The sequence below is a fragment of the Pongo abelii genome, chromosome 1 (assembly GCF_028885655.2).
Source record: "Pongo abelii isolate AG06213 chromosome 1, NHGRI_mPonAbe1-v2.0_pri, whole genome shotgun sequence".
Lineage (NCBI taxonomy): Eukaryota > Metazoa > Chordata > Mammalia > Primates > Hominidae > Pongo > Pongo abelii.
Genome location: NC_071985.2, coordinates 79742681 through 79814769, shown reverse-complemented (window position 1 = coordinate 79814769; position 72089 = coordinate 79742681).

Sequence of the window (72089 nt, the reverse complement as noted above, 5' to 3'; positions counted from 1 at the left end):
GGTAGAAAAAAAATCTTTTTGGTAACAGATTTATCCAGACTCTATGCAAGAAGGATTCCAAAACATTTTGTGGTTGGATCTGGGTTCCATACTCTATACAACTTTCTTTTATCCCAACATAGTTTTTCAAAAGTGATGAGATTTAATTTTGGACATGACACTCATGTAAATTTTCATTATTCCCTTCACAAATGTACCTAGAGATCACTATTGCAAAAAAAAAAAAAAAATTGGCAGAGAGACATTCTAGTTTTACCAGATATGTAAGTGGAAACGTTACAAAGTATTTTGAGATAAAACATACTGAAATCAATATCATCCATGAGATAAAATGTAAAATCAACATAGATTATTGACCAAGATTTTTGGCCTTGTTTTCTAGAAAAGTAGGTACTTTTGCTTAGTTACGCTGAGTGGCCTCGCATGGACAATCCTGGTTTATAATTTTTCCAATGTCAGAATCAGTTCCAGGCCAATGAAAAAAGCTACTAGCCAAGGCTTTCATGTGAACAATCTCCAAGCGTGCTGTATGTAGCATGGCCAAGAAAATGTGGTGACCATTTTCTGGAAAATCAGCATAATTTCTTTATGTGATCAAATAACTCATAGTGATTACTGTTGAATAGCTTGAATTTATTTATAAACTTCCTTCTGTACACTTAATTTAAGACATAGACCAGTGCAGGAATGCTAGTTAACAAATGCTGAAATTTGATTAACTGGAAGGGGAGTGGGAGCGGGGGTGTTCAAGGAAGTTTGCATTTACATATTCAATAAACAGTCATCCAGCAATCTTGACACTGACGTGGCAGACATTTCTCAAGCCTTGGCATTCCATTCTTTTCTTCTAGATTTGTGGCAAGACATGAAATAATAATGATAGGAAGAAAACTGACATATGCCCACAAAGCACCAGGTGCCATGTTCAGTGTTTATCCCTTACATTAATTAATTTAAACACTTGAAGAATTCCAGAGTTACATACATAATGATAGAATTTAGTGTTTCAGCCTAGCCTTAGAAAGGGTGCCAAAGCACAGAGTTTGATCTTCTCATACCTCACAATGACAGCTGGGATTTTTATTAAAATGTGTAGATAATTAGATGCCACAAAAGATCTGTTTTGAACCAAATGTGGTTGGTGCTTCAGGGTCATCTGGAATTTGGTGACCAAATACAATTATTATTGTCATCATTTATTTATAATATAACTCAGCATAGTGCCTACTATGACCAGGCACTGAAATAAGTATATTACTTTCTTATTTCATTTATCCCTTTCAACAACTATTTGGGGTAGATATGATATTTATTCCTATATTAAATTACTGGTTTAAGATTACATAACTAGTAACAGGCCGGTCTTAACTTAGGCAGCCTTAGGGTATCAACATAGAGTAATATTCAGTGACTGTATTCTAGAAAGTGTCTTTACATTGGTAAATTCAAAGCTTTGGAAATTCTTTTAACAGTAGGAAATGAAATAACTTAGCTATGTCTGTGTAAATTTTATGAAAGATAAATATGGTCAGAAATAAGTAGGCCAGGGAAGCTTTACCCTTTTGCTTTATTTTTAGAATAAACACAAAATGAAATTCATGCACACTTCTCCTTTTTCTCAACTTAAAATATATATCTGTTAAACGGTTGGATAATATACTTACAGTTCTAGTAAACTGATATACTGTATAGTCTGTACACCTTTCTAATACAAAAATCTAGAAATGCTGGATAAAATATAGCAAACATTCTTTTGTAGTCATAGCTGAGAATGGGCAAGTGTCAGGTTCCAGACTCAAAAAGGAGACTGAAAACAAGTGGGGAAGGAAAAAATGGTGGAATACATGTATATGAGGTGTGTTTGTCATTAAACTACGGACATAGTTACTTTTGGCCTTATAGACACAGATGGTGATGCCTTGAGAGTATGGAAGGCAGAGAGTTAGAACAAAGACCATCTACACAGATCCAGAATCTGAAAAGGTTGTATCTTTAATTAAAGTGTGAGATGGAAAAAAAACCCCTACCTACCAATGATATATAGACATGGCAAGGAAGCTTGTATACCACTATCTGGGTTTTTAGAGGAGAATGAAAAGGATGTCTCCTGATAATTTATAAATATGGTACTCTCTTTGGCAAGTGTTTGAGATTTAAAGTTGCATGGCCTACTTCATCTAGAAAACCCTAAGCTTAGAAAATAACAGTAAAATTGGCCTGTGTCTGGTAATACTCCTGGGTCATTGGGAGATGCAAACATTAAACTAATTTGGAATTTCACCCATAGGTACAAAAAATTGTCAGAGGAAAAAAAATCTACCCCATTTAAAGGAAAGTTTCTGTTAAAAATTACAAAACATTCAGAAAAATAATCTGCCATGAGTGAAAGTTAGCAAATATGATAAAAAGCAAGGTAGGGATCTCCAAGAATTTGAGATAATAATTGTTAACAATATGAATTTAAAATGATTACGCTCAAAGCATACAAAATGAAGTCAAATAAGTGAATATGATATGAAAATGAAATATTTTTTTAAAATAGTTTACTTCAATAATTTTTTAAAAGTTATTATAATTAAATATTCACTAAATAGTTTAAATAGTAGATCAGAAGTATCTGAAGAGAAATTAGTAAACATTAGAAATAAGAAAATTTCAAAAGAATTTGACACAGAATGAAAAATCATGAGACAAAAATTATGTATAAAAAATAAGAAGACTCATTGGTTGGAGTCTAGAAGTACAGAGTAGGGAAATGGTGAAGAGAAAATATAAAACAGATGGTGTTTTTAAATTTTCTAGAATTAATTTAAAAATGAATCCTTTTATGTAAGATTCACAAAAATTTTAACAGGGGAATAAAAATAAATCTACACTTGTGAATGTTGTAGTGAATTTGCAGAACACTAAAGACCAAACCTTTGAAGCAACCAGATTGAGAAGATAGATTACCTATAAAGTAACAGCCATGGAAATGAGAAAAGACTATTTCTTAACAACAATTGAGGTCAAAAAACAATGCAATAATATTTTAAAGCACTGATGGAAAACAACTGTCTATCTAAAATTCTATATACTAGCTAAATTATCCATCTAAAAGTGAAAGTAAAATAAAAATATTTTCAGTCAAAAACAGAGAGAATTTATCATTCAGAGACTTCCACTAAAAAAAAAGTCTAAGACAGTGAGGTAATGGTGCAGGATTGACAAATAGACAAAGTAGTGGGGGAAAGTTTAGCTGTTTCATAAATAGAGCTTATAAAATTAGTCATCTATGTATAAAAATAAAATAAAATTAGTCTTACTTTGTATTACACACAAAAATATATTCCAAAACATGAAAAATGTAAAAATGTTAGATTAAAACATGTCTTTGAACAGAAAAGAATTTACAAAACAAGACATTAAAGGCAAAAATTATAAAAGATTGATAAATTAATTAAAATAAAAGATGAAGTGTAAAACCAATGGACAGAAGTTATTTGCAACACATATAACCAATTGTATTCATCAGGACAGGCTAGGTTATGACGTAACACAAAAATTTCAGTGGCTTAAAACAATAAAAGCTTATAGCTTGGTCATGCTACATGCCCACTGAGTCAGCAGTGGGCACTTTAATTTACACCAAGACACAGGTTGATGGAGCACCCACATCTTGGTCATTGCTAAGACCATAAAAGAGGAAAATAAAAATTTCAAGGATTAACACTGGCAGTTAAATGTTCTAACCTAGAATTGACCTATGTCACTTCTATTCATAATTCATTTGGCAGAATTAGTCAGATGGATCCGTCTATTCCCAAGGGAACCAGGACATTAAATCTTTATATGCCAAAAAAGAAAGGAGAACTGGGTAACAGTAAGTAGCACTACTGACTGTCACACTGACAAAGTATTTGTATTCAGAATATATAATTACCTAATATAGATTAAAAAGAAAAAATTAAAATTTAAGAGAAAAATGAGTGAAGGGCTTGAAAAAACAATTCACAGAAGCAAGAAACCAAAATGGCCATTAAACGTATTAAGAAAAGTTCAACCTGATTACAAATCAGGGAAATTACAATTACAAATAAGAAGATAATATTAAATGACCATCATACTGACCAAATTAATGTATGATAACGCCAAATGATGGTGAAGATGTAGAGAAATAGAAACCCCAGCACATGACTGTAGAACTCTACATTGTTACAATGACCTTGAGAAGAAACTGCAACATTCATTTAAGTTGAACACATCAATATTCAGAAAGACTACAACTTGTGTCTCTCCTAGAAAGTCTCTCACACACATGTGCAAGGAGACAAGCTCTAGGATGATTGTTTTAGCTCAGTTTATAACATCAACAAAGCAAATCAGCCTAACTATTCTGCATTAGGGAAATGTGAACTGTGTATACAATTGAGTAATGTATTGCAGTAATATAAACTATCTAATTAGATAAATGTCAACATAAATGAACCTGACATATGATACTGAAAACTCAAGCCACAATAAGATAGATTTTTACATTTACATCAAATACTTTTTCTTGCAAATTTTTTAAACATGAGAAGACACCACTACATCTTTGTTAAAGACACAGGGACATGTATGTGTACATATAGGAATGTATGTTTCATTATGTATATTAAGTACACAAGAATTATAAATGTCATGTATAAAATAACGATTACCTTTGGGAGAACAAAGGAAAAGAACAAGTGGATTTCAGAATCATTTGAAATAGTTTACTTTTCAAAAAATAAAAGAAAAATCTAAAGCAAACATGGCCAAAAGTTAACATCTGTTTTATCTTGGTGGTGGTATACTGGCGAATACAATATTTTCTGAACTTTCATGTATTTTTAAAATTTCATAATTATAAACTAAAAATGAAAGAAAAATAATAAATGCACTTATAATCAGGGTGGAGCTTTGAAGTCACACTTTAAATTTCTTCTCTACTCCAAAGACTTAGCAGTGAAAGGTTTGTATTTGTGTATATTTAAAAGACACAGACGTGGTTAAAACAATAAAACAATGTTAAATATATCTGCTGATCTGATAAGGAATAAGGAGCAAAACAATAAGCAAGGGAAGAAGACAAGGGCCTGCCAGGCTCTGGAACTAGAAACGGTCTGAAAGAAATTGGACTCCTATGAGGTAATGGGGAACATAACATGTTCCACGGTTGACAAAGCATGAGAGCCAGGCTCACTGTGAGAAATAGGAGGCTGCACAAATCTTGTGGCAGACTTAAACCAAAATGCCCACAAGAAACAAAACAAATTCAAACTTTTATTCAAGATAAACGCACAAACTAAAATTCTAAAACACATGAAAAAACTCATATTTGCAGCCAACATATTCAGTAATCAAATGATGAATTATCTCTCAACTGCAGACAGAGTCTGACTTACGATGGTTTGACTTACAATTTTTTGACTTCATGATGATGTGAAAGCAATACACATTCAGTAGAAATCATACTTTGAATCTTGAATTTTGATCTTTCCCTGGACTAGCAATATGCAGTACAATACTCTCTTGTGTTGCTGGGCAGTGACAGTGAGTCACAGCTTCCAGGCAGCCACAACATCACAAGGGTAAACAACCAATACTCTACAGTATACCTAGTTGGCAGCACGCTTTGATATTGTGTTTTGTATCTTTGCATCCCATTGTGTCTACAAAATGCCCATCTATGTAAAGTATTCAACATTTTATTATAAAATAGGCTTTGTGTTAGATGATGTTGCCCAACTGTAGGCTAATGTAAGTGTTCTGAGCACGTTTAAGTTAGGATAGGCTGAGCTATGATGTTCAGTAGGTTAGGTGTATTAAATGTATTTTTGACCTAGGATATTTTAAATTTATGATGAGTTTATTTGGGATGTAACCCCATCATAAGTCTAGAAACATCTGTAAATGAATATAATAGAGCAATCTAAAAATGATTTTTAAATAATATAAGAGTCTCATATATCAAAAGACATAATAACCTTATAATATAGAACAATTAATCATGAAATAAAAACCAAGAGACACTACTGAAAGACAGCTGGGTAGAAAAAATAAGAAAATTGAATTATTGGAATTGAAAATATAATAATTAGACCAAAAATATCAAAAAGTTGAGTAAATGTCTCATATAAGGGTACAAGAGAAAATTAGTGTATAGGAAGATACTACTCAGGAAATTTTCTCAATGTGGCACAGGAATAAATAAAGGATAAAATTAGATGCCTCATTATTAAAACTTCTAAAGGTAGAGAATAACGAAAAGATGGAAAAACAATATTCAAAGGAATTCATATTCGTAGAAAACTTTTTAGCCTTAAACAAGAGTCCCCAGATTTAAAGTGAATACAAAATGCTATGCAAGATAACTAGAAATAAATTCACATTCTAAACATATTGTAGTAAAACTTCAGACCATCAAAAAATAAAGAAAAAAAATTGAGTAGAATGGACAGTCTATCTACCAAGGAATGACAGAACATCTAACAATAAGTTTCTCATTTGCAACAATATATGCAGAACACAAAGGAGTACAAACTTTGAGGTACTGTATTAACATCCCCTTCCAATTTTATATATATATATACACACACACACATATATGTATGTATGAACTATTTTTCTTGAATGAGGAGGAAAATAAAAATAGTTTAGATACGTAAAATAAAGTCTGTTTGGCCACCCATAGATGTTTATTGAAAGAATTTTAAAGGGTAAACTTTATTAAAAGAAAACGTGAACCCAAAAGGGAAAAAGGAAATGCATGCTTATTGCATAAAACTTGAAAATTAGAAAAAAGTAGAATAAAATAAGTTATCTATTAGCCATAACATCTGGAGATGTTCACATTTTATTTTCTTTCACTTTTAAAAATTTATCATTAGTTTTTGCATTTTTGTATATAATTATAGTAATCTTGCATATTAAAATTTGTATACTGCTTTTTAAACCTCATATAACAATTATTTTCCTCTGTTATTATGCTAGTCTTGTAAATATAATTTTTGAAACATTCATAATCTTTCAAACTGCTCTTCTGGACATAGACTTTTAAATATGTGACTTACTTTGAAACAAGAATAAAAATTTCAAAAATAGTACAAAAAACTTTGATATATAAATATATCAACATTTGATATATATATCCTATATATTTAATCACTACTATATATTTATTCAAGGCGTAAGCACCCAAGCATGGTAAGTAGCTAATCTTGATTAAGAAAACATCAGTATACTCAAGATAAAAATCCAGAGCAAAGATTAAGCCTGGTTGAAAGTCCTAAAGATAAAGGGAGAAATAAAGAAAGTCTAATATTTTCTGCATAATTCTCACTTATTTTTGTATTTTTCTTCCCTGAGGTTTATTCACAACAATAAATAGAAGCCCAGAACTAAGAGAAACACTAGATACCATTTAGTGCATCCCTTCCCTACATCTGACAGATGGGTAAACTGTTCTGAAAGTGGGGTAGACTTAGTGAGATCCTCCGCTTCTATGAACAGGGTTTTTCCCCAAAGAAAGCTTCCACGGCAGTTGACAGCCCAGTGGCTTTGGTACTGGATCTTCCAAGATCAAAGCCCAACTCTGTCTCTTACCAGCTGTGTGATCTTGGACAGAGGTTCTAACTCTGAAGAGCTTTAGTTTCTTTGACTGTAAATGAAGCAAAGAATATATAACTAATGAGCTTAGTGAGAGAATTAAATATGATAATATATATGTGTTCCTTTTGTCTACCTAAGTATTTTATTCTTTTGCACCTATTATAAATGACATTGTTTTCTTAATTTTATTTTCAGAGTGTTCATTGGTAGTGTACAGAAATAAAATTGATTTTTAATATCAATCTTGTATCCTGCCACATTGCTGAACTTGCTTATTTGTTCAAATATTTTTTTGTGGATTCCTTATGATTTTCTATATACAAGATTATGTCATCTGCAAATAAAGATAGTTTTACTTCTTTTTCTAATCTGATTGTCTTTCATTTCTTTTCTTGCATAATTGCCTTGGCTAGAACCTCCAACACAATGTTGAGTTAAAATAGTGAGAATAGATACCCTCTTCTTCCTGATCTTAGAAGGGAAAGCATTCAGTCCCTCACCATTAGGTATGAGGATAGCTATAGGTTCTTTTTAAATACCTTTTATCCAGTTAACAAAAATTACCTTCCATTCCTAGTTTGTTGAGTGAATTTATCATAATGTTTTCTTGGATTTTGTCAGCTGCTTTTTCTGAGTCTACTGAAATGAACATGAAGTGTTTGTCCTTTATTACTATGATGTTTTATACTGATTTATTTCCAGCTATTAAGTCAACCTTGCATGCCTAGCATGTATATGTACTTTAAAAATTTAAATTACACTGTATAACACCTTTGTGCATATAATATTTTTGGTATTGTGGACTATATCCTTAAGAAAGAGACTCTCAAGTGGAATTCCTGAATTATAATTAATTTATAAACATTTTAAAGCCTATATATGTGTATATATATATTCATCAGGATAAATACCAGCAATATTTATACTGTTGCCTCAGGAGGTAACAAGTTTCCCCTTTTTTACCCAGGTGTTCAAATATATGTTAATAATATAGGGGCTCTTAAAGTTGTTTTTTTTTTTTGTTTGAGACAGCGTCTTACTCTGTTGCCCAGGCTGGAGTACAGTAGTGTGATCTTGGCTCACAGCAACCTCTGCTTCCCAGGTTCAAGTGATTCTCCTGCCTCAGACTCCCAAGTAGGTGGGATTACAGGCACACACCGCTACTGCCTGACTAATTTTTGTATTTCTAGTACAGAGGGGGTTTCACCACGTTGGCCAGGCTTTTCTTGAACTCCTGACCTCAAATGATCCACCTGCCTCGGCCTCCCAAAGTGCTGGGATTACAGGCGTGAGCCACTGCACCTGGCTTAAGTTTTTTAAAATATAAGCTTTGCTGACCTCTGTTAATTAACATATTTTACACACCTCAAATACTAAGAAGGATTCTGATGTAACAGTGGAAAATTCTGGAAGCCAGAAGATCACAACTGAAGTAAATTTACTTACAGAATTGTTGCTTGGGTAGACAGCATGCTTTGGAAGCAGACACAACTGTGTTCAAATCTGAATTCTACCACTTATCAGGCATGAAACCTTCGTCAGTTTCTGTAACCACAATAAAACTCCATTTTATTGCCTTCATAATGGAAATTGTAACATTTTCTTATAGGGTCATTTTAAATGTGTATAGAGCACAGTATGGTGTCAGACATTAAAACTGCACAACATATGGTAGTTATTTTCATTATTTCTTGAGCTACATTTTTGCTTGGTAAAATTTTTAAATACTATCATAATTTTAAGAACAACAGGAAAATGACCATGTTTAAATTTTGTTTCCCTGACCATAAAAGGCACTGTTAACTCTCAAGAGAATCAGCACAAAGATTTGATACCCTGGCTCCTCCAATATAAGTTCTCAGTTGAATGACAAATCCCTGAGTAGTTTGATAGCAACTTTGCAAATCTTATTGTTCCAACAATGTACATATTTTGGGCAAAATTTTGTGTTGGTAGGGATCAGTTTCTTTAAAGCACATAGAAACCTTGAGACATTAGTGAAAACAAGCAATGGAACAGTAATAATAGCATATGTGTGTATATATGAAACTACATAAATATTTATAATACTATACATAATGATATATATACATATACATAATTTCATTTACTCTTTATGAGTTATTGTTATGAATTTCATTTTATGAATGAGGAAAATAAGGTTCAGAAACATTGAAGAAGTTGCCTAATATCACAGGAAAACTAGGAGGTAGTGCTGGGCTTGGTATCAGACTATGTTGCCCTCAGAGCCCACTGTACTACAATATCACTACATAATAATTCTTCCCTTAAAACACATATTTCTTAGCTTCCTGGGAAGAACCAGAGGAAACAATTCTTTGGGAATAGCTGGGTCTTCTAGACGACGCTTAAACAAAGAAAAACAAGAAAGAAAATAAACTCATTGGCAAAAATCATTGTCATTTAAACTTTTAAAATGTTAATCTATTTTATAGAATTGGATAGAATTTTAAACATAAGTGGACAATAGACTTGAACATCTTTAAAATTGTCTTTAATGACTGAATTTAGTTACAGTTATAACTGCAGGTAGGCACTTTCTGCTTCATGATGCTTCATCGTGAATATTTAGAGAGCTGCCCAGGGACTTGGAGAACATCCGAAGTACTGATTATTTAGTGACATTAAATGTTTTGGAACTCTTTCCCTTACATGTCAATATTACCCTTCTGTGGTTTTTATTAAACAGTATGTCTTAAAAGACCTTCAATCTGGCTAGATACAGTTTATATTAAGTTGATTACATAATAAAACAAGCACTGCTGATTGCTTGTGTATGCCAAATGCTTTACTTACATTATCTCATTAATCTTCACAACAATACTTAGAAGTAAGTACTACTGTCATGTACACTTTATATATGCGGCAAAGGAAGGGAGATAATTTGCCAGGAAGCATTAACTAAAAGGGATAGAACTTGAAGTTGAAACCAAATTTGGTTTGATTCCAAAGCCCTTGTTTTTAACTGCTAGTTAATACTACCTCTTATAAGCATATAACATGACCTTGAGATATATACGACCTAATTGTTGCTTTCTCTGGATTTCCTTCAAGAAGCAAAAATTGGGTAGGTGAAGTTAGAATCTTTGAGGAGTCCCCATCTTTGCCAGAAACCTGAAACAATTGAGAAATAAAACAAAGTGGCAGGTCAAATGGGGGCCAAACTATCACCTCCATTAATGGTAAATATTATGGTAAATATATATTTACCATATATATATACCATATATATGCCATATATATATATACCATATATATGCCATATATATATATACCATATATATGCCATATATATATATACCATATATATATGCCATATATACATATACCATATATATATATGGCGTGTATATATATATGCCATATATATATATGGCATATATATATATACCATATATATATATGCCATATATATATATACCATATATATATACACGCCATATATATATATATACACACCATATATATATACACACCATATATATATATGCCATATATATATAAATATATAAAGGTAAATATTAAAGTAGTAACTTAAATTGATGGGCAACTGAACTTCCTAGTATTGAAACATAGACAGAGTTGGCTTTGTGGACATGCATTCAGGTGGCATGGGGCCCCATGCTAAGAGTCCCACAGTTGGGATTAAATGTTCTGTGGTCACATTGTTAAAATTCTTAACAATTTTATCTTTGAATTTGTGTTTTGCAAGTGAAGTTCAATGTGACAAAGAATCATGCTCTGGGGCTTGGAGCCTTGTCTCATACCCAGCCTTTACTCCTGCCTCCTTGTCAGAATGAGTTCTCAGCTGACTGCTCCCAAGCCCCTGCCCACTTGTCTTCTCCTTCCTCACTCTATAATCACTGCCACCCTCTACCCAGGCAGGGGCCTAGATGTGAGCTTGGGAAGAATCAAGAGTGAGTGCATATATCCATGGCATCTTTTGGAGAGGCTTGGCAGTGGCTGTTCCCACCCTGAGCTGGCAGCAGCTTGGGTGCATGGTGGGTGACAAGCAGGAGGCCACATCTCAGGAGGGGTGAACCTCTCAAATCCCTCTCCATCATTCCACCACTCCAATCAAAACACTGAACATGACCCATTGCGGAGGTTTAAAGATTTTTGGGAGTAACCCATCTGCTGTGAGATAGGGCTGTGGATTTGTAGAAAGGGGAGATTATTGTATCAATTTTCTCAGGCATCCCCCCCGTCTAAGGCCTTGTGTATCAATCTAGTGACTGGTGAGAAGGGGAGACATTAGACCTAAGCTATTTCTGTTTTCCTACTTACTATATCTCCAAGTTATTTCAACCATGCTTTGTAGTTTTCAATGTACAGTGTACAAGTCATGCACTTTGTTGTTAAATTTATTCTTAAATATTTTATTCTTTTCTATCCTATTGCAAACATAATGTTGTCTTAATTTCATATCCATTTGTTCATTGCTACTGAATAGAAATACAATTGTTTTGTATATTGATCTTATATCCTGAAACCGTGCTGAACTCATTTATTAGTTCTAATTGTTTTTTGGTGAATTCCTTAGGATTGTCTACATAAAAGGCCATGTAATCTGCAAATAGAGATGTTTTTACTTCTTTCTTTCCAGTCTGGTTGGCTTTTATTTTGTTTTATTGCCCAATTATCTTGGCTAAAACCCCCATTACAATGTTAAAAGGAGTGGTGAGAGAAGCCATTCTTTGCTTATTTCTGATCTTAAGGGTAAAACATTAAGTCTTTCACCACTGAGAATGATGTTAGTTGTGTTGTTGTTTTTGTAATAGATGACCTTCATCAGGTTGAGAAAATGTCCTTTATTTCTAGTTTGCTAGCATTCTCTATTGCTATTTGGAATGTTTAGCTCATCTGGCCAGCTTGAGGCACCATCTAAGAATAAGCCAATAAACACAAATTGAGAATTTTTGTGGTTTTGCATAGGAGTTAAATGCTCTGATATTTTTGCTTAAAACTATTATTGCAGAATATGAAGATGAATGAAAAAATCATAGTAATAATTATTTAAAATTTTCAGTTTACTTAGAATGACAATGAATAGCAAACAGAAAGCACCATGACAACTTGAGAGTGAAAGTGGAAAAAAGGAAAAGCTTTATGTCTTCCTTTAATGGCATAGTTTTCCTGATCTTTAAACAAAGGAAGTCACATTTTCACCTTTCACTGGGCCCTGAAAATTAGATAGTTGGTCTTGACCCTAAAATTGTACCAACATATTCATTTGTAGCACTGGACTGGGACCAGTTTTCCTATTCTGCAGGAACAAAGCCGGTTCCCAGAGATAAAGAGATGAATACATGTACCCTGTGAACATTGCTCTTCTGAGGAGGAGAAAGGAAGAGACAGGGCTAAGCATCTCCAATTCTTCTCAAGAGCACCAATCAACTGAGTTACTACTTCCTGCCCCTCTATCGCCACCCTTCCAGGAGTGAGCAAAAAGATGGAGAGAGGCCACAAGTGTTGCATTAATGCATACCCTTTACATAAGAGGAAACACCAGGAGAGGGAAATATGCATTTCCCCCAAATGGGGGAATTCTCACGGGATGAGATATGGGTCACAGATAAATATATATTGCATCAAATGGAACCTCTTCAAATGAACCATGCTTGATTTAGCTGACTTTGGTGGAAGCAGCAAAAAGGTTCAGAGCCAAGTCAAGATATACAAATGAATATTTCCTTGTTTATAAAATAAATTTATCATTATTTAACTCACATTCAGTTGGCCCACCAAACTAATGAAAGACAAAAATGAATAATATCTGAGATTCAATTAGGTCACTGGAATATTCATTCTCCTATTTAAGTCTGCTTATCGATACTGAAATCAATAACCATAACTTGCTTCAAGCTAGGAAGGAAACTCAATACCATCTAATTTTTGCAGAATATCATATTATAATAGGCAAAGTCATCACCAAATCTTTACAAGTAAAGCTATCATCAATGCAACTTTTCTAAAAGGAGGTTGAGTAGATAGTTCTTTGTTTAGATGTCTTTTGTCTCTCTCTGAAGCTCTCATGGTGAAAAGAAGAGAGGTTCTTGAACCATTTCCTAGACTTAAGATTTAACTCTTGTCATCTTCTACAATGTTTGACCTATTGCCTTTAAACCTGAAATGGTTGTATTTTCATTTATTTAAGGTATAAAATGCTACTTGGTTTTTATTCACTACTTCATTTGAATTTGTGGCAATCAAATGGTTTCCAATGATAATCACAATGCTTATGTTTTATACAAGGCTTTTTTTTTAAATTAATGTGTTTTCCTACTGAAAAGTATTTTTATTTTCATTTTTAGTGAGTTACATCCTAATGCAAAATTAAAATGTTGTGATAAATGCAAACTTCATTTTTGGGTGTTTTAAAAAATTTTTATTGTTATGTATATAATAGTTGTACTTCTGTATGTACATAATAGTTGTACATATTTATGGGGTATATGTGAATCATTGATACAAGCATACTATATGTAATGATCAAATCAGGGTAACTGATCCATCACCTCAGGCATTTACATTTTTTTTGTGTTAGGACCATTCCAATTCCACTTTTCCAGTTATTTTGAAATATACAAATAATTTGTTTTTAACTATAGTCACCTTATTATGCTACCAAATACTAGATCTTATTTCTTCTATTTAAAAAATAAAAATTATCTAAATGAATAACAATTGATAAAAGAAAACCAAAGGACTCCTTCTTCCTCTTACACTCCCATTAGCCTTGGGGTATCCTTGCTGAAAACATACCTAAAGGAAACTTGAGCCTAAATGTCAAGGTCTCAAGCCCCAGGAATCTAGATCTTAAATGAAAGGGCCTGAACCCAGCACCCTTATGGCAACTGGAACCTTCAGGCCTGAAGTCAGCACAAAAATGGAGAATGAACTCATCTCTAAAGGCAACATGTACTGGGGCAAGCTGGGGTGTGGTCCTTATTCCATTTTCTCACTGGCTTGGTCAAGACATTGATTCGTTATCTATAAAATGGTAAGAGAATCACTTAACTTTTAGGATTCTAGTTATTATTAAATGACATAATTTAAAAGTGTGCAATATTATAGTTAGCTTATGTTCAGTAATCAATAAATAATCATTATTTTTATTTCCTCTGGAATGGAAGCAGAGAAAATAGAAGAGGAGAAAAGAGAGAGAAAAAAAGAAGAAAACAATGAAAATAAAGAAGGAAAGCAATAGCAACAGAAAGGCTAGTGCTCAGGTGGAGGCTGCTGAGAAATTTCTTATGTGGACGTTGCTACAGTGTGAATATGATTTGTCCTCACCAAATGTCATGTTGAGACTTGGCCCCCAATGTCATGGTGTTGGGAGGTGATGCCTTTAAGAGGTAATTAGGTCCTTAAGTTGGATTAATGTCTTTATTTTGGGACTGGGTTAGTTCTCATGGGAATGGAGTAGCTCCCTTGAGAATGGGCTGTTATATGGCCAGGCTGCCTCTCCTGTTTGTTCTCTTTCACATGCTTGTTTCCCCTTTCACTTCTCCACCATGCTATGATGCAGCATGAGACTCTCATCAGAAGCCACCAGATGTAGTTGATCAGTCTTGAACTTGCCAGCCTGCAGAACAGGGAGCTAAATAGACCTCTTTTCCTTACAAATTATCAATTCTCAGATATTTTATTATAGCAAAACAAAATAGAATAAGACAGAAGTGAACAATGCTACAGATAGAGATTGGAAATGAACACTCTCCTTTCCAAAGTGCATTATCTTCCACTGGCTTCCCACCCTACTGCTAATCTGGAACACACAATATTGAGTGAGCAAAAAACAGAGGATGTAGAAAGTGAAAGATATGAGTCAGTGAGCAAGGGAAAGTATGAAACAAGGGAAGAAAGAGAAGACATAAATAAAATTTAAAAGTGTAGAGGAAAATGTAGGATAATAAAATAATAAAGAAAAGGTTAACTGTTTTGGGTAGTAATACAGGTTAGCAGGCAAAGAACCACCAACTCTTTTTATTAATTCAAAAAAAACAGGCAGATCTTAGTTCTGTTAGTTTTGACCTTTAAGTTTTGGGATTTTTTAAAGGTTTATGAGTAGGCTAAATCATGACAAATGCCTAATTTAAAATCGATTTACCTGCCAATCCCCTCTCCTGTGAGAACCAGCTGCCAACTCTGCTCTAAGACAAATAAAAATACTTGGATTAATCCATTCAGCAACAGAAAAACATATCTCTTTTCTGGTACATTGGAAACAAAATAAATAAGCTCTGCTAAGAAGAGAGACCCATATAAAGAAAGAAGCCTTTTTAGGAAATTATTGGGTCAGGGTCTCCACTGTTGAAAGCCAGGGGGTACTGAAGGTAGCAATTCTTGATTGAAAACATGGTTCAAGCACTGGTCCAAGTGGGCTTTTTAGGGATCACATGTCATGGACGCTATTCCATATCAAATATTTTCTTTCCAGAACACAGTGACCGGAAAGGTTTCTCATTCCAACCAATGTGTAAAAAAAAAAAAAAAAAAGAAAGCAACCCCCTTCCCCACCAAAAAAAAACACATGGTATACCCCTCTGATCCCATGCTAGCAGCCCTCCTGGGAACAGCTTACAAGATAAGACAGCTTTGCAACAAAGCACTATTAACTCTCTCCCTTTTGTCGCTCTTCTCAGTGAGGCTGTTTACAGGGGTGCAAATGCCCTATTTTGTAGAAGAGAATTGACACTGTGCATAGCAAATACAAACAGCAAAGTTATTCTGACAAACTATGTAAGCCAATATCCTCCTCTTTGATCCATTTGTGTGTGTGTGTGTGTGTGCCTAATTGTTGGCAGGCCAATAAAGCTCAGAGCCTGTGGCATTGGAAGAAAGAGGTGCAAGAAGCCTGCAAGTTTATGCTGTCAGGGAAGGGTTTCCGGATTCCTAGCATTAAAGGATTTGAATCCCCTGGCTGCTTTTGGAAAGTGTCCTGTTTGTGTTGGGGGAGTCCCAGGGCAGACTTCCATTACAGAAATTGAGAGATGTTGTTGCCTTAGGCTCCAGCACCTTTCCCAGGCTTGTTACATGCCATTCACTCATTCCTTCATTCAATAGATATTGATGAAACACCCCTGACTCAGAGCTGGGGAACATGTGAGGCCAGGGAAGGCAGAATGCTAGGAGTTGTCTTAGGAGATGAAAAGGTCACTGACCCTGACCTTGAATAAGCAGAACTGTGTCATGGACATAAGTAATGCAGATATTAAAGTCAATGTTAGGACAATAAGTTAGAGTCACTGTTAGGACAATATAATAATAAGAAAAGGTTAACTATTTGGGGAAATAATACAGACTAGCCGGCAAAGGCCCACCAACTGTCAGAAAGTTTTGAGTCCATGTCCTAGACCCTCCATTTTCTAATACCACCTTGGGCATGCCATTAACTTCCATGAGATTCAGATACAGAGACACCTCATAGGGTTATTATGAGCCTTAAATAAGATAATGCTTTACCTAGCATATTATTGTCTGTGTCATAGTAACTATTATCAGTATTTTGATAGTCTAATGTTAAAGCACATCTCTTTCTTTCTTCAGACCCCTAAAAAAAATAAAGAAGTATAGCTGTTATTGCAGGGGATAATCCCATATTTAGTAAATATCTCCAGAAATCATTCTAAATAATGGAGTTGAGCCCAAGGCAACTTTGCCAAAAGGTCTTGATCTTTGAATGCCTGAAAGTGACTTATGTTCATTAAAAACTGTCTTGTTGGCTGGGTGTGGTGGCTCATGCCTGTAATCCCAGAACTTTGGGAGGCTGAGGTGGGTGGATCACCTGAAGTCAGGAGTTCAAGACTAGCATGGTCAACATGGTGAAACCCCGTCTCTATTAAAAATACAAAAAATAGCCAGGTGTGGTCGTGTGTGCCTGTAATCCCATCTACTCTGGAGGCTGAGGTAGGAGAATTGCTTGAGCCCTGGAGGCAGAGGTTGCAATGAGCCGAGATTGTGCCATTGCACTCCAGCCTGGACAACAAGAGTGAAACTCATCTCAAAAAACAAAAACAAAAACAAAGACAAAAAACTGTCTTGTTTCCACTGTATTGCTTGGTGCTTTGTTAATATAAACTGATCCCCAGAGAGACTGATGCCCATTGTCTCTGAGAGAAGCCCTGTGCCTCTACCCCAGCCCACTCTACCATGTCCAAGACTTTCCTTTTCAGGCTATTTGAGAGCTGAGCATTAGTGAACTTCATTAAGCTGAGAGGAGATTTGAAGGTTATCAACTTAAGCCCTACTCCATTGCATGAGCCAAACCACGTAGCAAGTAAGAGACTCAGGTTGGCTGATAACATTTCCTCTGAAAGTCTCATATTTTTTCTTCTTCAAATTTTAGCTCAGAGTTTCAGGACCCCAGATTTTCATGGAATAGGTCGAGTGACATTGGAGAGACTACCTGTGAATGACCATTCAGTAAATGGGAAAAACAGTGATGCCATTTGGGGGCTTCTTGTGTTGATGATGGCTGAGCATCAGAGACTCTGGGATTGGTGAAGGGGATGATTGGCCAGCCTGCTGGCTTTTGGAATGAACTATGAAATGGTATGAAAGTGTCAAGAACCCCATTGGTCTCACCATCTGTACAGTATTAAGATATATGCATTTGCTTTGTGTGTACTATTTGGAAATACATTTCTACATATGCATTTATGTAAGAGTGTTAGCAGTAACAGCCACAAAAAGGGTCCAAGAAGTAGTGATTGGAAGGCAAGGAGAGGCCACCAAACCATCTCCAAAGCCAAGATGTAAAAAAAGGGTGAAGTGCTTTTTCAAAATAATGAAAAATAATAATAAGGGTAATAATAACCAGCTACTACACCGAGAAGCAAAGGGTTAAGTGGTGTTGTTCATTGTCACATGATTCTGGGAAAGAGCTGAGCAGGAACCTCAGGGATCCAGGGATCGGGAGGAGGCACATCTTGCTTGCACATGTGGCCTCTACCACAAACACTTCAAAGTGCCTCCTCAGACCGACATAACATTCTGACGCCGACTGTAAATGCCCTTGACACGCAGAGTGGAAAATATCAAACACTCCAACAGTCCCCCAAATGCAGTGTCTCTGCACTGGGAAAGGCCTTAATGAGCCTGCAGTGAAGGGAGGGAGGGGGGTTTGAGGGTAGGGCTCAGAGCCAGAGAGAGGGGAGGAGGTGTAACGGGTGGTTCTGATTTAAAGCTTGTACTGATACATGCCGGCGTGTGCAACTGGGCTCAGGCCACTGTGAATCTAAATGCCCTAGGACCTTGCAGAACAGGCCAAGCATCAATTCCAGGCCTTGCTGAGTCAAGACCCTACTGAGACTGTTTCCCCTTGCACATTCCAGAGCATATGACTCTTAAGTGGAAGAATTTCCCAGCCCATAGAGCTGTACTTTTTCTGCAAAGGAATCTTTGCACCCAATTTTCTCTTGCATGGTCCCCCTCTATTCTTATTGATAACACTTTGTGATGCTGCCCTCTCTTTGGTAAATTTTAATGACAGAAAACTTAAGAAGCTCTTTCACCCCATGAAGGCCCCCTTGCATTTCTGTAAACAAGGAGTCTTTCCATGGGGGTCTGTTTGTATCATCTCCCAGAAAACTCTCTACAAACTGAGTCAGTAGGTTAGTCGAGACAATGTGGAAGCAAAGGGCGGGTCCCTGCTTAATATCTCAACTTCTTTCCCATCTATCATTGGACCCATGTGCTGGGTTGGTTCATTCATTCATTCTTTAATTCACTCACTACTTTTGAAACACTGGGGCACATAAAATTCATAAAACATGTTTCTTATCCTTTGAAAATATCACGATATAATAGGGGAGAGGGACAAATAAAAATTAATTGCAAACTAGTGTGTACTGTGCTACAGTAGAGGCCTGTTACAAAGTGCCAGGATCACAGGGGAGAAAGTGACTATGTCAGTTTTAGGCACTGGGAATCCTTCCCTTAGGAGACTGTATTTAAGCTGGGCTTTGACTAATGAGTGGGATTTCACCAGGCAAAAGAAGCAGCCAACACAAAGACGTTGGAGAGAACAAATCATGGTGAATTTGGGGAAGGACGAGTTTTGCGTGGTTGAGGTGGAGGATATGACAGCAACGGTGATAGACAAAGCTGGAAAGGCACAAAGTTAAGGGCACATGTGCCAGGCTAGTGCCTTCATTACAAAGTCTAAAGAGTTTAATGTAGAGCTCTTATTTAACCATAGCTGTGTTTTAGAAGGGCACATTTAGTTTTCAACTGAAAGATGATCAGGAAAGGGGAAAGGAAGGAGGCTTGCTGTGTGTGACAGGCTCTGTAAGTCTGAAGAACATCATTTGCACACCGAAACAGGAATTAGCTTCTATTTGTTCCCAGGTCTGCTAAACTCTCTTGGTACTGCTGCTCCCAACTCCTTAAAGACATAGCATCTAAATTAATAGTGTTCTCAAGGCATTCCTTTGGCCTCTGTTTTAGTCTTTCCAGATCATGTGTTCTAGGAGAGAGAACTTCGGGAAGTCATCAAAACCACTGGTTCATTATAGAGCTACACCCCAGGGGGAGTATGGAGGACGAAGTCCAGCCCCAGGAGAGCATGAACACATTCTTACATAAACATGGAGCAAATGGGAAATTTTAGCCAGAAAAATGTACTGACTTAAAATGCATTCTGTTACTAAGCTTATATCAAATAGGCCCAAGGGGACCTGTCAGAAACTTTCTTGCAAATTATGTTTATGTGTTTTTAGATGGTGTTTGGGTGGTTACAGTTCTTCTAGTATAGTAACCTGGGAACAGTAGATAAATGACTAACAAAAAATGGTAACGGAATCCCTTGTGTTAGTTTCTAAAGTTTTTACCTCTTCAGGGAATAAAGAGGAATTAACCCATGAGCAGGAAGGATTCTGGAAGAAAAGAAGCAGTTGTCAGTGTTGTTGTTTTCTTTGTTTTTTAGTTTTACAAAATTTTAATTGTCACTGCTGGAGAAAAGACCCCAGAATGAAAGGATTAATTTTCTTGATGAACCCCAGCAGATTTTACATAATTTAAAAATAACTAGTGGGACCTGCTCTAAAAATATTACATCTTGTTTCTCCCCACAGAAAGACTGTAGGTAGTCAAAAGTGATTGCTTCATCTGGAATATTGGTTCTGATTAAAAATCTTTAGACAGGACTCAGTTATTTGTTACTGGAAACTTACATAGCTTGGCCTGCATGCACTGACCATATTGAACATACACTTTTGATCTATCCATCTATCTAACCATGTCTACCATTTATAGAATACCAAGCAGTGTGCTGAGATCTTCGTATGCATTCTGTTATATTAGCCAGTCTTACAACCACCCCATAAGATCAGTCCCACTATTAGCCCCATTTTACATGTGAAGAAATTGAAGGCTCAGAAGGATTTAGTTAACTTGCACTAAGTTAACTTGAAGCAATCAAGGACTATAAATGAGATCCCAATCCAGATCTGACTCCATTACACTATATAACACACTGATATTTCTAAAGAAGGACATTAAAAGCTGTTACCTGAGTATGAGGGCAGAGGAAGGGGATTGGATTTGGTTTAACATAATCAAGTAGCTTGGGTGATTGAGGGGTAGAACCAAAAACTCATCTCCCTTGTCTTTGGTCTGGGCTTTGCTTTTGACCCTCTAGAATGTAGGAAGCAGGGGACTGTTATCCCCATGCCTGGAGTTGAGTCTCCAGGTCATCTTGCAGAGCTGGACAAAATCACCACTGCAGCAAGCTCAAGGTCTGAAAGCAATTATGCTAGGCCTAAAAATAAATGAGCTGCAAGTAAAACACAATTTAATAATGTCTAATTTATAAATTCCCCCTGCTTTTACAAAGACACCCAGCTCTTACATGTGGAAGTTCTGTGTTTTAGTGAAGGGAAGTGAATTACAAGGATTTTATTCCTCAAAGAAGCTGCCCCACCAGACAACCTTTCTGTGAGCTCATTGCACAGGCAGTCTGCCCTTGTGCACTTGGCACCTTGCTTGTCTCTTAATTTAAATAGTCCAGGTGGGCAAGCAGAGCTCCTTGAGGCCCTCCTTGCTCTCTGCCACTGAGGCAAGAGAACAGCCTTTACTGCAGTTCCCCTCTCTCAGCTCCCACTCCTGACAAGATAAGAGGAAAAAATAAAAGCATAAATTTGGTTTTGGTGAGCGTCTTCATGTGGCAACCAGCCTTGCAAGGAGCCTGAGTAAATGTTCTGCTTCCTCCTGCATATGAGATAACAGGCTTCAAAGCCTGGAAGAAATAATTCCTAGGTTGCAAGAAAACAGTAGGGTGACAGGTGATCTTGTTCCTCATTTGGTTCTAACAGAGATCGTGAGTCCAGCCAAAGCATTTGAAGTCTTTGTCACCTTTTGAATGGAAGGAGCACGTCCCTTGAAATGGAGTAATATCAATGTTTTGGATTGGAATAGAAAATTGAGATGCAAGAGGACATGATTATCTGGATGTGCTAAAGGCACCTCATCATTTCCCTACAAAAATATTCCCTTGCCCACATTTTTTATCAGTGAATGGGTCCATCACATACCTAGGCACCCACATTGGCATCCTACATTCTTCTTTTCAACCTCATCTTCCAGTAAGTCTTCTTGTCTTTCTCCTGAATGTCTCTTTTCTCTATCTTCTTCTTTTCACATTGTCAATTGACCAAATCCTCTTAATTAATCTCCCCGTCCCCCACCCATCCTCCACACTGCTACCAGAGTGATGCTTGTAATCAAGGAATAATGATTATCATTATAGCTAACATTTTATATGGGCTCAGTAGGTGCCGGGTGCCATGCTAATAACTTTGCCTCTATCCTTTTATTTACTTTGATAACATCACATCCTGCTCTGCAGTTTTTAATGATTCCTTTTACTAGAAGAATAAAATTGTAATTCTTTAATACAGTGTCATGATCTGGCCCACTCCTTACTGTGATTCACCTCCTGCCACTGTCACCCTTTCACTTGGCATCTGCATTATCAGGCACTACTCACAGCTCCCTTCACACGCTCTCATTTTCTGTGTTTTTTTGACTTGCTGCCTCTTGTCCTCTACCTGCACACCCCCACTACCCCAACTTTTAACCTCTGGTGCCTCATTAACAGGATCACTTTCTTAGATGAGACAGTTTCACCATTGAACACCTCGGAGAAGAGTAAGATCTATATTCTGGAACTTAACTACTAAACTTCATTGCCACAAATTAGTGCTCTCAACAGACTATGAATTCTATAGTCAAACAATCTATGTCAAAAGGAAAGCTTTAGATCACCATTACAAAACCCAAATCACAATTTTTGACAACAATCAATATTCAACCAGCCAATCTGGTGATTGGGCTTGTGAAAACACAGTCCTTAAGTGGCAAATTTTGCAACCAGATTCTCTTGAGGACAGGGCTCTTTGCCTGTTTTGTTTCATGCTTTCTTCCCACTTTCTAGGACTAAACCTGGCATATTTTAGGCACTTGAATATTTGTTTTGTTGATATGAAGAGACACGTTTTTGGCTATAACAAACATTTGGATGTGTACACTTAATTTTTCCCCATGTTTTATTTTTCATTTTCAATGATGATGAGAGTGTAAACATTTCTTAAAAAAAGCAATTTAGCAATCTGTATCAAGACCCTAAAATAATGTATATCCTTTGTGGCAGAGACTGCAAACTGCCTACCCAATATCTACTTCCCTTTCCTTTACTAAGAGAAAGAAGTACTTCTTTACTACAGAAATCCTTTATTATTGAGATGAAAAGGTGTCCTAGAGATTCTGGTATGTTGTGTCTTTGTTCTCGTTGGTTTCAAAGAACATCTTTATTTCTGCCTTCGTTTCGTTATGTACCCAGTAGTCATTCAGGAGCAGGTTGTTCAGTTTCCATGTAGTTGAGCGGTTTTGAGTGAGTTTCTTAATCCTGAGTTCTAGTTTGATTGCACTGTGGTCTGAGAGACAGTTTGTTATAATTTCTGATATTTTACATTTGCTGAGGAGAGCTTTACTTCCAACTATGTGGTAAATTTTGGAATAGGTGTGGTGTGGTGCTGAAAAAAATGTATATTCTGTTGATTTGGGGTGGAGAGTTCTGCAGATGTCTATTAGGTCCGCTTGGTGCAGAGCTGAGTTCAATTCCTGGGTATCCTTGTTAAGTTTCTGTCTCGTTGATCTGTCTAATGTTGACAGTGGGGTGCTAAAGTCTCCCATTATTATTGTGTGGGAGTCTAAGTCTCTTTGTAGGTCACTCAGGACTTGCTTTATGAATCTGGGTGCTCCTGTATTGGGTGCATATATATTTAGGATAGTTAGATCTTCTTGTTGAATTGATCCCTTTACCATTATGTAATGGCCTTCTTTGTCTCTTTTGATCTTTGTTGGTTTAAAGTTTGTTTTATCAGAGACTAGGATTGCAACCCCTGCCTTTTTTTGTTTTCCATTTGCTTGGTAGATCTTCCTCCATCCTTTTATTTTGAGCCTATATGTGTCTCTGCACGTGAGATGGGTTTCCTCAATACAGCACACTGATGTGTCTTGACTCTTTATCCAATTTGCCAGTCTGTGTCTTTTAATTGGAGCATTTAGTCCATTTACATTTAAAATTAACATTGTTATGTGTGAATTTGATCCTGTCATATTGATGTTAGCTGGTTATTTTGCTCGTTAGTTGATGCAGTTTCTTCCTAGTCTTGATGGTCTTTACATTTTGGCATGATTTTGTAGCAGCTGGTACCGGTTGTGCCTTTCCATGTTTAGTGCTTCCTTCAGGAGCTCTTTTAAGGCAGGCTTGGTGGTGACAAAATCTCTCAGCATTTGCTTGTCTGTAAAGTATTTTATTTCTCCTTCACTTATGAAGCTTAGTTTGGCTGGATATGAAATTCTGGGTTGAAAATTCTTTTCTTTAAGAATGTTGAATATTGGCCCCCACTCTCTTCTGGCTTGTAGAGTTTCTGCTGAGAGATCCGCTGTTAGTCTGATGGGCTTCCCTTTGTGGGTAACCCGACCTTTCTCTCTGGCTGCCCTTAACATTTTTTCCTTCATTTCAACTTTGGTGAATCTGACAATGATGTGTCTTGGAGTTGCTCTTCTCGAGGAGTATCTTTGTGGAGTTCTCTGTATTTCCTGAATCTGAATGTTGGCCTGCCTTGCTAGATTGGGGAAGTTCTCCTGGATAATATCCTGCAGAGTGTTTTCCAACTTGGTTCCATTCTCCCCGTCACTTTCAGGTACACCAATCAGACGTAGATTTGGTCTTTTCACATAGTCCCATACTTCTTGGAGGCTTTGTTTGTTTCTTTTTATTCTTTTTTCTCTAAACTTCCCTTCTCGCTTCATTTCATTCATTTCATCTTCCATCACTGACAACCTTTCTTCCAGTTGATCACATCGGCTCCTGAGGCTTCTGCATTCTTCACGTAGTTCTCAAGCCTTGGCTTTCAGCTCCATCAGCTCCTTTAAGCACTTCTCTGTATTGGTTATTCTAGTTATACATTTGTCTAATTTTTTTTTCAAAGTTTTCAACTTCTTTGCCTTTGGTTTGAATTTCCTCCTGTAGCTCGAAGTAGTTTGATCATCTGAAGCTTTCTCCTCTCAACTCGTCAATGTCATTCTCCATCCTGCTTTGTTCCATTGCTGGTGAGGAGCTGCGTTCCTTTGGAGGAGGACAGGCACTCTGCTTTTTAGAGTTTCCAGTTTTTCTGCTCTGTTTTTTCCCTATCTTTGTGGTTTTATCTACTTTTGGTCTTTGATGATGGTGATGTACAAAGCAGTGTGTACAGGGAAATTTATAGCACTAAATGCCCACAAAAGAAAGCAGGAAAGAACCAAAATTGACACCCTAACATCATGACTAAAAGAACTAGAAAAGCAAGAGCAAACACAATCAAAAGCTAGCAGAAGGCAAGAAATAACTAAAATCAGAGCAGAACTGAAGGAAATAGAGACACAAAAAACCCTTCATAAAATTAATGAATCCAGGAGCTGGTTTTTTGAAAGGATCAACAAAATTGATAGACCGCTAGCAAGACTAATAAAGAAGAAAAGAGAGAAGAATCAAATAGATGCAATAAAAAATGATAAAGGGGATATCACCACCGATCCCACAGAAATACAAACTACCATCAGAGAATACTACAAACACCTCTACACAAATAAACTAGAAAATCTAGAAGAAATGGTTAAATTTCTTGACACATACACCCTCCCAAGACTAAACCAGGAAGACGTTGACTCTCTGAATAGACCAATAACAGGCTCTGAAATTGTGGCAATAATCAATAACTTACCAACCAAAAAGAGTCCAGGACCAGATGGATTCACAGCCGAATTCTACCAGAGGTACAAGGAGGAACTGGTACCATTCCTTCTGAAACTATTCCAATCAATAGAAAAAGAGGGAATCCTCCGTAACTCATTTTATGAGGCCAGCATCATCCTGATACCAAAGCTGGGCAGAGACACAACCGAAAAAGAGAATTTTAGACCAATATACTTGATGAACATTGATGCAAAAATCCTCAGTAAAATACTGGCAAACCGAATCCAGCAGCACATCAAAAAGTTTATCCACCAAGATCAAGTGGGCTTCATCCCTGGGATGCAAGGCTGGTTCAATATACACAAATCAATAAATGTAATCCAGCATATAAATAGAACCAAAGACAAAAACCACATGATTATCTCAATAGATGCAGAAAAGGCCTTTGACAAAATTCAACAACGCTTCATGCTAAAAACTCTCAATAAATTAGGTATTGATGGGACGTATCTTAAAATAATAAGAGCTACCCATGACAAACCCACAGCCAATATCATACTGAATGGGCAAAAACTGGAAGCATTTCCTTTGAAAACTGGCACAAGACAGGTGTGCCCTCTCTCACCACTCCTCTTCAACATAGTGTTGGAAGTTCTGGCCAGGGCAATTAGGCAGGAGAAGGAAATCAAGGGTATTCAATTAGGAAAAGAGGAAGTCAAATTGTCCCTGTTTGCAGATGACATGATAGTATATCTAGAAAACCCCATTGTCTCAGCCCAAAATCTCCTTAAGCTGATATGCAACTTCAGCAAAGTCTCAGGATACAAAATCAATGTACAAAAATCACAAGCATTCTTATACACCAATAACAGACAAACAGAGAGCCAAATCATGAGTGAACTCCCATTCACTATTGCTTCAAAGAGAATAAAATACCTAGGAATCCAACTTACAAGGGACATGAAGGACCTCTTCAAGGAGAACTACAAACCACTGCTCAATGAAATAAAAGAGGATACAAACAAATGGAAGAACATTCCATGCTCATGGGTAGGAAGAATCAATATCATGAAAATGGCCATACTGCCCAAGACAATTTATAGATTCAATGCCTCCCCATCAAGCTACCACTGACTTTCTTCACAGAATTGGAAAAAACTACTTTAAAGTTCATACGGAACCAAAAAAGAGCCCGCATCGCCAAGTCAATCCTAAGCCAAAAGAAGAAAGCTGGAGGCATCACGCTACCTGACTTCAAACTATACTACAAGGCTACAGTAACCAAAACAGCATGGTACTGGTACCAAAACAGAGATATAGATCAATGGAACAGAACAGAGCCCTCAGAAATAACGCCACATATCTACAACTATCTGATCTTTGACAAACCTGAGAAAAACAAGCAATGGGGAAAGGATTCCCTATTTAATAAATGGTGCTGGGAAAACTGGCTAGCCATATGTAGAAAGCTGAAACTGGATCCCTTCCTTAAACCTTATACAAAAATTAATTCAAGATGGATTAAAGACTTAAATGTTAGACCTAAAACCATAACAACCCTAGAAGAAAACCTAGGCATTACCATTTAGGACGTAGGCATGGGCAAGGACTTCATGTCTAAAACACCAAAAGCAATGGCAACAAAAGCCAAAATTGACAAATGGGATCTAATTAAACTCAAGAGCTTCTGCACAGTGAAAGAAACTACCATCAGAGTGAACAGGAAACCTACAAAATGGGAGAAAATTTTCGCAACCTATTCATCTGACAAAGGGCTAATAACCAGAATCTACAATGAACTCAAACAAATTTACAAGAAGAAAACAAACAACCCCATCAAAAAGTGGGCAAAGGACATGAACAGACACTTCTCAAAAGAAGACATTTATGCAGCCAAAAAACACATGAAAAAATGCTCACCATCACTGGCCATCAGAGAAATGCAAATCAAAACCACAATGAGATACCATCTCACACCAGTTAGAATGGCAATCATTAAAAAGTCAGGAAACAACAGGTGCTGGAGAGGATGTGGAGAAATAGGAACACTTTTACACTGTTGGTGGGACTGTAAACTAGTTCAACCATTGTGGAAGTCAGTGTGGCGATTCCTCAGGGATCTGGAACTAGAAATACCATTTGACCCAGCCATCATATTACTGGGTATATACCCAAAGGACTATAAATCATGCTGCTATAAAGACACATGCACACGTGTGTTTATTGTGGCACTATTCACAATAGCAAAGACTTGGAACCAACCCAAATGTCCAACAATGATAGACTGGATTAAGAAAATGTGGCACATGTACACCATGGAATACTATGCAGCCATAAAAAGTGATGAGTTCATGTCCTTTGTAGGGACATGGATGAAATTGGAAATCATCATTCTCAGTAAACTATCGCAAGAACAAAAAACCAAACACCGCATATTCTCACTTATAGGTGGGAATTGAACAATGAGAACACATGGACACAGGAAGGGGAACATCACACTCTGGGGACTGTTGTGGGGTTGAGGGAAGGGGGAGGGATAGCTTTAAGAGATATACCTAATGCTAAATGACGAGTTAGTGGGTGCAGCACAGCAGCATGGCGCATGTATACATATGTAACTTACCTGCACATTGTGCACATGTACCCTAAAACTTAAAGTATGATAATAATAAAATAAAATAAAATAAGGCAAAGAAATGAAAATTAAAAAAAAAAAAAAAGAAAAGGTGTCCTGCTAAACTTCTACATTTCCCAGCCTCCTTGCACCTAGATGTGGCCATGTAACTAAGTTTTTATGGCTAGTGAGATGTAAGTGAAGTTCTGTGAGAGGCTTCCAGGAAGTCTCCTTAGAAGGTGGACAGAACACTGATGAAATCCCCTTTGCTTCCCTGTCCTTCCTGAAGTCTAAAATTAAGGTTAGACTGCGGAATCTTCTGTAGGCATCTTAGACTCATTGAGTCAAAGAGGGTTTATTAGAGGCTGTTGGAAATATACAGAATTTCTAAATGGTCCATGGAACTTACCAAGCTGGGGAGTACTGGCCAAGGACAGCATCCAGGAGAAATGATGTTCTGAGGCACATCCCTCTGTCATGGCCTGGTTGCTCACCACTTGGCACTTGTGACAGGAGAATGTCAGCTCATCTTAAAGAATCCAGGCTCCTCCTCTTCGACACCATCCTTTCCAGAGGATCTGGACTTTCTCTACTTGACCACCACCTCCCCGTGCTCCCTTCTGCCTCCAAGTCTTGCAGCAGTGTGTGTGCATGAAGGAAATCAAATCCCCTTAGAACCTAGAGCTACCAGGAGACCTGGAAAGCATCATTCACCTTTCTGGTTTTCCAGTCTCTGAAGCACAGGAAGACACATGCAAAGGGGACTGGAGCAGGTGTTGAAGAGCAGTATGAGGTACTTCCCACTCTTTCAACTCAGTGTCATCTGCACTTCTTTGTGTCAGGGCTGTCATTTTTCAGAACCAGTAGGGATATCCAGCAGTGGGAATAAACAGTGAGGTTTGTTTCATGCATGTTATGCCGAGGGAGAAAAAGTTATAGAGCCCAGGAAAGAGACGCTATAGAATCACACTTGGCATTTAGAAGACCTCAAAAATGACAGGAAATACCAACTACCAGCTAGGCAAATCAATTCAATAATTCTGGGGAAACACAATGGCCTCCTAGCTGGGCTCCTGCTCTGACCATTGTTCCCTTCTCTGCACAATAATCAAAGTGATTGTGATAAAACTCAAGGCACATCAAATTTCTCTTCTGCTCAAAACTCCCCAAAGTCATCCCTTCTCAGGTAGAGAGAAGCCACAGTCTGCACTCTCCCTGCTCGCTCCTGGACCTCATCTCCCACTTCTTCCCAATGTGCTTCCTCTTGGCCACCCCAGCCTTTGTTTCTCTACTGTTCCAAGTACACTCCTACTCCAGCCTTTGCTTTGCCACTTTGCCTGGAATACTTTCCCCAGGTATCTGTGTGGGCTTTTCCTAGGTGACACTTTTTAGGGAGGCCTTCACTGGCTACCCATCCCTTATTTAAGCCTCCCCTGTCCACCAACTTTCTACCTCTGTTCCCCTTTATTTTTTTTCTTTGCACTTATAGCCTCCAATGTACCATATTTTTCAGACATTTGTCTTATTTACAGATCATCTCTTCCTATCTCCTAGAATATAAGCCCAATACAGGTAGAGATTGCTGTCTTCTTTCTTCATTATTGTCTCCACAGAAACTAGAGCAGTGCCTGGCACACAATAAGTGCTTCATAGATACTTGTTGAATGGATGAATAAATGAATGTACTGGTTAAATTAAAAAGCCATCAGACTGATGACAAAATCAAAGAAATTTTTCCATAGAGGGATCTAATGTAAGTGAGATTTCTAAAGAGACAGAAAAGGAAATTTTCTAACTCCCTCTTCCTTCTAGAGCTCCTTGGGTTCAGGACTCTGGAGGGGCTGTCTGCCAGCCACCCTCTGTAGAGAAACCCTGGAGCCGACATAGTTGTGGCTGGGAAATAACACTGGATGGGGAGCCAGGAGAGCAGACTGCAGCCTCGCCTCTACCCTTCCCACTCATGTGGCCCCTGATTTTACTGATGGAGAAACTGAGCTTCTGTGGGTTCCTACTTTATTCCATGGTGTATTGGCACTGAAGGAATGATTCACTGATAAGTGACTTATACTCCATGGGTGTAACTCCAGTGCTCAGGGGCTACGTTTTTAGCCTTTGAATTTCCTCCAGAAAGGCTCAGGGCGTAAAATTCCTTCTTTCCACTCCATGGAGTGGGGCCACGTCCCCCAGGCTGTGACCTTCTGCAGGCTTGCACTGACACTCAGGGCCCATGGGGCTGGCCATGGCCTGCCTCTTTAGGGTACCACATCTGGTCTGCTGCCCCAATCTTGCTGTCCAGCTTCCGTTTCTTCCCTAAATACACAAGCTTACCCTGCACCTTTCACATGAGTGTCTTGAAGGAATCCAGAAACATTTTTCTTTAACCTGCCTGAAATTTGTTTTGGCAGAAGTTCTGAAGGCTGAAGTCTTGAAAGATTTGGGCTCTGTTAAATTACAGACATAAGTTCCGTGAGGTAAATAGCTCAGGCAAAAATTGGAGTACCCTCACTGTTATTTCTGTGCTTGAAACTCTACCCATTCTGCAAACCCGACTCTAGAGCTGTCTCATTCACGAAGCCTTCCCAGGTCACCAGAAGGCAGGGCATCCTACTCTCCCAGTGGCTGAGTGGCAGCATGGCATGGAAGAGGAGCCAGGCTGATCAGATCCCAGGTCCTCTTAGTGGGTAACTTCAGCCAAGTTCTCCAACTTCCCTGAGCCTCAGATTTCTCAGTTGTAAGTAATGATAGTGACAATATATTGCATACTTGAAAACTGCCAAGTTCAACCAATTTCTCAAACTTCCCTGAGCCTCAAATTTCTCAACTTTAAGTAATGATAATGACAATATATTGCATACTTGAAAATTGCTAAGACTGTAGATTTTAAATGTTCTCACCCCCCAAAATAAGTATGTGTGTTCATGGATATATTAATTAGCTTGATCTAACCATTCTACAATGTGTACATATATTAAAACATCATGTTGTGCACCATAAATAGACACAAATTTTGTCAATTAAAAACAATTTAAAAATAGTAATAGTGAAAATAATAGTACCTAACATTTATCAAGAGCTTAAGCCAAGCACTGTGCTAGATACATTATATTATCTGTTTTAATCAATCATCTTTAACAACCCTGTGAGATAAGGTATTTTATTATCCCCTCTTTACATATGAGGAAACTGAAGGTAAATGGGGTGATAATTTATACCTCACTGGGTATTTAAAAATACATGCGTCCTATCATGCAGTAAGCACTCAATAAATGTAAGTTCCTTCTCCATCATACCCACTAAACCAACTTGTAGGTGTTATTCTCAACACTTACCGTATATTGTCTTATATAGTTATGTACAGTACTGTACAGTCCTGGTTAGAGCATATAGGACAGGAGACAAGGGTTAGAGACTATCGAGAGTGAGCCAGGCCTGGGCTCCTTCGCTTGGACATGTTACTTAATCTTTATGCACCTTAGTCTCTTTCACTGGAAAATGGGAGTAAGACTGTTAACTCTAAGGATTAATTGAAATAATATATGAATATAATCTAGAATAATGCCTGGCATATAGTAGCTATTATTACCGCTATTATTTATCATTAATGTTAAAATACATAGCACTATTTGTTCAAAGTTTTCTGAACAATAAGACAAGTCTGTTCCATGTTTGTAAATTTGTCTGGGGCTTCATCCTATGCCTGAGATGCTATAAAATTGTTTCTCAAAGTGCATCCAAAGGGCCGTCTGCATCAGAATGTCCTGAAAGCTTATTAAAAGGAAACGTCTTGAGTATCTCCCCAAAGCAAATGAATCATGATCTCTGGCAGTGACCCAAAATTTTGTATTTGAACAATCTCTTCAGGTAAGTCCCATGAATACTGAAGTGTGAAGACCATTCTACTAGGAGCACCAAATATCTGTGAATGAAATAAGCAAATGGGCATATTATTAAGCTAGTGATAATAACTTTAGGTTACAATGACCCTGGTTTTTCTCCTGACATAGAATTTTTTACTTCAATTCCTCATTTGTCTTTTCCTTGTCCCAAATCCTCCTTCAGTCTATTTCCTTGGATAGGTGGAATAGCTTTCTATTTAGGCACAGGTCTTCCTTAGGCTCTGAAAAATTCCTGAGAGTTTTTATACCTCAGCTGATTCATCAACAACATGTGCATAGACGTATGCACACTCTGGGTTCTGGCCTCTGAGTATCATCCTGAAGCCCTATGAAGACAAGTTATATTGATGAAGGCTATAAGAAAACAAATACCTCAAAACTTTCAAAATACTATAATAATAATTTTTAATTGGCATATAAATCTTTTTGACCTGAACATTTTAGCAAAGGGAAGAACAAAAACTTGAGTCACATGAAACATATGAATTAAATACATAGGTATTTGGGATTTATTTTTACACCAACTAGATATTTTTAAAGGACATTTTTTTAAAGCATCACTAAAGTAAAAGATTATTGTTCTATAAAGACATATCATGCCAACATTTCAGTAGAACACTACCCCTTTAAAAATAAAAGGGAGGAAAGACAGAATAGTGATGTGGTCAGCAGAGTAATAAATTAAATTCACCTGGCAGAGTTCATTCTTTAGGTCTGAGGAATGTAAAAAAACACATTTCTAGTGAATGAAAAAATATCCACAGAAAAAGAGACCAGTTTCAAAACATGAAAGGAGAGGTTACAGTCTCAAAACCCTGACCAGCACAAACAGCACGTCCAGGTTAAGAGTCATACTCCCTGGGTAATTTCTATACCAAATATGCAATATTTTATATAAGCCAAACAAAAGTTGTCAAGCCCAACAAAGCCCAAGCTTGTTTAATTTCTCCCACAAAAGGAAGACAGTAACAACCTAGAATTGAGCACTACTTTTTTATTAATGGTGCCTATATTTTAAGTTTTTAGTTGAGTTGGATAGTAAAAAACTACACACTAAAATGACTTATTTCAGAAGGTAGTAATTGTCATATGCTAAAAAGCTGAGCCTAAAGTTCTATAGCATTTGCATGGTCTCAGCTATAGCAAATTTCTCACCCATTTCTGCTTCAATTTCTTTATCTGCAAAATTAGAAAAAGAATTGTGCCTATTTCAAAGGGTGGTTGTGAGGATTCTATGTTATAATGCCTGTAGAGCTCTTAACACAGTTCATCGCATACTGTAAGACCTTAATCAAAGCTAGTTTTTATAATCGTACAAGATTTAGCTTGGCGATAAAGATGTCCACCCGTATCGGAATTAATAATCCATGCTCATGACCCTAAAAATAATAATGAGATATGATGTTGTGTAGCCCTAGGAGGGGAGCTAAAGCTCACATGGAAACTGAAGAATATCAGGTAAATCCAATTATCTGAGCACTGAGCAGCAGGAGGTGTTTGATATACATTAGTTGGACATAGCAAGCTGTAAAGGAGATGGTACTTTTAAACAGGGCTCATGTCATCATGAAGTTTCTATGCCAACAATAATTCATCATAAATTTAGGAAACAGTGCCAAATGCAACCCCAGATTATCTGAGTTGTAATTTCTAGGGATAATGGCTGTTAACTCCTTTTTCTCTGAGATATATAAAACCCTGAATATGAATTTGTATGTTTTCACAAGTTACACTGTAATAGTGAGGGAGTGGGTGATATTAATTTCTGTTTTCTGTTGGATAAAAGGAAGTCTAAGAAGATAAAACTGCTTTCATAAAGTCAGTCAATTGAAATAGAAACTCCATCTCTTAACACCAGATTTCAACTTTGGTTCTTTAAAACTCACCGCCTTCACATGGGCTTAGAGTGCACAGTAGCTCTGATTTCCTTTGGTTTCATTTTTAAGAGTAATAACGTATAAATTTAAACCAATTCCATGGTTTTTCCTATCACTGTCTTTCTGGATATGGTTTAGGGTGTTTTTCTTTGCAGCTTCTAAGTAAATGTGATGCAGGTGTGAGTCTCGTGCTAGGAAGGATTAGAAGGCAGTGCAGTCATGGAGGCTCTGGCGACCCACACCTTTGGTTTTTCATTACAAGCAGGTGCACCAAGCTGGGATCAAATACGAGATCTGAGAGAGAAGAGCCTGCATTCCAGGAAGCAGTCTCAGCTTCCAAGCAGGATGCAGCAAGGTAGTTGGGTGAAACTTGAGGATCAGAGAGATGGCTGTCCTGAAAGGAGCCCCTGTCTATGGGGAAGTTTTATATACAGAAAATGGGTATCAGAGTTTGAGACAATGACATGTCAAGATGAGAGATATGGTAGAAGAATCTGCTGTAATAGAAGCTGAGAGGTCATTGACATCATGCCTATTATTTAAAAACAAATGAGCAAAAAAGACAAATAGAACCTGTAAAGAAATGATGGTTCTATAACTCGCAAGCAGAAAGCAAATGAAATAAGAGAAAAACAAGTTTTTTTGGCACCAGTGTTAGTTATCATTTGTTATTCTCAGAAATAACAAATACATATGTCTAGAAATATATACCTTAGGAAAAACATCAGAAACAGCAAAGATTTCTGCTAGAAGATGTACATCACTGTGTTACTCAGACTAATAAAATAATGGAAGCAGATTTCATGTTCAACAATGAGAAGATTCTAAATAATTTAGCACATATTAATACAAGTAAATATTAGATGCCTATTAAATAAGCTCTTAAAGACTGTTTCATGACATGAAAATGTTTACGATATTGTATTTAGTAAAAAAGCAAGACATAAAACATGTATACAATGTGATTTTCTGCAAAAGAAACATAAGAACATAAAAGAAAAAAAAAGCTGGAGGTAAATGCCATAAAGGAAACAATGATACCCTATCATTAGGTGATGAATTTGTGAGAGATTTTTGTATTCTACAAGTAGCTTTCAATGATAATATTATTTGAATAAAGGTTATGTAATAAACCAACACAGAAAGATGGCCAATGTGCCTGGCAACCATTTTTTTCTCCTACTAAAAGCTACTCTGCATATTAAACCTGGAGAAAAGCAATTCCAAATTAACCTTATGCACCACTAACCCCATGGCTACCTTGATTCAAACATAAAGGAATTCACCAAGACCACACTACTCAGCTGGCCTCAGGAATGCACATGTCTGAACCATTTCCCTTCAGCCATGTGGGGAACATCATTCCCATATATCCAGAGTTGTAAGCAGTCCAAGTTCTGTCATTTTCAGTGGCTAAAGGGAGGAAGAGGACTACGTGATGGCATGCATAGAATCACATATCATCTGTTGTGCCATTATATCTTACCAGCTTTCTTCAGGTGCAAACCCTCCAACATGCTGTTTATTTTTTTTCCACTCAAGAATTTGTCCAAAATTTGATATGTGTAAAAGATGTCTGTTTGGCCTTCCTTCCTTCAGCGTTTTCACCATTCATTCAAATGTGTGGTAGGAAAAGAAAACTATCTGATTAGCTTTAAAACTTTCATATTGTCTGCATTGAATTCTTTTTCTATTTATTTCTATTTATTTATTTATTTATTTATTTTTTGAGACGGAGTCTTGCTCTGTTGCCAAGGCTGGAATGCAGTGGCACAATCTGGGCTCACTGCAACCTCTGCCTCCGGGGTTCAAGCAATTCTCCTGCCTTAGCCTTCCAAGTATCTGGGACTACAGGCGTGTGCCACCACACTTGGCTAATTTTTTGTATTTTTAGTAGAGACGGGATTTCACCATGTTAGCCAGGATGGTCCCAATCTCCTGACCTCGTGATCTGCCCACCTCGGCCTCCCAAAGGTTTATTTGGTTTTTAAATGTTCTCCTCTTGGAAAATGAGCATTTCCATATGCTGCAAGTAGGAATACGAACTGGTACAACATTTTTAAAAGATCTTTTAGTGATTAAAAACACATATACACATATGTTCATATAAGTTTACCTACTTGAAAGTACGTATACCCTTTAATCCCAAATGCCACTTCGAGGGGTTTATTCTAGGTAAATAATCAGCAATATTTATAAACAAAGGTTTTGCTTTTGCTTTCTTTCCTACTTTTATTTCAGGTTCAAGTGGTACATGTGCAGGTTTATTACATGGGTAAATTGAGTGTTGCCAGGGTTTGGTGTACAGATAATTTTGTCACCTAGGTAATCCACATAATACCTGATAGGGTAGTTTTTCAATTCTCATCCTCCTCCCACCTTCCACCCTCAAATAGACCCAGTGTCTATTGTTCCCTTCTTTGTGTCTATGTGTACCTAATGCTTCACTCCCCCTTAAAAGTGAGAACAGTCAGTATTTGGTTTTCTGTTCCTGCATTAATTCGCTTAGGATAATGGCCTCTAGCTCCATCCATGTTGATGCAAAGGACAAGATCTCATTTTTTTTATAGCTGCACAGTATTCCATGGTGTATATGTACTACATATTCTTTATCCACCTCACCATTGATGGGCATCTAGGTTGATTCTATGTCTTTGCTATTGTGAATAGTGTTGCAATGAATACACATGTGTGTGTCTTTATGGTAGAATGATTTATGCTCCTTTGGGTAATATACCCAGTAATGAAATTGCTGGGTCTAGTGGTAGTTCTATTTTAAGTTCTTTGAGAAATATCTAGACTGTTTTCCACAGTAGCTGAACAAATTTACATTCCCACCAGCAGTGTATATATGTTCCCCTTATTCCACCACCTTGCCAGCATCTATTACTTTTGGCTTTTTAATAATAGCCATTCTGACTGGTGTGAGATGGTATCTCATTATGGTTTTGATTTGCATTTCTATAATGATTAGTGATATTGAGCATTTTTTTTATGTTTGTTGGCCACATGTATGTCTTCTTTTAAGGAGTGTCTGTTTATGTCTTTAGCCCATTTTTTAATGCAATTGTTTGGTTTTTGCTTGTTGATTTTTTTGAGTTCCTTATAGATTCTGGATATCAGACCTTTGTTAGATGCATAGTTTGCAAATGTTTTCTCCCATTCTGTGGGGTGTCTATTTACTCTGTTGATATCTTCTTTTGCTGTGCAGAAGCTCTTTAGTTTAATTAGGTCCCACTTGTCAATTTTTGTATTTGTTGCAATTGCTTTTGGAGTCTTTGTCATGAAGTCTTTGCCAGGGCAAAGTCTTTGCCTATATCCAGAATGGTATGTCCTAGATTTTCTTCTAGGGTCTTTATAGTTTTAGGTTTTACTTTTAAGCCTTTATACATCTTGAGTTGATTTTTGTGTGTGGTGAAAGGTAGGGGACAGTTTCAATCTTCTGTTTACGGCTAGTCAGTTTTCCCAGCACCATTTGTTGAATAGGGAATCCTTTTCCCATTGTATGTTTTTGCCAGCTTTGTCAAAAATCAGATGGTTGTACATGTGTGGCTTTATTTCTGGGTTCTCTATTCTCTTCCATTGGTCTATATGTCTGTTGTTGTATCAGTACCATGCTGTTTTAGTTGCTGTAGCTTTGTAGTATAGTTTGAAGTCAGGCAGTGTGATGCCTCCAACTTTGTTCTTTTGTCTTAGGATTGCTTTGGCTATTTGGACTCTATTTGTTTCCATGTGAATTTTAGAATGGGTTTTTCTAATTCTGTGAAAAATGTCATTGGTAATTTTGTAGGAATAGCATTAAATCTGTAAATTGTTTGGGGCAGTATGGCCACTTTAATGATATTAATTCATCCTATTCATGAGCATGGAATATTTTTTCATTTGTTTGCATCATCTCTGACTTATTTCAGCTGTGTTTTGTAATTCTTGTTTTAGAGATCTTTCACCTCCCTGGCTGGCTGTATTCCTAGGTATTTTATTCTTTTTGTGGCTATTGTGAATGGAATTGCATTCTTGATTTGGCTCTCAGATTGGACATTATTGATGCATAGAAATGCTACTGGTTTTGGCTGGGCATGGTAGCTCACACCTGTAATCCTAGCACTTTGGGAGGCCCGAGGCAGGTGGATCACCTGAGGTCAGGGGTTTGAGATCAGCCTGGCTAACATGGTGAAAACCCATCTCTACTAAAAATACCAAAAATTAGCGAGGCATAGTGGCGGATGCCTGTAATCCCAGCTACTCAAGAGGCTGAGACAGGAGAATCGCTTGAACCTTGGAGGCAGAGGTTGCAGTGAGCCGAGATTGTGCCGTTGCACTCCAGCCTGGGCAACAAGAGTGAAACTCTGTCTCAAAAGAAAGAAAGAAAGAAAGAAATGCTGCTGGTTTTCATGCACTGATTTTGTATCCTGAAACTTGGCTGAAGTTGTTTATCAGATTGAGAAGCAGGCAGAGACTCTGGAGTTTTCTAGATATAGTATCTTATCATCTTCAAAGAGAGCTTGTTTGACTTCCTCTCTATTTAGATGTCTTTCATGTCTTTCTCTTGCCTGATTGCTCTAGCTAGGACTTCCAGTACTATGTTGAGTAGGAGTGGTGAGAGTGGGCAAGCTTATTTTATTATGAACAAAAGTTTCTTATCAGATTATTATTTATAATTGAGAAAAACTGAGAATAATCTAAATGTCTAAAAATAGGAGATAAGTTAAATGAATAGTATATTCACAAAATAGTAAACTATGCCATTGTTAAAAAAATGAGAATATTTAATGGCATGAAAATATTTATGGTATATTGGTAAGTACAAAAAGCACAGTATAGAACACTGTGATGCTAATTTTGTTATTTTTTTTTAAGGATGACTAAAAGCCTATACAACGCAGTGTCAACTATAGTATCTCTGGGTGACTTTTATGTACTTTTTCTATTTTCCTGTTTTTCAAACATTATATATTGAACATACATTATATTACTTTACTAATAAGACAAAATAAGTTATAATATTTCAAATTTCTTTGCATTAAAAACCAGTGTTCTCATATGAAATTTGGTTTAAACAACAACATTGACTATCACATGTCATTGGCATCTTTTGGATAAGACACCAAAGCTCATAGAAAAGGCTAAGCAAACAATACTTGTTGAGAATTTACTATGTGCCAGATATTTTGCCAAGCTTATCTTATTTAGTCCTCATATAAACCACCTGAGATAGACGGTATGCAGCCTTTCTTTAATTCCTCTTTATATACTGGAATATCGTCCAGAAGATTTTCTCACAAGGGTCTTGTTCAATGTCATTGAAACCACCCTGTATTTTTCAAAATGATGATGATGAACTGATTCCTGAGGTTGGAACTGAAAATTGTTCTGTGATTGTGAGACATACCTCTTTGAAAGCATCACAAGCAGCATCACAGTGAGGAAACACAAAGACTTCTGGGAAGGATCTAGTTATTGGCACCAGGAATCTATGTCTAAGACAGATGTCCATGACTTTCGTCCAGTCTAGCCTTAAAAAGTTGTAAACATATGTCTCTATGAAGAACCAGAACCTCTCTGAGGGGAATGTGTATTCGTTCTCCTTCCTTTTGGATCTAATCATTTTACCAAATTACTTGAGAACATGCACTAAAAAACAAAAAGAAGTGTAACTTTTCCTTTAATGGATTAAATAACCAGAAAGTTTGTAAAGTGGAAAAAGTAAGTATGAATTCTATTTTCCCTAAGATCAGAAGTAAAACAATTTAATCTTTTTGAAGAGATCAGATAATTTGGTTTTGGCATTTAAAATTCTTTGTCTCTTTTCTGAGAAAGGATCACTTGATTTTATAAATTCTTTCCTCCATCAATTAAAAATACTCTGATTCTTCCTAGTGATTGAGGTAAAAAACAAGGTTTCATACAGATGTTTTTCTTCTAGTGGCCACAAAAGTTGGGTTTAACATTTAAGGAATGTGTATCTCATCTTTTCTGAAGTTTTATTTATTAGCAATGTGTCATTTTTATATTTTATGAAGAATGCTTCCCAAGACAGTATGGCTGAATATCTCAACTCCAGTTGGATGGGAGTAAAAAGGCCTTTATAATTACAGGGTGGAAAAGTAATGCAAGCTTCATTTAGACAAAGAGCTCTTTACCCTAGACAACTTCAAAAATTAAGTGACCGAGGGAGGGTCTGGAATTTCATTTAAATGAACATGGTGCCTGTCATTATACTTGACACCTGGGTTTAGTATCTAAATGCTGAATGAAAAAAAAAAAAAAAAAAAAAAAAAACAGACCACAATAGGACAAGATAGATTCCTCTGTATATTGCTCTTCAACCAACACTTTCCTCATTGCCAAGAAGAGTATTATAAATCACTCCCTGATTATTCTTCATATGTTCCCCAGATTGTAGTTCATTTTCCCAAACCTCAACTTATTGCGCTTTGCTGGACTGTAAGACCAGAGTGTGATATTGAAACCAGGCTCAACTTCTTCAGAACTCTACTATTCATATTACTCAACCTTTATGGTTGTACTCAGTGCTAAATCTGTGGTCGCTCCACTCCCATTAAAAGCTCCCTGGATTTTGTTTAAGCAGGGTGATATCCTTTGTTACCTCTGAGTGGCCTGTGGACAATTTTGGCTAACCCTTGAGAAGTCCACTCACTTTGCCTGGTTTGACATACTTCAGAAGCCATCAAATATAGCACATGTAATGGCTCTGTGACAGGAAGATTCTGAAGCTGGGGACCAGGAATATATGTTGTCCTAATTACTGAGGGATGCTTTTACCTATCAGCATAAGCTCTAAAAGGAAATGAATGTGGCTAAGTGTACATGGATCATTAAGCTTTCTTCCTTCTATAAACTGTGATCTTTCCTCCAATTTTAACTTGAATGTCAGGCAATAGGATCACAGTTCCAAGAAGAAAAAAATGTTTAAGGCCTGGAGAAGGGAACGGTGGGGAAAAGAAGTAAGATTTTTTAAAGTCTCTTGAGTTTTAAGTGGAGACACTAAAGGAGGCAGGAGGAAAGACATCTTTTCATAATACTGGTAATAATTATTACTGATGATAATTTAAATACTTGATTGTCTCCACTATATTCAAAGGAGACTTGTGGTCTGGTTGTGCCTCCAGAAATTACAGAATACAAAACAAAGTTGGAAAGTTGCACATGGACCAGACTTTGTAAAGGAAAGAAATAGCATTTGAAATTTAAATAGAAGTCATAGAAATTATTTTGCAAAGATAATTTATTAGGAGAAGCAGAAAGAACTCTAACCAAAAAAGAATAAGGTGTCACATGTGTTTTTTACAAAACAACATAAAAGGGAGCTTTAATGATGCCTTCCAGAATGCAGTAATAAATATTGGTAATATAATGTAGGGATTGGGCATGATGGGTGGAAGCAGGTAAATAATAAATAGTTATTCACTGGACCAGATTCTAGTGTAGAGTTGAGTAGGGAGAAGCCAAGTTACAATTTTTGCACAGAGAATACCATGTTCTCAAAACTCCTTGCCTCCTCCAAAACACTATATCCATTTGAGGAAGGGTTCCAGCCAGAACTCAGTTCTTCCATGCCACTCATGTCTGACAAGAAGTTCTGCAAAAACATGTCTTGCCAACCTGCACATCACTCATGTCCTGAACTTTCTGGAAATTTAAGCCCTCGTTGGGAGAATAGGATGTTTGTTTTAAGTTCCCTCTACCAGGCCCATAGGAGTTTATAACTGCCTGTAGCTGGTGCCAGCTATACAGACTGAAGTGTGTAAAGATCAAATATAGATAATTGAGTTAGAGGTTGCTAATAATCACTGATGGTTAACAAATCAACAAAAGAATTTATCAAACATCCTTGATATTTGATATACATATCAAACATCCTTGATATTTGATATACATCCAGAGGAATATAAATAAATTTAAGACACAGCTGCATTCAAGGGACCTACAATCTTGTTGTAGGGAGGACATTAGATATTAGTTATTGCTAGGTATTGTTAGTTAATTTTTCATGAATATCAACATGAATTGGATGATCAGTAAAAGCCATCAAGTTCAGATAAAGGAGAAATAGATCACCAGGAACTAGAGTGATGACAAAGTCTTCAGAAAATTTATGAGACCCGAGGAAGGAAGGGAGAGAACAAACATATCTTCATATGTTCTTTTACTTAATCCTCTCACTGAGTATCTGAGGTAGATTTTGTTCTTATTTTATATATGACAACACGGAAACCAGAGATGCTTAGAAACTTGTGAAGGTCACAAAACCGATAAACAGAAAGGTCAGGATTTGAACCCTGTTTCAACTGCATTCATAATCTTATACTCTTTGCACTTTATCATGAAGGATGGATGGATGTGATGGGCTAAGAGGTCAGAGAGCTGATTTAGAAAACACAGGTGCTGATTTAGAAAACACAGCATTTGGCATGTGTTTTCTAAAGCAACACCTGCCAGATTATTGAAATTAGTCCAGAAGTTAGCAGCTGTCTCAGTGAAGGAAGGAGGAAAGAAACATGGCAGCCCAACACATGGAAGAAGATGCTATAATCGGAGAGATTTAGCTAATTATTTTCCTGTTTGGGGTTTCTCCAGAAGCAGACTGAGAGACAAAGATTCAAATGCAAGCAGTATGTAAGGGTCAAACTGGAAAAATTGATAGAAAAGTATAAGAGTGAGACAGAAGAGAAGGCAGCAAACACAAGGTGAGATATTAAGACAACGACCACTGTGGATGACAGAAACTTAATCTTACAGGGGAATCTTTGGAAAACAGTGTAGAAAACAAGCCTCAGACTTCTCCACTCAAGTATTCAGCTCCTACCAGCCATTGGTTAGAACCACAGGTGGCAGAGGGTACAGTAGTTATTTCTCTGGTACTGCTTGTCTACCATGTATACAAACAGATCTTTATCCAAGGCTTGGAGGAAAAGCCCTAGGAGAAGTCATAAGATACTGACAGCTGAAGCTGGCTGCCTGAATGACATGGTTAAGGCCCAGGGATATGCACAGGGCATTGATAGCACCTGCTACAAACATCAGTATCTTTGGCGCAGGCTTTGTGATATTCTCTATTATTCTACCCTCTTTGAAGTGTATGAGTATGCAGATCATTGTCTCTCAAACTTCCGAGTGCATAACGAGCACTTGGGAAGCTTGTTAACAAACCAGATTCTGGAAACTTACCCATTGAAATTCTGACTCCTATTTCAGGGATGGAGTCCAGGAATTTGCATCAATAGGTATCCCAGATGATTCTGACACATAAGGTCTGCGGATCACACAATGAGAAACAATGCCTGGACTCTCCAAGTATTACACAAAAAATGTACAAACAAGAGGGAGGCTCTGTTATTCAGTAAAGAGAATGGCTTTTGGATCAAGGTATCCTTGGATTTGAAAGCTGGCTCCATTACTTAGTGATCTTAGGAAAGTTACATAATCTCTTTGCTTCTGTTTCTTTACCTATAAAATTGGGGTAAAAGCACCCATCTCAACTGTTTGTGTAAGAATTAAATAATGTAACATATAGAACAGTCCAGAGCAGTGTAAGGTACATGGTAAGTGCTCAGTGTTAATTCCCTCCTTTAATTTTTCTTAGAAGATTAAAATCTGTTGACTTCTTTGTACCAATGGCAATTGATTCTTAGTGCTGTTTGACAAATTATACCTGTATAATTTATACAAATTATAGAAGAAAACTCAGTAATAAAGCAATGCAGGCCTCAGCTCTAAATTTACCCCATACTTTATCAGTGCACCTAAAACTTGGGCTATTTTTTGTCTTCCACTTACAATCACATTACCTAATGATTATCCTGGGGCTATCAAAAGAAATGTTCACATGCCAAGGAACAGATCAGGTTGATCTGGCTTCTAGATCTTGCCCAAGGACCTGACTCTAGATTCTCATTCTTAGATGCTGACTTTCTATACTGAGAAGCTACTGCATTTGGTTTATTGGCTCTTTATGTTTCCAGGAATGACATTTCCAAGCACATATTGGGGAAAAAAAGGATGATACCAAGAAAAAGATTAGAGACAACACATAGCTTATGATTTTGGATAAATCATGCCTATTTATTGTCATCCCATCATATCCAAATTGATTGACAATCAGAATGAATTTGAGATTATAATAGTATTACCATAATATAGACCTAAAAAGATGAATATTATAGCACAAAGCAAAATGCTTTGCACTTAGGAGATCCACAAATGCTTGTTGAGTTTAATGACATCATTCAGGGCAGTCATCTTTACGCTTCCTCAACGTCTCTAGGTATAATCGTTTTCTCCCATGACTCATCTTTCTCTTAGTCTCCTAGTTTGGCCTAAGTGTTAACCAAATCTCTTTTGCCTTAGTTTAAGATAATTGACTTCTACTTTGTCCTTGGAATATGGAGAAAAATATAACAAAGAACGAAGCTTTGTTAACTTAATTGCATAAATAACATGTCTAGACTAATAGCAGTGATTTAAAAGGAAAAAAAAGCTTTCTATAAAGGTTGATCCCATTTCCCTGATATGGGTCTTTTGCCATAGCACAGTGCCACCCACAAACATGGAGCAAGGGCATTTGTTTTTTCAAACACAAACATATGAGATATGCATTCCAGCATCTAAACATCACCAGAAAAACAGACACTGCTAGACATGAAGCCTGAAGCATGAGCCAAATAGGAAATCACTCTTTTATCTAACCCCATGAAACTGCACCTTCTAAAGCAGTCATTTTCCCCATGTCTACTCAGGAAAGCCAGTGTAGTCTAATCATAGAAAGATAGCCTTGAGGGCTCTGTCTATTCTTAAGGCCTGAGATCAAGTCACATCTTGACACCTCATTTTCTCTAATGTAAAATTATGGAGTTGGATGAAATGACAGATAAACCCTCTTGCATCCCTAAAGGTAATTTGTCTAAAGGAAACATTTAAGATAATCAATAATAACTACAGTTGACTCTCATTATTTGCAGAATGTATGTTCTATAAAGTAGCCTCAAACACTAAATTAATAGCAAATACTGAACCATTGCTCCTAGAGGAAATACAGAGTTATGTTCCTGCAAGCCTCTGAGCAAATTTTTTAATCAACTGATCAATTGATCAATAAATAACCTTGTTTTATGTATGTTTTTGTTTAAAAATACCTTATTTAATATATGCTATTGATTTATTAACATTGAAATCATGGCCAAAAGCACTGCAAATCATGACTGGATGGAGCTTATGTAACAGGGATACTTTCTCTGCAAGGCACATTAGAGTCTTCTTGTGCTTTGGATCACTACACAGTACATTAGCACTATAATTGGAGGCCATTCCAAATAGCAAAATCACCAACAAAGCACAAAAATGCAGAAAACATGGCATTAAATAGACCATGGAAAGAATACACAGAACATCATCTTATTCCACTTCAGGTGGGAACCTGTGGATCAGGAAACTCAAACTTTTGCCCGTGTGTGTCTGTGAATGACCACAAAAGAGCCACAAATATTGATTTGGCAGATACGAATTAGTTTTAGTGAATAGGTACACAAGTATAGAATCTGCCAATAATCAGAATCAACTGTACATTAAAAATATAAATACCTTTTGTTATTTTATAGTCTCTTGCTTCTGAAAATAGCAAATTTTCTCCAAAACCTTAACTTAAAAGCAGTGTAGTAAGCCCCTGAGCTCCCCTATGAATTCGGTAAAATTACAACCCCATCTCACAGATGGTGAAATTTAGAAATGAAGCAGCTTCCTGCATGTCCCCAAGCGATGTGACAGCCAAGCCAAGATAGCTCAGGAGTGTGAAACTAATCCTGTGTTTGGCCCACTGGGCTGCCTTGTTCCTGCTCAGTTACCCGCTGTACGATGTTCTCCTTTCACTGCTTGTTAGCTACATCCTGCACTTAGGCTCTGTGGTGGAAGTCTGCAAATCATTCTGGGACATGCCTTCTGGAATTAAAACAAGTGATTATAACTATCAACCTGTAATTTTGTCCTGTAAGAGTGCTACCTGAAGACTAACTGGCTGTTTTTTTACCATAATTTTTTCTTTCAGAGATGGCACTGCTGACATTTACTTCTATCCCCTGTGTACAGGCAAGTCTCAGCTCCACAGCGTCCTACTCAGGACACTCCAGTCTCATCTATCTCTACATATATGTACCTAGAAACCATACTGGGCTATTCACTGTTCCTTTTCTGGAGGGCAAGAATCAGTTTATATTTATTTTTTTAATTCTCTTTTCCTTCTCACCATGTCTGTAGCAGTGCTTGGGGCACAGAACAGACTCTGAACATATTGATGAAATTGAATTCTGTTCTGCAGAGCACATTTCCCCAGCCTTTTCAGGACTTGTAGTTGGAGGGAAACAGCACTATGGAGTATTTTCAGACTTGCTAAACACTTTATATAATTTATCTCACTTAATCCTTAACAACCTTGCAAATCATTATTTTTCCCATGTTATAAATGGAGAAACAGGTATGAAAGAATTTACATAACTTGTCTAAAGTCACAAAGCTGGTAAATGCAGAGCTGTGATTGAAATTTAGAACCTGTTTTTCCTATGGGCTATGGCTTAATTTATTGGTCGCAGTAATGCCTTATATTTCACCAGCTGCAGTTTTAACCAAACAGGTAATTTCAGTTTGAAAAAAGTAATAATTTTATTCTACTACTCGTTGCCTAGACCTTCATAGACAGACAAAAAGAGTTGTGGAAGAAAATAAGGATTGGAGTATTCGGGTTAAAACCATCTGCCATTTACCGGTTGCCCCGTAAGATTTACATAAAAGTTTCTCTGCCAAGAAATATGAATGTAGTCATACACTGGGAGGACCATTTTAAGATGTTTATCTTTCAAAGAAATAGAGATTAATAGAAGTAATATGTCACAAGTTGAATACAAACAACAGTATTGGAAATCTGTAAACACAGTTTACAAAATGGCTTTATTTTACAGCTACTCATCTTTCACCTAATTACACAGCTTCTATATTATCTCATAAGAAGATAAGTAACTGACATACTTTTCTCTCCATTAGTAACTGTTGGACATTGTTGGTCTGTCTAGAATTCAGCAGATATTACGATCCCATTATATAGATGAGGTTCAGAAAGCTTAATTGTTCCAAAAGATTCTTTTGCATCAGTTGTGTGCCAAGCATTGCATCTGACAATAAACCCTGGATTTGGTGACATCCTAAGCTCCCTTTCAATCAATAGTCTTTTCTTTTCTGTGGCTACTCTAAAGATTATCAAATTATTTCAATAACTATGAACCCATTAAATGTCTTTGGAAGAATGCATAAACCCAGAAAGATATTTTTTCTTTTTCTTTTTCTTTTTCTTTTTTTTTTTTTTTTTGACATTTGCTGAAATCATTCCAAGATTCTCAGGGCTGTGATTCTACGCCTTTAAGATCTGCCTATAACAATACATTGATCAAAAATCATGAAACCTTTAGAAAGATCCTTGGCATTTACCTTGCCCAGCTGTCGTTCTCTCCATAACATCCATGTTCAGATTTAATATTTCCAGTGGTGATTTTTCCACTGCTTATGCCATTTTGGGAAACTCTTCATGATAGTTATTTAAAATTCATCTCTCAGTGACCTTTTTCTGTAAGTCTTAACTCTTCTTGAACCATAGAGAACAAATCGAAATAATTTTAAAAGGACTCTATGAGGTGTGATCATAAGTCCCTGACAATACTAGTTTATGAGTGTTGCCCTGGTTTCCTGTCTATTTTAGCATCTATCTCAGACTTTTCATTGTATAATGAAATGTTAGTGTAATTGTTGCTTTAGAATAAGCTGTAAATAGTTGGGTAGGCCTCCCCTTTCCTCTTGCAACTTCTGCCGTGGTCTCATCTAGTAGCATGTGCGACATGCATGCAGTGCACAGCATTCTTACCCTCATAAATGGCCAAATCTAAAAGATCACCAGTGGTAATTCAGCCCTCTTTCCCTGCCCCTTTACTAATCATTAACATTTCTTCTTCAAAAAGAGCTTGCTGATAAAATGAAGCGTGCTCAGACAAAAGTTGCTAGGGACAGCTAACTCTTTCCAGTTTCAGGTAGTTCTGGGAGATGTATTTGATAATCTATCACTGCTGGCCACTTGGTATATCAATCAGTTATACTGTGATCTGTGGCAAGGCCTGCCAGATACATGAAGTTACCAACTCACAGTCAACCAGGAGACTGTGAATGACAAATGTAATAAATTATAGTTCAGGTACATGTGAAGTAAGTGGAGGAAATAAAGACAGAGTCATCCTACCTGTGGAGCAGAAAGAGAACAGTTTAAACAGTTTTTGTATTGTTTTGTCACTTATTGTACAGTGTAAAATTACAACTATTTACTTATTTTTTGACAAAGCTTTTCAATTTTGCCATACCTACTTCTAGCAACAATAAGCTAAAAGAAAAAAAGTAGATGTGTGTGATATGCTTTGACTATATTTAGATTGGTGCAAAAGTAATTGCGATTTTTGCCATTGGAAGTAATGGCAAAGACCACAATCACTTTTGCACCAACACAATATGTCCCCATCCAAATCTCATGTTGAATCGTAATCCCCAGTGTTGGAGGTGAGGCCTGGTGGGAGGTGTTTGGATCATGCGGACATATCCCTCATGAGTGGTTTAGCCCATCCTCTTGGTGGTGTGTGAGTTCTCTGAGTTCTCAGGAGATCTGGTCATTTAAGTGTGTGATCCCTCCCGTCTCACTCTCTTTCTTGCTCCTGCTTTTGCCATATGAAGTGCCTGCTCCCACTTCAGCTTCCACCATGAGTAAATGCTCCCTGAGGCATCCCCAGAAGCAGATGCTGGTGTCATGCTTCCTGTACAGCCTGCAGAACTGTGAGCCAATTAAACCTCTTTTCTAATAAATTGCCCAGTCTCAGATATTTCTTTATATTATATAATAGCAATGCAAGAATGGGCTAATACAGTGTATTGAGTTGAAAAATAAGAAGCAAATTTTGTTTGCTCAAGAAAGTTAATAATAAGCATGTAATGTATATAAAATGTTTGTTGGCATTTACCATTCATCATGGGTTATACTGATACACTGACCACATAAAAACCAGAAGATCCAAATCTGCTGGAGAAGCACCAGACATTACTGCAAAAGTGAGTAACTAGTTTGTAAAGACTGTGTCCCATTTGTAACCACAGAAGATACCCTTCATAGCCTTCTGTGGAATATGACTTTTCATTTAGATCAAATAGCTATTTTAAATTACTTTCAGTCATTTTTCACTCTACGGGTTTCTGTGTTTTTTTTTTTTTTTTTTTGTAAATGAATTAAGACTAAAGCAATAGCTGTTAGTATATGGCTTAATGAGCAGAAGAAATTAACAGTTAAATAAGGACAGTTTTTTTGTTGTTGTTTTTCTTTTTTTAGAGACAGTTTTTCTCTATATTGCCCAGGCTGGACTCCAACTACCGGGCTCAAGAGATCCTCCTGCCTCAGCCACCTGAGTAGCTGGTACTACAGGCATGTGCCACTTCTCCTGGCTTGACAGTTTTATGTCAGTGCCATCAAAATACCTCCAGTGAAAAATCAGTTCATTCCAATCTATGCATTTTTTTCATCAAATTTATGTAATCAAAGTCAGTCTTTTGCAAATTCATTCTCTTAACAGTGCAAAACATCTGACATTATTATGAATGCCATAGTAAATTCAATTAAAACATTTAACATTAAAGGTAAAAGTATATGTTTTTGCAATGATAATACAGCACAAATGTGGGTGAAACAATGTTCTTTTTTTTTTAATTTTATTTATTTATTTTTCTTTTATTATTATTATTATTATTATTATACTTTAGGTTTTATGGTACATGTGCGCAATGTGCAGGTAAGTTACATATGTATACATGTGCCATGCTGGTGCGCTGCACCCACCAACTCGTCATCTAGCATTAGGTATATCTCCCAATGCTATCCTTTCCCCCTCCCCCCACCCCACAACAGTCCCCAAAGTGTGATGTTCCCCTTCCTGCGTCCATGTGTTCTCATTGTTCAATTCCCACCTATGAGTGAGAATATGCGGTGTTTGGTTTTTTGTTCTTGCGATAGTTTACTGAGAATGATGATTTCCAATTTCATCCATGTCCCTACAAAGGACATGAACTCATCATTTTTTATGGCTGCATAGTATTCCATGGTGTATATGTGCCACATTTTCTTAATCCAGTCTATCATTGTTGGACATTTGGGTTGGTTCCAAGTCTTTGCTATTGTGAATAATGCGGCAGTAAACATACGTGTGCATGTGTCTTTATAGCAGCATGATTTATAGTCCTTTGGGTATATACCCAGTAATGGGATGGCTGGGTCGAATGGAATTTCTAGTTCTAGATCCCTGAGGAATCGCCACACTGACTTCCACAAGGGTTGAACTAGTTTACAGTCCCACCAACAGTGTAAAAGTGTTCCTATTTCTCCACATCCTCTCCAGCACCTGTTGTTTCCTGACTTTTTAATGATTGCCATTCTAACTGGTGTGAGATGGTATCTCATTGTGGTTTTGATTTGCATTTCTCTGATGGCCAGTGATGGTGAGCATTTTTTCATGTGTTTTTTGGCTGCATAAATGTCTTCTTTTGAGAAGTGTCTGTTCATGTCCTTCGCCCACTTTTTGATGGGGTTGTTTGTTTTTTTCTTGTAAATTTGTTGGAGTTCATTGTAGATTCTGGATATTAGCCCTTTGTCAGATGAGTAGGTTGTGAAAATTTTCTCCCAATTTGTAGGTTGCCTGTTCACTCTGATGGTAGTTTCCTTTGCTGTGCAGAAGCTCTTGAGTTTAATTAGATCCCATTTGTCAATTTTGGCTTTTGTTGCCATTGCTTTTGGTGTTTTAGACATGAAGTCCTTGCCCATGCCTATGTCCTGAATGGTAATGCCTAGGTTTTCTTCTAGGGTTTTTATGGTTTTAGGTCTAACGTTTAAGTCTTTAATCCATCTTGAATTGATTTTTGTATAAGGTGTAAGGAAGGGATCCAGTTTCAGCTTTCTACAAACAGAATCCAGCAGCACATCAAAAAGCTTATCCACCATGATCAAGTGGGCTTCATCCCTGGGATGCAAGGCTGGTTCAATATACGCAAATCAATAAATGTAATCCAGCATATAAACAGAACCAAAGACAAAAACCACATGATTATCTCAATAGATGCAGAAAAGGCCTTTGACAAAATTCAACAACCCTTCATGCTAAAAACTCTCAATAAATTAGGAATTGATGGGACATATCTCAAAATAATAAGAGCTATTTATGACAAACCCACAGCCAATATCATACTGAATGGGCAAAAACTGGAAGCATTCCCTTTGAAAACTGGCACAAGACAGGGATGCCCTCTCTCACCACTTCTATTCAACATAGTGTTGGAAGTTCTGGCCAGGGCAATTAGGCAGGAGAAGGAAATCAAGGGTATTCAATTAGGAAAAGAGGAAGTCAAATTGTCCCTGTTTGCAGATGACATGATTGTATATCTAGAAAACCCCATTGTCTCAGCCCAAAATCTCCTTAAGCTGATAGGCAACTTCAGCAAAGTCTCAGGATACAAAATCAATGTGCAAAAATCACAAGCATTCTTATACATCAATAACAGACAAACAGAGAGCCAAATCATGAGTGAACTCCCATTCACAATTGCTTCAAAGAGAATAAAATACCTAGGAATCCAACTTACAAGGGATGTGAAAGACCTCTTCAAGGAGAACTACAAACCACTGCTCAACGAAATAAAAGAGGATACAAACAAATGGAAGAACATTCCATGCTCATGGGTAGGAAGAATCAATATCATGAAAATGGCCATCCTTCCCAAGGTAATTTACAGATTCAATGCCATCCCCATCAAGCTACCAATGACTTTCTTCACAGAATTGGAAAAAACTACTTTAAAGTTCATACGGAACGAAAAAAGAGCCCGCATTGCCAAGTCAATCCTAAGCCAAAAGAACAAAGCTGGAGGCATCACACTACCTGACTTCAAACTATACTACAAGGCTACAGTAACCAAAACAGCATGGTACTGGTACCAAAACAGAGATATAGATCAATGGAACAGAACAGAGCCGTCAGAAATAATGCCACATATCTACAAGTATCTGATCTTTGACAAACCTGACAAAAACAAGAAATGGGGAAAGGATTCCCTATTTAATAAATGGTGCTGGGAAACAATGTTCTTAATATCTTCAGAAGCTTATGGAGCAGAGATGAACTTAGAATTGGATATGGTCATATAGACTTCATAATTATGTCCAAATAAGCTATGATATTCAACCAATTGATATGGAAATCGTAGTGGTCAAATTGTACAACTATATTTATTAATACATAGAGTAACTGAACTCCAAAATTTTATGACAAAGCTGATATTAAATTTTAAGAAATTACTTTGGTATGTAGTATGTACATTTTCTGTTTGCTACTTGAAATCAGCTTTTAAAAATGTTGGTGCTTTTGAGAACGACTTTGTAAAGCAACCCAAGTGTCCTACAACAAAAATAAACATTTTTGTAAGAGGTTTCTCTCAACTGGATTTGAATTCTTAAAAAACTCCATTGGCTATATTTAGTAAAAATATATGATAAATGGAATAGTAAAAGTACTTTAGCCTTTGAAGTTTATAGATATTGTATATACTGAACTATGTTGAATATCTATGTGTGTGTATCGATGTACACATACACACACAATACATTAAAAACAAACTTGCAAAGAGAAAGACATTGAAATGTATCCCTACGAAAGCAATGAAGAAACTGATCAAATTAAATGATGAGAGTTTAAATGACATACTTGATAAACTTTTAACTCTAGCAGGCCTTAGTAATATTGACACTAATCAGTAAGGGTTAGCTTTGTGCCGGCAGCTAAGTAAACAAAGCACTTCATGACTTCTCTTAACGGTCTCAACTACAAAGGAGATAGAGTTATTATCCCTGTTATTTTCTGTTTTGCTTTGTATTTCTGTTTTTCAGTTTAGTTTGTTTGTTTATATTAAGAATATGTAGCTGAAAACAGTGAGATGGCTTACCAAGGTCACTGAGCAGGTGGTCATGACACTCAGTGCAGCATGGCTATCTATCCTGTAACTGCTCAACCTTGAAAACCTATGCCTTGCCACCAAAACAATGGTACCAAGCTTTATTTTGCATTAGACTTTTTTTTCAAATTAAAAGTACTAGCCTCTTCTGGGTAAAATAATAATTCCCCTTTAGGAGAGATGAAACTTTCTGATAACTTTAACTCCTTCATTTTATAAGTGAGGAATCTAAAATTCCAAAGTATACTCAATGGTATCTTCAAAGATACAGTGCAACTGAAAGCAAAGCTGGTCCCAGAAGCTCTGAGGTTTAGCTCTCTCCTCTAATGCATGCCCCTACCTCAGATAAACCTTTAAATCTCCGCATACATGTTAGTGTAGACCTGAATCTTCACTCTAACACCCAGAGAGCTTGATAGTGCTTCTGTACAGGTAGAAAGGCCCTGTGGCCTCAGGGTGTTCAGCCAGAAAATTATAATGACGTTAAGAAGAGTTGGCCTAGTAAGAAAGAAAGACCTTGGGAGAGCATGGACTGAGGGGAAACATGCATCCTGAAGTTGCTTGTATTTTTATTAAGGCTCATTGTTTCTGTGAGAACACTTTATCTGCAGGATGAAAGGAGCATGTGTCTGAAAGTCCTGCCTTCCTTGACTCACTTCCAAAGAAATGAAGGACAGGACCAGTGTGGCTCCTAGCCATCCATGCTCCTGAGGGTCCCCAAAAAGGCCTTTCCCTGGGTATTCAGATGATGCCATCTGCTTAAAATGTCTTTGTGTAGGACTGGCTGCACCCAGAAATCTGGCAGCTGAGTGTTGGGAAGAAACTAAGAAATCCTTGAAAAATATGAAAGGATCACAAATGTGTTTATTCAAATATTTTCAAAAGAGCTCTGGTTTTAATAAGAAGCAAATGAGATCAGATAGAGAAGAATACAGAGACTGATTCTGGTGTGGAAAACTCCTTGTGGCAAAGACCAGAAGAAAGGAGGATACCAATGGGAACATTGCTTATTTGGAAGCAAAGCATTAAACAGTGTGCAATTGAATTGCTCTGCCCTTGAACCTGGAGGAGTGCGCAGGAGTAAGCAATTACTTAAACAGACACATCTTTCCTAAGAGATATGATCCAAGAAAAATAATGAATTACAACAACAACAAAATTAAGGAAAAGAGAAGAAACTCTCAGCCTTCCCTCTTACCAGAAAAGCCGTTTTATGTTTCAGGAAGACTTTCAACATAGAGTACTGACTTTATTCATGCATTAGTCAGTCATCAGCACTCTAGCAGTTTGGATAAAAGAATGTTCTAGAGAAATTTTGGATATTCTTCTCTTACCAACCAACCAACCAAACCAACCAAAACTACCCTCTACACACTTTTCTTTAGAGTAAAATATAATTTAAGTATGTGTTATTACATAGAATAATTGTTTATAACAAAGAAGATCCATTCACTTAGCAAACTCCTAATCTTTAAATAGACCAGGAATAGTCAATGTTCAGATCCACACACATATTGAGGCTTCAAAACTGGCATAGAAGGGTCTCTTTTATAGAACCCCATGAGACTTATTCCTGTATTCTTGGTGAAACTTTAGAAGGGGCTAATTTATATTTATCCCTAAGGGGTCAATGAAACTGATGGCAGCAATCTTCTCTTATAAATTGCAGATGAATAATTAATTAAATGTAATAAATTATAACACTAGAAATGAAAAACAGAGAAGCATAATACCTGGTGTTCACAGGGTATGAAGAAAGAGACACTTCGTACACAGGATGTATGAGTTTAAATTGGCATAACTGTTTCTGTAAAATTGTAGTATTTGTCAGTAACTATTGTAAAAGTTCATCCCCTTTGACCCAGCAATTCCAGCTGGAGAAATGTATCCAAAGAAATCATGTATGTTTACAAAGACTTAGCTACAAAGTTGTTCAGTATATATTTGTTTAAAAATGAAAAATATATATTGCAAAATTTTTAAAGGCTATGGAATAAATTATAGTGCATTCATTTGATAACCATTTTATAGCCATTAAATAACAGTATTTTAGTAAATATTTAGTGATGTGCAAACACATATAGAATTACGCTATGCAAAATTAGTGAAAAATATTCAAAGTATAAATGCCTATGTTGAAATTGGAATGAAATGTATTCAATTATTCATGGCAGTTATCTTTAGGTGGTGGGATTTTAAAATTACAGGGATTTTAAAATTACTTTCCTGTATACTTATATTTTCTAAGTATTTATATTTATGGTTGACATATCTGGTGCAGTATCCAAACTTCCCTTCAAAATTAAACTGCCACACTCATAGCCTTGTTCAGCAGACAGCTGCTCTTTGGGCATGGGTAGTTCTGATTGGTCCAGGGAAACTTGCCTTGCCCCACATGACCTCATCTCTTAGGTTGGCTGGTGAATCTTGGGATGGCACCACCTTTCACGGGTTATGAGAGAGGGAAAGACAGGGATAAAGGGAGGCAGAGAGGGAAGGAGGGTGAGATGGTTGGTCCCTAAAGCTGCCTCCATTTGAATCGTTTCCTAGTGGCAATTAAAGTAGATATGTGCCTTGCAATAACTACCCCACTTCTCATCTGTTTCTTGTAAACAACTACAAAAGCACAATACCAGGAAGCCTAATCTATTATAATCAGGAAATAATGCTAAATTTTGTTTTCAAATAAAGCTGTAGCAGGGTAATAACTTTTTATGCTTTCTGAATTATAAAAAGATAATTAGGCATATTTTATAGTCTTGGCATTCTGTTGAGCAGCATGTACTTTTCTCAAGAGATTAAAGTTGTCTGCTCTGCTTCTCTATTTTTATAATTCTGAGCAAATAACAATATTGTTTTATTTGAACTTGTATAAGACTTTCCCCCTAAATGTGAGTCTTAATCTTATAGAAATTCATTTATCATACCTCCTCCAATGCAGTTTTCTTTATTTATTAGTGCATATTCTTCCAAATGCATTTCTGAGAGTGACATTTTAGTAACATCATTGATCTCCAGCCCAGTGTGCTTTGGAAACTCAGAGAATCTACATGTGGTCTGCAAGCAGGAAATATTGTGTTAGAAGAAATAATTATTGAAGGGATTGATGACCAGAAGGAAGAGATATTAATATCAGTTAAGTATGTTTTTTCCTGTCTGTCATATGCTTAGCACTGTACCAGCCTCTGAGAAGTCCTGATGATAAGGATGATTCTTATTCTTAGGAAGCTTAAAATAATGTTATGTTGGACTGGAAGTCATCAGGTTCAGATCCCCCCCCAGGAGAAATCTATTTTTATGGGTGATCCTCTCCTGAAGGCCGGCCTGACCACCCTAGGATATGTGAAGCTCTGGAAAAATACATGGAGTCTTTGTCTATATAAACAATTTTAGTCACCTCAAGTCACTGTTTCGGTCCCATTCTGGAGGCCCAACCTCATGCAGTCCTTCAAAAGACATTCCATACCAGTCAGTAAGAGTAATCAGCTTGCCAGGGCACCTGAAGCCCTGGAATAACCCCACAGATGGGAATCTTAGAGCTCCTCAGGGCGTCTAATTTGTTCCACACATGGGATAGAGGTTTGGCTGAGATCCACGAGGGTCCGTGTCTTGGCATGGAAAGCCCTGCCTAGATGACACTGTGGGCCTCACCTGTCTCAGGCACTGAAAGGGGACTAGAAAATTTTGAGGAAGATCCTCTAAAGCACAGTCCCCATAAGGTGTGGGACTTGGAGCAGGAGTTCTTGCTCACCTAGGTCTAATGGCAGTACTAAAGGTAGACATTTCTCTTCATCTTCCATTTTTCAGATGTCTTTCCCTCTGACTCACTTTGTCACATATATACCCACAGCATCCAAGGAACTAAACATAATAAGTAATGACCTTGGTAATGGAAAATTCCACCTCCCTCCCTAGAGTCTGACATGCCATCACTACATTTCCAGACAGCTTATCATTAATGACAGCAGTGTGAGCACATACACATTTAAATTTACATTCCAAAGCTCCAGACAGATAAGGGAACATGGATAAAAGCTCTTGCTCCTATATTCAGACCATATGACTCCAATATATATATAGACATATTTTATTCCACAACCACTTAACTGTGAGGTCATGATGCTGATGAGCCACATGGATTTCTTCTTGTAAACCAAGAGCAGTCCAGCAAATCAGGATCACTAAGTTATTACTACCTGGACAGCACATGAACTTTCAGCCAAGTGCTAAAGACCATAGGCAGAAGTTCTGGCAGCTGGAGCCCCAGAGGATGAAAGTGGGAAACTGAAAGGAGATGGAGTCTAGTGCATCCTTTGTCCCAGACACAAAGACCCAAGTATGAGCCCTGTGGAAAGAAAGATCACTAGGCGAAAGCTGAAGGAGCCTCTCTTCTTAGACATTCAGTGGCATAAGGCAACTCAGTGTAGCTTTAGAGCACAGGAGATGAGATGTGGTATATATTACATTAAAAGGTCACTGTTTTCCTTTTTGTGGGGCTTTTTCACAGAGTGGACCCCTGACCTACAGTTGCATCTTGAGGCTTGGTGACTTAGGGGGTACTAGGAGATGGTACTCTCAGCTCAGGTACCAGTGTCCTCATAATGAACAATGGCAGAGATGACAGTTGTCAGGTTTTCAAGAGTTCTGAGGATGTATGAATATCAGCTATTTATAAATGGGCATGAGACAGGGAGAATAGAAGAGGTGCAGAATTGAACTGTGGCTGACAGACATCAAATCTTTTATTCATGCTCCAAATTGAGATAATATTTAATAGAGATCAAATTTCTTCTTCTGCTTCCCAGAAAAATATTTCTTAGAAAAATGAAAAGAACTTGGGATTTAGCCATAGAACTGAATTCAAATCCTGGCTTTTCAGATTATGAATTGTCTTTTTTTTTTTTTATTAAAACCCACCTCCTACACAAGAATTAATAGTCTTTGAAAAAGCCATTTGATCCTTTGGAGACTTAGTTTCCTCATCTGTAACATGTGGAAAATACTGACTTCATAGAAGTAGTACAATGATTAAATATGCCTTATAAGTCTGTTACAAAATCTTTTGTGTTACTAGTCATATGGTCACTATTTTCTAAGAGCCTACAGTTATTGTGTTATTCAAAGGGTACATGAGGATATACTATCCTTGTTCTTCAAAAACATGGACTTCTTTGCTGGATCCTCCCCCTGGTTGCCAGTTACAGTGGTAAATAATTGGGTGCAAGTGCTTGTTTTCTACAAACAGTTGTTGGAGGAAGAAAACTCATTTCTTCAAGCCCTTTAAAAGCTACAAGACACTAACGCATGTCTGTGTGACAGCAGTTTAGAAATGAGAGTTCCCACATTCCTTGCGCCTGGTTTCATTAGTTTACCCGCCTTGTTGGTGTTAAAGGTTTTATAAATAATCAAGACAGGATTGATTTGTTCCATTTCAGCAAACTGTAACAGAAAATAGTCAAGAAATTACTTCCATTATTATTTCCCCACCAATCACATTACTCTTTAAAATTGGGCATAAGCCTGTGTAGCCTTTCTCAATTAGGTGAACGATGATTTCATTTCAGTAATTTTCAGGGAAGTTATTTCTGGTTTTGTACAGACATGCCAAAATAATGCAGCAGGCTTCATAAAGAGTTCAGTTTGATTTCTCTCTGGCTGAAGGGATACTTAAGATGCAGAAAGACCTGATCACCAGTATTATTAGGATTTATGGTGTTTAGTTAGACCTACCTGGATGTGGCCTAGAGTGATGGAAGGAACATCGAGGCAAGAATCAGAATATGCAGGGTGCTTAAATGTCTCTGGTACTGGGGTTTAAAAGCCTCTTAGGCAGAATGCTGGAAATTCCAGACTAGGGCTGCCTTTTAGATATGAATAGAGAAAGGGACAAGAATCTTCAACAAGAGTTGACCCACTTTTGTAGGTTCTACATACTAGATATCCATATACAATCAATCTCATCCACGAATATAGTCTATAAAACCTTCTGTTTTCCAGATTTTCTCTATAACTTCCTAACTGATAGATCCTTGTACCTATGCCTGAACAGCTTCAGTGGCAGTTCTCCCAAGGCAGCTGTCTTTGGAATGACATCCCCTATATACTCTTCTAGTTCTATTAATCTATGCCAATGCATGAATGTAAACAGGAAATACAATGGTGTGAAGACATAGATTAAAGGCACTTGCCTACAATCTATAGCATCCCACAAAGTTACTTTTTTGTCTGTAGCCAATGCACACACAAACAATTTTAAATTTGTTTTTGTAATGTATTTTAAAAACATGTGAAACTACCTCCTTTCTTTGACACAGGGTGTTGCTTTTTGTCTTCAAGAGAGAAAACATTCACATCAGGATTGATTTAATTTTTCCCCTTTTAAATCATAAACAGTCCTGGTACAAGAAACAGTAGCTGTTATTGATTAAAAGTTCATTTGCCTTGCCTGGGCTGATGATTGATACTTGGAGTACAGGAGGGGTGTTGGATTTGGGCTGGGGGATTGGAAGTGGGGCAATTTTGTCACATTACCTGTTCTTTATAAGAGTGTTAGTGTTGGAGGAAATTTGGGTTTGGGGAGAGAGCTTTTTTCTCTGTGTAAATTTTAGTAGATGTTGATCCACTTTTTTGTTTTGTTTTGTGTCTTGCCATTGCTGGGTTCACCAGCTTTAAGTACCTGTAGTGCACATGAGCTTGTGAGAGGTCCTCTAAGTGGGCTTTTAATGGTCTGTTGAATAAAGCAGCTACCAATTCAGGAAATGCATGCATTTTATAGGTGCATATTTTCAAAGCTTCTATTTGTGAGTGCCAGTTGAGAAGTGCCTTTGTATGTGTTCTTCACAGACCCAGTATAGCAATAAAGACTGCCTCTGGAAGCATTAAAAAGCAAAGAAGAAATTTCCATGTTCCATTTATGCTTCTAATATAAAAAATAATAATTTTGTGGTTAAAAAAATCTCACCTTTGGAAAGTTATTTGAGCCCGTCGGAAAATTACAATTTCACAAGCGTGGCAGTCAGATTCATTGAATACATTTGTCAGTGATATTTGTAATCAAGGCATGGGATCTTAAAGATGGTAAGAAGTAATTAGTAGTTACAACAGAACTCTTAGTCTTCAGTTTTCTCATTTTTTTGTGTTGTGAACATTACCTCCCTTTTAGTTTTTAACTGTAGCAAACATGTACCACGTATTAGAGATCCTTGAACTTGTCAGTTAGCAGAACATCTGGAAGTAATAGCAACCTTTGCACAACACCATTTAATATTGACATATTAAATTTAAAATAACAGAATATATAATATGACACCAGGTTTTATTAGATATTAATAAAGGCAATGGGTAACAGCACCAAATATTTAAGAAAAAAATGTGGTGGGAAACCTTAGATTTGAAAGATATTTTATTAAATTTATTTTTCTGAAAAATTAAAAAGGTTGCTATTATTCATATTTAATGGCATAGCACCCTGACTAAAATTATGGGAAAATGGTCTTCCATAGAAGGTATAGTTTGATAACAAGTATCACGAGTACAAATGCATGAAAATTTTGAATAAGTTTGTAGAGAGCTTATGTATTATAAGTTTGACTTTTTCAAAGTTGCTTTAAAGTTCCTGGAATTGTCTAAGCCAAAAACCAAAGAGAAAATACAAATAAGCAAATGCTGATGGATTTGACTACACACAATGTGTAAAACCAGTTTGTTGCATAAAACACTATAAGTAAAATTAAAAGGAAAGAAAGACAAATTGGAAAAAAATTTGCAACATTTATTATAAAGCATTACTATAAAATGAGAATTTTTATAAATCAGTAAGTGAAAGACTAATACTCAGGTAAAAATTGGTGGGCAAAAAAGATAATAAGCTATTTATAAAAGAAGAAATACAAGCAGCCAGTGTACACAGTAAAAATTACTCAACATTATTGCAACAAAATGCAATGCAATGACATTTATTTCTATCAGCCTGCAGGTTTAGGGAAATGGATGCAGTCATACACTGCTATGTATGTTGGCACAATTTTCGGAAAAATAGTTTTGGGTCTTCTATCAAAAGCCTTTAAAATGTTTATACCTTTAATGTAATAAATAGTTTCATTTCCAGACCTGTTGCTATCTCTCATTGTTTCCCTTACACCAACGGTTTTGTTGGCATTCATGGTATCACTATTTGCAATTGAAAAATTATAAACAAGTCTCATTGTCTAATCCTAAAGAACAGATTAAGTAAATTATGATGCAGCACATGATATCATACTATGAGCTGTGTAATTATTATGCGATAGATCTTTCCTTATTGATATTAATTTGTATTCATAATATTAAATTTAAAATAAGCTTCAAAGATGTATTATGCTATGATTCTATTTCTGTTAAATTATATATGCAGATTAAAAAGCTGGAAGCTTGTATATTAAGTGTTTATGCCATTTTATCTGGGTGGGTTGAATTACACGTGTTTATTTTGTTTTTCAGCCTAAAACTTTTTTTTTCTGTATTGATTATTTGTGTTAGACTGAGAAAAAATGTATTTTAAGTTCCATCCTGCAGAAGCTATCTAAGGAGATCAAATGACATATCTAGCTCAAGATATATCATTACCACTAACAATCTTTTTTTTTCCTCTAAAAACAACTTCTCTTACAGATTCTTCCTTTCTAGAATGTTTTTCATCCATTTTATTCATGGGTCATCTCAGCCAGTGATGACTTTCATATTCCCCCAAGGGATCATAAGGTTTGTTTCTATGCAATAAACTCTCCCAATCACTAGTAATGAAATCAAACCACTCTAAATTAAGGTCTTTGTTAGAGAAAGGCCAAGTCAATGAATAGTTTTGTAGGATTTGAATGAATTGATGAAGAAATAAGTCAGACTCTTGGCTTTCATCTTACTTCCAGCCTCTGGAATAAGAATGTTAACTCAGCCAATTTAATGTTTAGGAAAATCAAAAAAAGAAAAAGAGAACAAAATTTTAAAACTTCTGTGTCCAAGCATTAAGATACTCACTGATCAAGCCGAGATTGCACCACTGCCCTCCAGCCGGGGCGACAGAGTGAGACTCCATCTCAAAAAGAAAAAAAAAGATACTCACTGATCTTATTTTTGAGCACCTATCCAAAGGAGATTAGAATGCTCAAAATCTGTTTAAAATGAATAAGCTTGAAAGAAAAACAACAGAAACAATATACATGTTTTAGAACTGGTGAGACCTTGGGTGCTCCTAGATCAGCCATGCATCTTGCAAGGCTCTGAGCCCTGTATTCTTCCATCCTTGCATCTTGTAAGCTGTGAGAATAGATGAGGCATTTATTCCTTCTGAGGTGAAATAATGCCAAAGTAAGGTTGTTACAAATATTAAATAAAATTACATACATCTTGCATTAGACAATTGATAAATATCAGTTTCCTTCATTCCAGAAGATAAATATGAGGGCAGAGTAGGAGAAAGCAGGAAATCTCCCTCTTCTCTAACCTCCATGTTCGGAATTTCAGGAACAGTCCTTGCAGTGTGGTGGGGGAAATATATATGTGTTTGGAGGGAGATAAATGGGTATATGTTTGGAAGGAGAGAACAATTTAAGATAATTTTAACATCCGAGAATGAGAACTAAGAAAAATCCATGGTCATAAAGTACAGTAACTACTAAGATACTGTAGAGCCCAGGAAAGCTTTGGGCCTGCAACACATAGATCATTATTTTTGAGAGTCAGCAGGTTCTCCCCTTGCCCTGCCTGCCAGATGGTGCTGAGCAGTCTTAGCTATGCCACTGAATGCCTACTTCAGTTTTGCTCTTTGCCAAATGAGAACACAATATTTTTTATCTCTTAGAATACACCAACAAAATATAATGATTTTAAAAAATGCTTTGAGTGCTAGAGAAGGTAGTATTTCCATCCAAATTATTGTAGTTTTTGTCATTTTTGGTGTGGCTGAAGGTATAAATTTTATCTTGGAAGTCCAAAGCTGGAAAAAATTCCATCTCAGTTCCAGTTAAAGTGAGAAATGCTTTGGAGGAGACCTGAAATTTTAGGAGCTCTTGAAGCATGATGAATAAATAGGTAGAAAGTTTAATGAAAAATAAACATTTTGTGATGGTGGGGGCTAGGGGTGTGGGTTGGGAAAATAGGAATGGACGCATGGTGTGTACCTCATACTGAATGTGGTTTGAGAGAGTTGCTGTGAATTAGGTATATCACAAATGTGAAACACATCTACCACAAGGTCTACTATTGTGGGTTTGAATTTGAAATACTGAAGTGTTTCTTTAGGATCAAAGCTTTGGCAAGGGAAGGTGGGCACAGGGACAGGTTCCAGACTGGCCAGAAGCAAAAACTTCAACTTTTCCTCAGGAGACATGTAGTCTGAGAAAATGCTGTTGGTTGCTCAAGTATATGTGTTCACATTTACTTTGGAGCATTTTTTTTTTATATTTCTTAAGTAAAAATGCCTCTTCTTTAGAAACGAGCAATAGCCAGTAGCTGTTGATTTTCTGTCTTGGTGTCTCTTCTCCCCAGTCCTTTTGAGGCCTGTTAGCACTTCCTGCCTGAACCCTCTGGAGGAAAGAGAGAGAATACGCCTAATGAGTCGCAGTCTTTTTCTTCTACCATAAGCCTGGTTTATGAAGTCAAAATGGCAAATAAAATATGAATGCTCACGTATTTAGAGGAGAAGAGGACCTGGATAGACAAATACCTCATCTGGGCCCTGGGCCTCACTATCTCAAAGCAAAGAGAGCAGGACCACTCAATTCCATCACAGCAGGAGCACCCAGCTGGCAAGGACAGCCCTCAGCATTCACACCAGATGTCTACTGCATCTTACAACCTTCTTGGGAAGTTAATTTTAAAATAAAGGCAAAGCACACAACTGGCAAAGGTCCTCTGATGGAAATTGGAAATGTCAGGGAACAAAGAACACAGGAAATAAGAGTTCCCTTTAGGTGCAGCTCCCTGAGCTACATCCAAGAAGAGTAAGGCAAAATCCCATTCCCTGCCACAAACCCACCACTCATCCCGAAGGACTGAAACCTGGAGAGTAATTTGGCCTTATTTTCTCTGCACCTCTTGACAATTCCCCATTCCTGCTCTCACAGCTTTATTTTATTCCCTCCAAATGGAGGACTTTAAATAAAGTCCTTTCTCCTGTTAAGTGCAATAGAAGACTAACTCCTTGAGGCAGGGATTAGATGTTATTTATATTTGTATTCCTGCTGCCCAGCAAAGAGACCTTCATATAGTAGGTGCTCAATAAATGTTTGTTTATTGTATGCATGTGAACAGACGCATTCAATAATAATTCAAAGTGTGTGTGTGTGTATGTGTTTTGGGTGGCAGTGGTGGGAAGGCATGTTCGAAGACTCTCCCCTAGGTCAGGGTACCTGGCATAAGACTGTCCATTTTATATGAGCTGTCTCGCTCACTCCTTCCAATCCTACAAGGTAGGTCATCAGAACTTCTCAGGAAATGGAGGCATGTAGCGGTTAATGTCACATGTGAGCTATTGACAGTTGATATTTAAATTGAGCACGTGTTCCTTCCCTACTGTGATGATTGAGACTGTCATTCATTACACCCTCTCAGATAATGATCCAGGCAGTGCTATGCCTACAAGATATGAGACTGGGTAAACCCCTTTATTGTGTAATTTTAAGGAAGGACTCCCAAAACTCAAATCTCTGGACTCCAGAACTAGCAAAGATTACTGGCATTGAATCTTTGGGTGTATTTCCAGCATTTCCTCTAACTGGATATAATACTATGTGAATCAGTTTGCCTTTCTGAGCTTCAGTTTGTTCAGGTCTCCAAAAAGAATATACATTGCCTATTCTCTCACCACAGAGGAATGATATTGAATAAAAAATCCAATTAGATGAACTTCATAAAAAGATTTGAAATTTGCTAGATTGTTAAGAGAAGAGACCCGTCTTTTATTTTTGTAAACTTCACAACACCTGGGAAAGTGTTCAATAAATTTGTGAAATGGAGGAATTAGGATAACTTCATATTCAAATACAAAATTTTCATTTCTCTGGTTCAATTTAGAAAATTGTTAGTACAATCAGAAATAACAAAGATAGAAACAAAAATAGCCAGTCAATTTTATACTCTATTTCTCTTTCTACTAGATCAGGTGTTATCAACCTAATATAAGAGTAAGCAAAAGATTTATTCAATTGTCCTCAGTGTTAGAACAAGATCGACAAGCTTAAGTGCAGGTGCCTGGCCTAACCAGTACAAGTTTACTAGTCCTGGTTTCTGTTTTACCATATTCTCCTGTATGTAGTCCTTCTCTTGTGATCAGTGCCATCCCAGATGAAGTCTTTGGTTCTTAGAAACAAGAATTCTTTGTTAAAACGAAATTGCCAACATCAGCCTATGTGAATAGCCACCCCACAAGTTAAGAATAAAGAAGGTCTTTGGAGCCTCTGTCATGTCTTTCAAACAATAATCAGCTTTTAGGAGACCATTTTTCTTCATTATGCCTCAACAATTGCCACTCTTCTTACCTAGCTCAAGCTGTTTTCTTAGGCTTTTTCTTCAACATTCCCTATGTAACATAGTACAAGGCTTGTAATATAAACTGAAAATAGAAAGGAGAAAAAGATGATAATCACCTTGATGGCAGTAGAGCAGAATAAATAGATAAGTTAATTTTACCAGGTTTTTGAAACTGTCAGTAGTTTTCCCTTCACATTCCAAGGTAGCTAAGATATTTTTTTTCTTGATTGAGGGCTTTAGAATTTCAAGGAAGCAAGCAGAACCCAACAGATGCTCATAAGACAACCATTGCGTTGATTGAGTTTTGGAGCCGAGCTCATTGAGGGGCGTAGTAATAGATTGTTTCAAAGGGATAGAAGTGAGTTCTGGGAGGATTTGAAAGTATCTGGGTAGGGGAGAGATTTAGGGAGAGTGTCTCAGAAAGAAAACGGGAGTCCTGCAGGTCTAGGGAGCTTGGGAAAACAGTAGCCTGCCTGCTCTCTTTCAATGGCCTCTTCCTTTCCAGTGAACTGGGGAGGTGGCAATAACTTAGAGGACACTGGTTTCCTGGTATATTTAAGGGAACAGTTTGAGATATATGGAAGTTCCTAGCTTCAGCAAAAACACTAGAACCCAAAGCTGATATGGAAGTAGCAGTGCTGCCCACCTTCAAGGGCACAGGTGTGCTTGGACGACAAACATATCAATGGTGACCAATGCCGACCAAAGACGAAAAGGTTACTCTTAATGTTCTGAGCTGCCTAAGACTCTCACAGTTCTTTTTTTTTTTTTCTTTTTTTTATTATTATTCTTATTCTTATTACACTTTAGGCTCTATGGTACATGTGCGCAACGTGCAGGTAAGTTATATATGTATACATGTGCCATGCTGGTGCGCTGCACCCACCAACTCGTCATCTAGCATTAGGTATATCTCCCAATGCTATCCCTCCCCCCCTCCCCCCACCCCACAACAGTCCCCAAAGTGTGATGTTCCCCTTCCTGTGTCCATGTGTTCTCATTGTTCAATTCCCACCTATGAGTGAGAATATGCGGTGTTTGGTTTTTTGTTCTTGCGATAGTTTACTGAGAATGATGATTTCCAATTTCATCCATATCCCTACAAAGGACATGAACTCATCATTTTTTATGGCTGCATAGTATTCCATGGTGTATACGTGCCACATTTTCTTAATCCAGTCTATCATTGTTGGACATTTGGGTTGGTTCCAAGTCTTTGCTATTGTGAATAATGCGGCAATAAACATACGTGTGCATGTGTCTTTATAGCAGCATGATTTATAGTCCTTTGGGTATATACCCAGTAATGGGATTCTCACAGTTCTTGAATGATACCAGAGAGGGGAGATATTTCCTCTCTCACTATTCTCCAGGAATATCCTCTGCCAATGTTACAAATGTCTGGGTTTTTATCTTCCAATATCCTAAATAAATTAGGTTTTGAAAAATAAATTTATTTGCTGTTTATTGCACCCTGGAATTATAAATTAAAGTTCATACTTGTTACAAAATCAATATATAAGTTTAGGTCTAAGAATAGGTTATACAGCCCACGTAAAAATATGTGTAAGCAATTTACTAACATTAAAAAAATCCTCCTAATTCATAAATGTGGCTATAAAAAGTCCTTTGGGAAATCCTGGCAGGGACTTTCTTTAGGACTCAGCATGCAGCATCTTATTTAATTCCTGCTTATATTGATTTTTTTTTACTAAAATTGTTTATTTCCTAAGTTATTTATACACATTAACTAACTTAGCCACCCAGTAACTCCTTGAGGTAGTTAATATTATTATCATTTTACAGATCATGGAACATGAGTGGCAAAGACAAGACAAAACAAGATAAGTCAAAAGATCCAGCACTTTTGAGTCCTCAACTGTAAGAGACCCCACTGTCTTTAAGAATGGTCCAGAAAAGCTGTGTGTGTTCCCACAGACTAGCAATTATTGATTCTAGCTTGTATGACAGGTGTCTTGGCAAACAGGAAATGGATGACAGAGCCTTATAACAACTGTAATTTTAAGAGACAAATCAAGAAGACATGAGTATTGGATGAAGAACAGATGGCTTTCATCTTCCATTACTACAGCACATAGGAGAATGCAGCAAGTCCACGTGGGTGTCAGAAAACAAAAATCTTGTGTATCTAGCATTTAACACTCTCTCTTCTGCTTCAGGAAAAAAAGTAAACATGCCACAATAATTGAACTTGCACACTTAAGATTCTAATAATCAGATTCTCATGAAGAGGAGAGGGGAGAGAAAGAAGAAGAGGAATTAAAAAGGAGGAGGAGGAGGGAAGAAAGACAGACAGAAAGAAAGACCAACAACATTATTTTGTTCTTTGTTTCCATTGCCTCTTCATGGCTGAATCACCAAGTGGCACACAAATATTAACTCTGAAAGATATGTGGAAGTGTGAAGCATAATCTTTATGATTCTGACAGCTGGTGATAAGCAGCAGCTGGGTTCATGAGTTCCATAGCATTTGTGGGTATATTGTTAAAGCATTTTGATGGAGGAGAATTAAAAAATTAACTCTCCCTTCAAGCCTTGCTTACCCTGAAATATTTGTTAATAAATTGGAGTAATGCATTCATTAAGTCATGTGCATTTATGTGCTTTTCAATCAGATCCTCATTCCTTCCATCCATTTTCTACTTTTCTTTTTCTTTCCTTGGTTGTCGCCAAAGCATCAGAACCACCCCACCTCTCCAATTCCTAAGCTGCTCTGCATACACAGCCTCCCTTAGATCAGCCCCTACTGGGCCTAGGTATCTTGATTCCAACAATAATTGACTGAGCTCCCATGCTCCCATTTTCCTTCCAGAGATTCCTGTGGTTTAAGCCAAATACTATGTAGCTCTAACTGCTTAAAACAGAGCCTCTGATTAGGGCACAGAAAGTTATAACAATTGGATGCAAAGCTCCTGTTCTGAGAGTGACCAACATCCTGGCCTCTGACGAACAGCCAGTCCAAACATACTGGAGACTAAATGGAGTTTTAGTGGAAGGTGGTTAATTGTGTGTTGGTTCCCATGGACAGAGTCCATGTTTCCATGTGTCATTTGCGGAATATCCAAGAAGAATTATAGGAGAGGCTAGATGAAAGTCTTGGTATGAGTGATAAATAGGGATGAGAGAAGCAGAGAGTGGTTGGGTTAGATGAACTTGTCAGAAGGTTACTTGTGGACATTAAAGCTGGGCAATGTGCCTTGTGTGGCCTGAATATAGGCCCTTGCTTGGATTCTAGAAGCCCTATTTTCTTAGGCTCAACATTAGGATCCAATTACCTGCAACAGAGCTTTATGTGATCCTCTTGAATTTCTATTTGTCTACAGATATTTGCTGAGTAGCTTCCATGTGCGAATCAACAAATGCCAGAAATAAGCAATGAAAAAGACAGCCAAAGGTTTTTTTTTCCTCCAACTTGGTTTGATTCCAGTTGGAAAAAACAGAAAACTGATAATTAAACAAGGTTACTTTGGGTCATAATAAGTGTTATGAAGAAAAAGAAAGGAGTTAAACTGGGAGACATGCTAGAGAGTACTGGGATGCTAGAAAACCATTTTAAATTTGGTGTCCAAGTGAAGCCTCCTATACTGAAGGGAAATATACCTAAGACTTTAAAGATGCAATGGAGCCAGACATAGTACAGGAAGACATGGGTGGGTGCGTGGGGGGATCACGGAGAGTATTTGAAAGGAAAAAAGTACTACACAAGACAGAATTAAGGCATGACCTTGAGGATCTGTATGTTCCAAAGGAGGCCCTGAGGCTGGAGCCTCATGAAAAAGGTACAGAGGAGAACTAGATAAGGTTGGGGAAGCCAGCAAAAGCCACATCATGTAGGTCTGTAGGCCATGGTAGAGTTAAGATTTTATTCTAAATGCAATGAGGAGCTTCTTAGCAGTGAGCCCACAAAAACCACATTCTTTCTTCACTACAACTCAGTAGTCCTCTCATAAGTTTGCATTTGACAATCTGATAGCTACATTAAGGATATCAAAACCTAATCTTTGGCCAGTACTGAATTGTTCCTTTCTGCTTTGCTTTGCGTAGTTCTCACAATCTCTTAATGCTCATTCTAGATTTTACTTTGCTTCTGTTCTACATTAGTTTCTGTCCAATTAGCCACGGGGCATGTTACCTAAGGGTGGAATCATGTTTTGCCCATATGCCCTGTTTAGAATTATAGTGAGTGTTTATTGTTCAAAATGGTACTACACTGATAAGAATCTATGTGAATGCATCATGGACTCTAAGAATATAGGATTACTGACTATTCACTCATGGCTCTTTACATCAAGCCCTTTATAGTAAGGATCAGTTGTCGTCTCATTTGGTATACACAGCCTCATAACTTCTTATAATTTATTATTATCTTATCATTAATGCAAGAATATAGACATTAATTCAAATGAATGGCATCTGGAGATTGATTTTACCTTTGATAGTTATCCATGATGGGAAGGCTAAGAAGGATGTCTTGCTAAGAAATAGGCACATGATACCATTCTTTGTCTGCTGCTGGATTTAGACAAACAGTTTTATGTGAAAGGAACAAATTGGGATTTTAACCCACACCTTCCAGTGTTAATAAGAAACTATGTATTAAGTTTTTTATTAACTGTGAGTTAAGACAATGGACCTTCAGCTAAATACTGAGTAAAATCAGAGACTCAAGCCTGGAACTAGTTTTCCCGAAAACAGACATTGAACAGTTTCCACTACATAATTTCACAGAAGTATTGGCAATCTGACATTTCCTAGGCATCTGGGCTCATGAATATTTAGAAAGATAGAGTGCTGAATACTTGATTGAATGATGACATCTGGCATTCCTAAATTAAATGATGCTTCTAGTTCTAAGAGAAATAAAATAGGTTACTATGAAGGATATTAACTTTTACATAGGATTCACTTATTAATGAGAAAAACTTATTCTCTATCAGTCCAACAAGTTTTTTCTAGGTACTAACCTTGTGCAAAATAATGTGCTGAGGTCTAGGAAAACAGTATGAAGTTCCATACTTACGACTTTTTACCTGATATTTGCTGGTTTCTTAGGAGGTTGTTTTTAAAGCCATAGGTATCATTCAAAATGTGTCTACTGAGAAATGTCATGATCTTATCTGATACATTGCAAAAAATATATTTTAATTAAAATCAGAATCCCAAGGATCTAGGAGTTAAATTGATCCTAAGGAAATTTCTGGAAACTTACGGGGCCAAAGTGAACTCATAGATCCCAGTTTAAGATAGTTTAGTTAAGGACTATCAAGTATTATTACTATGTGTGAAAAATTTTTATACATCTTGTCTTTCCATTTCTAAGGCACATAGTATAGATGTCAATTATAGGTAAAGCATATTTGCATTTCCTAAACCCTTGTTTCCTTCTCATTACAAACTATGTGTTTATGCCAGGTTGTTAGTGCCATACAGAATGCTTAGACTTTGACATTCCATACTTTAAAGTGTAAGCTATTGTATATTTCCCTAATATTTATATCTTACTGTTTTTTTTTGAAACACAAATTCTCCGCCTTGATGCTTCATTTCTTCACTAGCACCTCCACACCCCTATCCTGAATCCAAGAACCACATCAGTTCAGGTCTTAATGACCACAGTACCTACTATACATAAGTCTTTTCTCTAAAAATAACAAATCATCCAGAACTGATAGCTGCTCATGGAAAGTCCATTACTTTGTTACTTCTGGCAGGCGCATGTATTTTTCTTTGGCTGGCTAGCCTAGTGGTGTTTCCAGCAGCTCGGATAACTGGCAACCCTGCATAATTCCTTCTGTTAGGCCTGTCAAAGTCTTGTCTGACACAGGTAAACTGGACATGACTATACAAATCCAGCAGGGCATACAGTGCCACTCTGAACTGTCACACCCTGCCAGATAGTCTCCCTAGTGTATCAGTGACTGGTTAGAGCTTTCTGGGCCCAGCATAGTTCTTCCCCATGAGATAAGATTTCTGCAAGCAGGACTTTGCCCTCAAAGTTTACGTTTTATTTAAAACTTAAGGCTCCAAAAGCTTCGGGTCAAATTCCATTGCCATTTATTTTCCCTTGCCATTTCGGATTGGACTGTTCCCCAGGGTCCCTTTCTTGAGCCTTGGACCTATCACTCCCCAGTTGTGTTTCCAACCTTTTCACTCTTCAGCCCTAAGTGCGTTATTTTGATCCACATGCTGGCTTTCCCTTCCAGGGCAATTTTGAATAAACT